This window comes from Loxodonta africana, chromosome 3 (assembly GCF_030014295.1).
Source record: "Loxodonta africana isolate mLoxAfr1 chromosome 3, mLoxAfr1.hap2, whole genome shotgun sequence".
NCBI lineage: Eukaryota > Metazoa > Chordata > Mammalia > Proboscidea > Elephantidae > Loxodonta > Loxodonta africana.
This window is the reverse complement of record NC_087344.1, coordinates 141214636-141286724: the sequence shown is the minus strand read 5'-3', so window position 1 is coordinate 141286724 and position 72089 is coordinate 141214636. Positions and strand designations below refer to the sequence as shown.

Below are 72089 nucleotides of genomic sequence, written 5' to 3'. Positions count from 1 at the left end.
GAGATGGAGGGCTGTGGGGGCCACAGGATTGACTGGGACCTGGACCCCCGTTGGTGGGGACAGAAGGGAGTGTGGGCACTCATCTGATGTCTGATGGGTGCAGGACCCACATTGATGAAAGGCAGCTGATAGGACAACTGTAAAAAGGAGGGTTTCCCACCAGTTCTGTCCACTCCAAACCAAAACGAAGGATTAAGTATGGAAGGAGAAACCTTGGATTTGAAAGCAGGTGTCTTTAGCACAGTGGATTTCTCTCTGCAGGCTAAATGAGAAGACAAATGGATCTGGAACAAATTAGCTGATGGATTTAGGACACGTCCACTTTCATCAGGCTGCGGGGCGAGTAGGTGGGACGCTCACACATGCCCTTCCAGCTCTGAGAAGTTCTTGCCGACAGAGGCAAATGGAATGTGTTCTTTCTAAACCCCTTTTGCTGATCAAACTCATTTGAAAGTTGGCTGCTTGCCTCACGGAGAATTGGAAAAGTATCCTTATTGCATTTTGTAAAAGGGTTGGATTCTCCAGTCTTCTTTAGAAGTCAGTTTCAAGATCTACAATCAAACTCGGGTCATCATTCGTGGTTTTTGGGGCAACCTAAAAAGCTTCCTTGAGAAATAGGTGAAAGCCATTGCCAACATCTGTGAGCTAATTCCACTGTGTATATCCTTGAGTTAATCAAGGTCAAAGTCTGTCTGCTGGCATTTGATTTCCTTTTCATGACAATTGACATCTGACTCTAGCACCTAACACTCCCACCAGTGGGCAAGTAAAAGGATGCCTGGAGAAAAAGTGCACAGGTATCCAAGTTCAGCTGTGTGTTGGTTAGATACTGTGTGCTTTAATCATGGACCGCCTGACCTAGTTGGATCCTCTCTTTGACCCATCCCTGCCCTGTCTGTTTTCTTATCTTAGCTGATATTTTTACAGTATTTGACTTCACCTCTCCACCTTCTGGTAACTCTCTGCCTTCCACCCCGGTTTCTCTAATGTTATCTCTGATCCCCCTGACTTACAGTGTTTATCCAGCTACTCCTGTGGGCCCAAATTTGCATGCTGGCCTATGCTGTGTTAAAACCAAAACCAAACCCACTGCTGTCAAGTTGATTCCAACTCAGCGACTGTCTAGGGTAGACTAGAACTGCCCCATAGGGTTTCCGAGGCTGTAGTCTTTACAGAAGCAGACCGCCACTTCTTCCCCACAAGGAATGGCTGGTGGGTTTGAACCACCAAACTCGTGGTTAACAGCCGAATGTGTAACCACCACGCCACCAGAGCACCTTGTGGGTAACATCAAAATTTACATACCCTGCCATTTAATTCACCAAATATTCATTCAGCATGTCTACTTTGTGAAAGCATACATTTAGACACTGTGGAGATTTTTTCAAAGTAGGGCAATACGCAGCCCTTGTTTACAAGAGCTCTCTGCCTAGTAGGGAGATCAGGTATACACATTGACCATAAGATCTTTAGTTTTATTTATATCCTATCTTATTCCAAAAAGGATTTGCGATGGCCTTCAAAAATGCATATAATATGGCAAGATAAAGTAAATTTAGGGAAAGAAAGAAAAATAAGTCAAAGGAAAATAACATGGAGCTAAGAATGTACTTTAAGATCCTATTCTCTTCTTGCTAGATTTCTGGCTATAAGCTTTCCAGCAGCCAGAAAGAAGGCAAAAACCATCCATAATAAGGTTCAGGGCATCCAGAAGATAAACCATATCTGAGAAGCCCACCTATTTCTGATTCTGGGAGGAGAGAGAAATTTCTCCTGTGGGTTTTCATCAAGAAAACACTGCATTTGCAATGGCCAGAATTCTCAATAACGTTCCCAGTATGATACAGTAAACCTAGTGACCTAGCTTTATGATGCCATTTCAGATCCTGTTCCTCCGTGCTAGCCAGGGATGTCATGCCTCGGCACTCCTCAGTGAAAGGTCAGTAGGGTAGAGTGTAGGATTGTAGGTTTCATCCAGAAATAGCTTTAAGAGTATCTAAAGGAATACATGGCCAATGAAAACAGCAATCTGATATTGTTCCTGGACAATGTTTTCACAAGGTAGTATAGAATATATACTTTTAATGGAATTTTTGTGAGTAGCTTGTTTGCCTGAGGAATACCAGGCTTGCATTATCAAGCAGGAAACTCAGATGTGTTAAAAAAAAAAAAAAAAAAAAAGATGGCATTAATTTGTTAGGTTTATAACTGGCCGAGCAAAATATTTTTCTTAAAGAAAAAAAATGATGCACTGAGTCCATCCAGAAAGGATGGTGCTTATTCACAGTGATCAACTTCACAAGTTAGAAAGAACTAGAGCCACCGTTTCAAGTGGTCTTGAGAGCATCTCGAAGCTTAAAATTGTTAATGGGATTTGGTGAGAGGTTTATAAGTTGGGTCTGCTTGACTCTATTTTGTAGTTGTTGGGAGCCTCTCATGGATCACCTGAATCTGAGCTTCTATAATCACATTCAACAAAGTCTTGCCTCCAGAGCACTGCCTTAGGACAATTCATTTCCAAGTCTGTTGGTGAAGCCTGGGCCCTCTACATGACTTACTTTACTTGAATTTAAGCAGGAGGATTATAATAAGTGTTAAATTTGAAGTCACCTGAAGTCACATCTGGTTCATTTTGCATATCCCCTTGTTAGCCTGTGAATTGGTTCAAGGCAGCATGCCACTGTATTTATATGTTCTGGCTACCTGACAGTATCAAACCACACACTAAATCAGGTAGACAAGTACAATGTTTATTGGGAAACAGTACAGTTGGAACCAGTTTTAGGCAATGGCAATCTTATGAGAAGAGATGAGAAACCACTGAGGTAGAGTTTTAAGTGGTCCTTAACAGGATAAAAGGCCACCTAGATACAGAAACTCTTAGCTGTCTTACCTTTTTCAGTCCCTGAATTTGCCTTGTCATACCATAGGTGTAGACGTACCGCAGGGACCCTAATATAAGGGTTTAAAGGAGTGGGGAAATGATCACTTTGCTTCAACATCAGAATATCATAGCCCTCTATGATTTGGTCCCAGTGGAAAAATAGGTGTTAGTTTTTTTAAAAAAAATTTTATTGTGCTTTAAGTGAAAGTTTACAAATCAAGTCAGTCTCTCACACAAAAACTTATATACACCTTGCTTCATACTCCCAATTGCTCTCCCCATAATGAGACAGCCCGCTCCCTCCCTCCACTCTCTCTTTTCGTGTGCATTTTGCCAGCTTCTAACCCTCCCTACCCTCTCATCTCCCCTTCAGGGAGGAGATGCCAACATAATCTCAAGTGCCTACCTGATCCAAGAAGCTCACTCATCACCAGCATCCTTCTCCAACCCATTGTCCAGTCCAATCCATGTCTAAAGAGTTGGCTTTGGGAATGGTTCCTGTCCTAGGCCAATAGAGGGTCTGGGGGCCATAACCACCGGGGTCCTTCTAGTCTCAGTCAGATCATTAAGTCCCGTCTTTTTACGAGAATTTGGGGTCTGCATCCCACTGCTCTCCTGCTCCCTCAGGGGTTCTTTGTTGTGTTCCCTGTCAGGGCAGTCATTGGTTGTAGCTGGGCACCATCTAGCTCTTCTAGTCTCAGGCTGATGTAGTCTCTGGTTTATGTGGCCCTTTCTGTCTCTTGGGCTCATAATCACCTTGTGTCCTTGGTGTTCTTCATTCTCTTTTGATCCAGGTGGGTTGAGACCAATTGATGCACCTTAGATGGCCACTTGCTAGCGTTTAAGACCCCAGACGCCACTCTCCAAAGTGGGATGCAGAATGTTTCCTTAATAGATTTTATTATGCCAGTTGACTTAGATGTCCCCTGAAACCATGGTCCCCAAACCCTGGCCCCTACTATGCTGGCCTTCGAAGCATTCAGTTCATTCAGGAAACTTCTTTGCTTTTGGTTTAGGCCGGTTGCGCTGACCTCGCCTGTATTGTATGTTGTCTTTCCCTTCACCTAAAATAGTTCTTATCTACTATCTAATTAGTGGATACCCCTCTCCCACCCTCCCTCCCTCCCTCCCCCCTCTCATAACCATCAAACACTATTTTTTTCGCTGTTTCAACTATTTCTCAAGTTCTTATAATATTGGTCTTATACAGTGTTTGTCCTTTTGCAACTGACTAACTTCACTCAGCATAATGCCTTCCAGATTCCTCCATGTTAAGAAATGTTTCATGGGTTCATCACTGTTTTTGTCGATGCATAGTATTCCATTGTGTGAATATACCATAATTTATTTATCCATTCATCCATTAATGGGCACCTTGGTTGCTTCCATCTTTTTCCTATTGTAAACAGTGGTGCAGTGAACATGGGTGTGCATATATCTGTTCGTGTAAAGGCTCTTATTTCTCTAGGATATGTTCCAAGGAATGGGATTGCTGGATTGTATGGTAGTTCCATTTCTAGCTTTTTCAGAAAGTGCCAAATCGATTTCCAAAGTGGTTGTACCATTTGACATTCCCACCAGCAGTGTATAAGTGTTCCAATCTCTCCACAGCCTCTCCAACATTTATTGTTTTGTGTTTTTTGGATTAATGCCAGACTTGTTGGAGTGAAATGAAATCTCACTGTAGTTTTGATTTGCATTTCTCTACTGGCTAATGATCATGAGCATTTCCTCACGTACCTGCTACCTGAATGTCTTCTTTAGTGAAGTGTCTGTTCATGTCCTTGCCCATTTTTAATTGGGTTATTTGTCTTTTTGTAGTTGAGTTCTTGCCGTATCATGTAGATTTTAGAGATCAGGCACTGATCGGAAATGTCATAGCTAAAAATTTTTTCCCAGTCTGTAGGTAATCTTTTTAGTCTTTTGGTGAAGTCTTTGGAAGAGCATAGGTGTTTGATTTTTAGGAGCTCCCAGTTATCTAGTTTTTCTTCTGCATTGTTGGTAATGTTTTGTATACTGTTTATGCCATGTATTAGGGCTCCTAACGTTGTCCCTATTTTTCTTTCCATGACCTTTATTGTTTTAGGTTTTATATTTAGGTCTTTGATCCATTTTGAGCTTGTTTTTGTACATGAAGTGAGATATGGGTCTTGTTTTATTTTTTTGCTGATGGATATCCAGTTATGCCAGCACCATTTGTTAAAAAGACTGTCTTTTCCCCCATTTAACTGTTTTGGGGTCTTTGTCAAATATCAACTGCTCATATATGGATGGATTTATGTCTGGACTCTCAATTCTGTTCCATTGGTCTATGTATAGGTTGTTGTACCAGTACTAGGCTGTTTTGACTACTGTGGCAGTATAATAGGTTCTAAAATCAGGTAGAGTAAGGCCTCCCACTATGTTCTTCTTTTTCAGGCTCCGCTTTTCCTTCTGTATGAAGTTGGTGATTTGTTTCTCCGTCTCATGAAAAAATGTCGTTGGAATTTGGATCGGAATTGCATTGTATCTATAGATTGCTTTTGGTAGAACAGACATTTTTACAATGTTCAGTCTTCCTACCCATGAGCAAGGTATGTTTTTCCACTTATGTAGCTCTCTTTTGCTTTCTTGCAGGAGTGTTTTGTAGTTTTCTTTGTGTAAGTCTTTTACATCTCTGGTAAGATTTATTCCTAAGTATTTTATCTTCTTGGGGGCTACTGTAAATGGTATTGATTTGGTGATTTCCTCTTCTGTGTTCTTTTTGTTGGTATAGAGGAATCCCAACTGATTTTTCTATGTTTGTCTTGTATCCCGATACTCTACTGAACTATTAGTTTCAGTAGTTTTCTTGAGGATTCCTTAGGGTTTTTTGTGTATAAGATCATGTCATCTGCAAGTAGAGGTAATTTTACTTCTTTCTTGCCGATATGGATGCCCTTTATTTCTTTATCTAGCCTAATTGCCCTGGCTAGGACCTCCAGCACAATGTTGAATACGAGCGGTGATAAAGGGCATTCTTGTCTGGTTCCCGATCTCAACGGGAATGCTTTCAGGCTCTCTCCATTTAGGATGATGTTGTCTATTGGCTTTGTATAAATACCCTTTCGTACGCTGAGGAATTTTCCTTCTATTCCTATTTTGCTGAGAGTTTTTATCATGAAAGGTCAAATGCCTTTTCTGCATCAATTGATAAAATCATGTGATTCTTATCTTTTATTTATGTGATGGATTACAGTGTTGAACCATCCCTGCATACCTGGTATGAATCCTACTTGGTCATGGTGAATTATTTTTTTGATATGTTGTTTTGTATTCTCTTGGCTAGAATTCTGTTGAGGATTTTTGCATCTAAGTTCATGAGGGATATATATTTGTAATTTTCTTTTTTTGTGGTGTCTTTACTTGATTTTGGTATCAGGGATATGGTGGCTTCATAGAATGAGTTCGTGAGTCTTCTGCCCTTTTCTATGCTCTGAAATACCTTTAGTAGTAGTGGTGTTAACTCTTTTCTGAAAGTTTGGTAAAACTCTGCAGGGAAGCCGTCCGGGCCAGGGATTTTTTTGTTGGGAGTTTTTTGATTACCTTTTCAATCTTTTCTTTTGTTATGGGTCTATTTAGTTGTTCTACCTCTGTTTGTGTTAGTTTAGGTAGGTAGTGTTTTTCTAGGATTTCATCCATTTTTTCTAGGTTTTCAAATGGTGTTACTTTCTTGTTCGGGAAACGGCTAGTAATAACAATGTCGTTAGCTGCCATTGAGTTGGCCCCAACTCATGGCGATCCCGTGCACAATGGAATGAAATGGTGCCCCATCCTGAGCCATCCCTATTATTGGTTACAGATTGGAACGTTATGATCCGTGTGGTTTTCATTGGCTGTTTTTCAGAAGTAGATAGCCAGGCCTTTCTTTCTAGTACATCTTGGTCTTGAAGCTCTGCTGAAGCCTGTTCAGCATCATAGCAATAGGCAAGCCTCCACTGACATGCATTGACTGGTCATTGAACGCAGGTCTGCCCCATGGAAGGTGAGAATTTTACCCCTTAACTACCAATGCACATCCACCAATAAAATTATTGAGTGGCGTTTTGATTATCTATTGCTGGATAACAAATTTCCTCAAAAACCTCGTCGTTTAAAACAATGACTTATTATTTCTTATGATCCTGTGGGTTGACTGGGCAATTACTCCACTGATGACTCCTGGGCTCACTCGTAACTCATGTGGCTGTCTTCAGCTAGAGGGTCATTTAAGTTGGAAGATCTAAGAGGGCTTCCCAGCATAACTGGCAGTTGGTGTTGGATATTATCTGGGGAGCCTCAGTTCCACTCTGCATGGCCTTTCATCCTCAAATAGGTTAGACAGGCTTCCTTACGTGTTAGTCTCCGGGCAGCATTCCAAGAGAGCAAAAGATGGACACTGCAAGGTTTTTGAGATTTCTTGTTTTCGTTGTTAGGTGCCATTGAGTCGTTTCCGACTCATAGGAACCCTATGCACAACAGAACGAAACACTGCTTGGTCCTGCCCCATCCTCACAATTGTTGCTATGCTTGAGTCCATAGTTGCAGCCACTGTGTCAGTCCATCTCATTGAGGGTTTTCCTCTTTTTCATTGACCCTCTACTTTACCAAGGACGATGTCTTTATCCAGGGACTGATCCCTCCTGATAACATGTCCAAAATATGTGAGACATAGTCTCACCATCCTTGCTTCTAAGGGGCATTATGGTTGTACTTCTTACAAGACAGATTTGTTCATTCTTTCGGCAGTCCATGGTATATTCGGTATTCTTCGCCAACACCACAATTCAAAGGCGTCAGTTCTTTTTTAGTCTTCCTTATTCATTGTCCAGCTTTCACATACATACAAGGCGATTGAAAACACCATGGGTTAGGTCAGGCGCATCCTAGTCCTCAAGGTGACATCTTCACTTCTAACACCTTGAAGAGGTCTTTTGCAGCAGATTTGCCCAGTGCAACGCATCCTTTGACTTCTTGACTGCTGCTTCCATGGCTGTTGATTGTGGAACCAAGTAAAATGAAATCCTTGACAACCTCAATCTTTTTTGTTTTTTTTGAGACTTAGATTCCAGAATTCTCAGTGTCACTTCCATTGCATTCTGTTGGTCAGCAGGTGGCAAGACAGGCCCAGAGTTACAGGGTGGAGTCATAGACTCTCCTCTGCATGACAGCAATGGCTGTGGTTCATTGCAAAGGAATTTATGGCCATTAAAGAAATTTATGTACTGCAAGTGGCTACATTGCCACGCACTGTGCTAGGTGCATTTGACTCATCTATTTAGGCCATATAACAATGATCTTACAGTGTAGTCATCCTTGTTTTCATCTTATAGAACTTGCAGATCAGAGAGGTCATATTCTTGCCTAAGACTACTTGGTAAATACTGGAACTAGGATTTAACTCCAGGTCTCTCTCTAGCTGGATGGGATTCTTCTTAAGAACCCAGTAGGTAGAAGAAATTTGCTAAATTGCTCTTTCGTGCTTGTCCAAAACAATGGGTTTTGGCAGGTTTGAATCTACTTAGTACTGTCTCCTGTTCCCTATTGGAAGCTGGCAAAGGAAAAAAAGAAGGTAGTAAGGCAAAGCCCTACCTCAGCCGCTTCCCTGTAGCCTGAGGACTTTCTCTTTCTCAGGTGCAATCCCATGATCAGTTGTGAGATGAGAAAAACCTACTTGTCTCCTTAGGTTCTGACTTCCTAGGTAGCTTGGCTGGGTCTCCAGTGATCACTTTAAAAAAAAAGAAAAAAAAAATATTTGGGGTACATTTTGCTCAGTCCAGCTTTTCCTTGCTTTCACAGTGTTGGCAGAAAGCCAGGAAAAGTCCCAAGCCAAGAAGTTCCTTCCGCGATCCCTTCAGGAAGAGAAGAGCACTGATATGGCAATAAGTATGTTAGAAGCTGGATAGAGAGGTTGGCTACGGAGTCTCACTCTTCTTCTCAAGAGTGTCCACCAGTGATACGGGTGATACAGCACCGCCTGGTCCCTTCTCCAACTTCAGGATCCCTGACTTGCAGAGGCCCCTTCTAAGGGTTGGGTCCAACACTGTGTTTGAAATGGTTATTTACTTAAATGGGGTCCCTCAAATTGTATAAGCTTCAAAACCTTGGAAACCCTGGTGGTGTAGTGGTTAAGAGCTACGGCTGCTAACCAAAATGTTGGCAGTTCTGATCCACTAGGTGCTCCTTGGAAACCCTGTGCGGCAGTTGTACGCTGTCCTAGAGGGTCACTATGAGTTGGAATCGACTCGATGGCAACGGGTTTGGTTTTTTTTGGTCTCAAAACCTTTACTTTTTGTTTGTGCCACGTCCTGTATTAGTGTGACGTTCCAATTACCACTCTTGCCTGGCTTAAAGCATCCTGCTTTCTCCAAAATCCAGTGTCTGTAAATGGAACTTTTTTTAAAAGACTTCTTTTTAAAAGTTTTAAATGAGATGTTAGAAAGCAGCATTTATCAAGTAAATCAAATGTGCCGCCTGTACTCTGAGCCTTAAGGCCCTAGAAAACAAATTTGTGGGACTCCTGAATTTCCTAAGGGGAGAGTTCATAAATGAATTGGGGATCTGGAACCAGAACTGCAGTAGGGAGCTGGGGGAAGGAGGCCTTTGTCCACTGTGCTCCTTTGAAGCCACACTTTTTGTTAACCCATTGCCATCTAGTCTACTTTAACTCATAGCGACCCTACAGGACAGAATAGAACTGCCCCATAGGACTTACAAGGCTGTAATCTTTACAGAAACAGACTGCTATATCTTTGTCCTGAGGAGTGGCTGGTAGGTTCAAACTGCCGACCTTTTGGTTGGCAGCTGAGTGCTTAACCACTGTGCCGCCAGGTCTCCTGGACTTCTTTTTAGGCATTATAAAAAGAAATCCCAAGCAAAGAAATAAAGGTAAACATTTTTAAATAAGAGAAGTGGGCCTGAAATATAATAATTATATTAAATTTCATTTCATTTCATTTTTTGAGTTAAAAGCTAGAACATGAAAAAGTTCCAGTAAACTTAAACTAGGAAAATAAGAATAAAAGTTTATTAAAATCCCAATCGAAAAATAATATCTATGGTGGGAGGGAGAACAGATCAAGTGTTGTGGGGAGCCCTGAGGAGAAACTGTGTTTTAAAAGAGCAGAAATTCTCAGGGAGGAGTGAAGGAGATTAGGTAACCCCACCCTTGCTGTGTCAGAATCACTTGGTAGAGACTTTGTGCTGTTTAAAAAATACATATACCAAGAAACCTACTTTTCTTCACCAACTATAGAAAGGGAAACTCTATAAAACCTTTTTGACTGGTAGGAATAAGCAGAGTATATACTGAAGAAGCATGCTGTGTGTATGTGTGTGTGTGTGTGTTGAGATATGAAAATTTGAGAAACAGAGAAGGATTCTTAGAAAGCATTTAACATAGGGTGTAAGAAGACAGGATTATGATAGATAAGGGAAACTTGAATTAAAGAAATTTGTAGCAGTATGAATTAACTGTCAAAACAATTATCTGGGTTGTGGTAGCAGTTGAGGCTATGGGGCCACCCTACAGCCCTTGAGTGTTGATACTTTTTCACAGGGAGTGGCTGGCCTTTATCGTCTAGTTTGGAGAACAAAGTTTAAGCTCAGCGGTTAAACACTTGGCTGCTAATCAAAATGTTGGTGGTTTGAACCCACCCATTATCTTTGCAGGAGAAAGACCTGGTGATCTGCTCCCCTAAAGATTGTTGTTGTTGTAGTTAGGTGCCGTCGAGTCGGTTCTGACTCATAGCGACCCTATGCGCAACAGAACGAAACACTGCCCGGTCCTGTGCCATCCTTACAATCATTGTTATGCTTGAGCTCATTTTTGCAGCCACTGTGTCAGTCCACCTCGTTGAGGGTCTTCCTCTTTTCCTCTGACCCTGTACTCTGCCAAGCATAATGTCCTTCTCCAGGGACTGATCCCTTCTGACAACATGTCCAAAGTATGTAAGACGCAGTATTGCCGTCCTTGCTTCTAAGGAGCATTCTGGTTGTGTGTTGCTGTGATGCTGGAAGCTATGCCACCGGTATTCAGATACCAGCAGGGTCACCCATGGAGGACAGGTTTCAGCTGAGTTTCCAGACTAAAACAGACTAGGAAGAAGGACCCGGCAGTCTACTTCTGAAAAGCATTAAGCAGTGAAAACGTTATGAATAGCAGTGGAACATTGTCTAATATAGTGCTGGAAGATGAGTCCCCCAGGTTGGAAGGTACCCCTAAAGATTACAGTCTATAAAATCCTCTGGGGAAGTATTGCACTGTCACATGGGGTCACTATGAGTTGAAATTGCCTTGATGGCACCTAAAAACAATAACAATCTCCTGTGAGTCTAATTACTATATTGCATAGCATAGTATTTTGGGGAAAATGAAGGCCAATTAGAAATGTATGAATATTTAACCTTAAATATTTTATTTAAAATATTAAACATGTTGAAATGTTAAATATTCTGCATTTTGCTTGATCTCCTTCCTGATCTCTTGAAGAGTTCCATATAGTAATCTTTTGTATTCAAACTCCAGTAATTCCAGGAAGTTATCATCCTTTGGAAGATTTCTTGATTCTTTGTTTTGGGAGCTTGAAGCCATCATGGTCTGCTTCTTTATGTGATTTGATATTGAATGTTGTCTCCAAGGCATCAATAAGTTATTATATTTAATTATTTTATGTTTGCTTACTGTGTCCTAGCTTCTTGTTTTGTTTTGATATACCCAAATAGGCAACTCATGTGAGCTAGTTTGATTATTTGCTCCTTTGAAGCTCTAATTTTCTGTCACTAGGTGGTTAGATTTGTTATTAGGTATGTGAGCCCAGGAGTCTGTTAACTTTTCTTGTGTGGATTCAGCTCAGGTGTCCACATAGTTGGTTACCAAGTGTGTGGTGCAGGCTCTTATCTATAATCCTAGACAGGCAGGGGTGATTGGAGTAAGCACAGGTATCTGTCTGTAGTAGAGGGTCACGTGCTGAGCAAGTAAGGGGGCTGACAGCTGCTCCTGAGTGTCTGAGAGGAAAATGTGTCCCTGTTCCCTAGAGTGTGTAGGTGCGTGGGTTTTGAAACCAGACTATGGGCACCCAGTGCTGCTGGCTGTAAGGACTGGAGGCACTACTTATTCTTGGACCCCTGTTGCAAGTGGCTAGGTGGCTTAGATGGAGCCACCAGTCCTCAGACCCCTGATACGGGCAGGCGAGGACCCTGCTTAATGGGCACAGCAGTGTCAAATGTCACAAACCTGCCATTCCACCATATAGCTGATACAGTGAAGTTAGGCTCTAGGTATATACCCTGATGTACTGTGCTAATGAGGGCCTACGCTGTTAAAATGGGCCCACACAGGTCTATGCAGGGGTAAAAGGCATTCAAAGTCCTTGGACCCCTTATGCCTGTGCCTAGTCTAAGGAGCTGTACCTGCCCTGAGTGCCCAGTTTAGGAGAACTGGCAGATTATTTCTTCCTGTTTGTTAATTTGTTCCCTCTCCCAGGCTGAGAGAATGGCTCAGGGTGAGTGATGGGCCCTGCTTCCGGCCCAGGGGAAGCTGCAGTTGGCAACTGCTGAAGCTGACCTGGGACCTGGTACAGAGTGGGGAGGGAGCAGGGAGAGGTATTCTTCCCAAACGGGGTGTTTTTTGAACCATGTGGTAGGTTAGATGCATGTACTTACATTTTTTGCCGATTGAGTGCTGCTTCTTGCAGATTCAAGAGGGCTGAGCAGACTCTCTGTGGTTTGTCTCTCCTGATGTTGAAGACGAGTCCTGAATGCCACTGCTCGCCTTGCTGTGCTTGTCATCTGATCCGGCCTGCAAGGTGCCTGTTCCAGCCGGGTCAGGTCTGGTGACTCCTTGCTGCTTCTGAACCGTCTTTCTGTCCCCCTGCCACTCAGTCTGATTCCTCAACTTTGCCTTTGATTTTCAGGGCTCCTAGACTGTCATATATAATCGAATCACTTGTTTTTTTTGGGTCTTTGTTGTAAGAGGCACTACCAGAACTGTCTGACTACTCCACCATCTTGGCTCTGCCAAAAATATTAGATATTTTATTGAAAACTAAGTAATAATAAATAAAAAAAATGTTTCGGGACTGGGAGGACTGTCAAACCCAGGGTCTATAGCAGGCAGAACTGAATAGTTTCTCTTTAACTTGAATTCTATTATCTGGTCTTGGAGGAGAAAGGAATGGGAAGTAGAGAATCAAAATATGGAGAAAGGACACCTTTATTCAGAGTTTAGTATTTTAACTGATAGGGAAGAACCATAGAGAAATCTTTTCTATAAAAACAAACGAAACTCATTGCTGTTGAGTCAATTCTGACTCATAGCGATCCCATAGAACAGAGTAGACCTGCCCCATAGGGTTTCCAGGGAGTGCCTGGTGGATTCAAACTGCCAGCCTTTTGGTTAGCAGCCATAGCTCTTAGCTACTAAACCACCAGCCATGGGCAATTCCTTGTTCAATCTTAAGTGGCATCATAGAAAAGGAGTAAAATGTAATCATATTGAAGCAGGGTTCCCTAGCCTTTCCCTCGTTTGGTTTCATTTTGCTTCCATTTGCATCAGTTTAAAAAGCAGTACAGTGAATACTAGAGGATTTATAGAGGTTGGAGTTGACTGTTTTAAGCAGCTGGCTTCATACAGACTTTCACACTAATGCTAATGATTGTTAAACTTCGTGCTCCAAAAAGAAAAAGAAATGGAATATTTTTGTGCGTGATTCCAACTTTTTTTTTTGTAACGCTTTCAATGCAGAATTTCAAAAAACAAAACCTGCCAGCAGTTAGCCAAATGCTTTGCATGTATTAGATGCTTAACAGTTTTTACAGGAATGAAGTCAAAAGTGGGTAGTGTAATTGTTATTTTTCACTAAGAGATTTTAACATTTCCAGGTCAGTTATCTGTATTTTATGAGCATTTAGACAGGTAACTGAAATATGCCACCCGTATGAAAATGCAAACAAAAAACAGAACGTGTGTGGGGCAGGTGTGTCTGTTTTTGATTGGGCCCTTTTTGTTTGTTTGGCCAGTTGGTTTAGTAAATAACTCATTTCTAACAATGATGTGTTCATTTACAAATGACTTAACTCGCAGGTAGAAACTTTTAAATCCTAGGATGTTAGGGCCCCTGTGATGGAAGATAAGTCAGTAATTATGTACGTCTGGATTTGAAAAGAGTATGAAAATACAGTACAGGTTATAATTATATGTACTTACGAAACCTTTAACACACTGTATATTGTAAGGAATTTGGAATAGAGAGATCCAATATCATCATCCCAATATTGTTGTTGTTGTTAGTTGCCGTCGAGTTGATTTCGACTCATGGCAACCCATGTGTTACAGAGTAGAACTGCTCTGTCGGGTTTTCTTGGCTGTAATCTTAATGGAAACAGATCGCTAGGGCTTTACTTGCATGGTACCACTGGGTAGGCCTGAACCACCAACCTTTAGGTTAGCAGTGGAGCACTGACTGTTTGCACCACCCAGGGACCTCTACCCAATAGTAGTTCATTTATAATATTGGTACTTCCTGGACGTATTTGGAGGGGAGAGTCCTCCTGAAGTTGTTATATTTACATGCTGTAATACTGAGATTATTGATCTGGAAAATTTTTTTCCACTATTCAGATTACACTGGTAAGATGAGGAACCTGTACTGGATGAGCTGTTAGCAGAATAGAAAGCTAGTATGTGTTCATTTGTTATGATTGTTATTTTGTTTAACAGCCATTTATTCAGCACCTACTGTATTGTAGGAAGTGTTTAGGTACCGGGGTCAGTGGTGAGGGGAAAGAAGGCAATGGTTCCCTCCCTTATGGGGCTCCCATTCCACTGGGAGAAGGGATTCTTTTCAAAAAAAAAATATATATATATATCACAAATGATGTTAAATTGCAGTTATAAAGGAGAGCCACTAGGTACCTTGAAGGCATCTAATGGGGAAAAAGGATTGACCTGTTGAAGGAGCTCAGAGAAGGCTTCCCTGAGGAAGTGAAGATTGAGCTGAAGGAAGCATGGGAGTTAACACAGGAATGGAGGGGCAGAGTGAGCGTGGGATTGACATATCTATATATTTGCAGAGGCCATGTAGAGAGGGAACGTGGCATAGCTAAGAAACAGAAAAGAAGGTCACGTTAGCTGGAGTGTAGCAAGCGAAGGCAAGTACCAGTTAAGGCTGGAAAAGGTGTGGTTCTCTTGTAAGAACACTGGGAAACGAGTCAAAGGTTTTAAGTTGGGGTCAGGTGAAGAGATGACATGACTAGAGACAGCTTTCAGAAAAGATTCCCTTTGGAGCCCTCGAGTCTGATTTTACATTGAAAAGTCCAGTTTGGAGGCTATTACAGCAATCCAGAAAAGTGATGGTAACAGCTTGAGAAAAGGGAATCTTTTTATAAGCTATTTAGGAGGTGTTAGGGATTGAATGGAAACCCTGGTGGCGTAGTGGTTAAGTGCTACAGCTGCTAACCAAAGGGTCGGCAGCTCAAATCCACCAGGTGCTCCTTGGAAACTCTATGGGGCAGTTCTACTCTGTCCTATAGGGTTGCTATGAGTCGGAATCGACTCGACGGCACTGGGTAGGGGTTGAATTGTGTTCTCCAAAAATAAGTGTTGGAATCTTAACTCCTATACTTTTTTTTTATACCTGTAGGTGTAATCCCATTTGGGAATAGGGTTTTCTTTGTTATGTTAATAAGGTCATATCAGTATAGGGTGTATATTAAGCCAATCACTTTTGAGATATAAAAAAGCTGATTATGCCACACTACATGAAGATCACCAAGGGACTTAGGAACAGAAGCCAAAAGAGACGAGGTCCTTCTCCTATTGTCTTCCCCCAGACTGTACACACACACACAGAGAGAGAGAGAGAGAGAGAGAGAGAGAGAGAGCCTTCCCCTGTAGCTGGTGCCATGAATTTGGATTTCTAGCCTCCTAAACAATGAGAAAATGAAATTCCCATTCTTTAAAGCCACCTGCTTGTGGTTTTTTTGTTACAGCAGCAGTAGGAAACTAAGGAAGTAGAATCTGTAGAACTTGGTGGTGGACTGAATATGGCATCCCAGTAGGAAGCTGGAGAAAGTAAGTTATCGAGGGTGACCCCCTAGGGTTCTGGCTGTCCGATTTGGATGCACAGTCACCATTCGCTGAAATGTAGAACCTAGAAGAGGACCAAGTCACAAGCTTTGTTTGGGTTTGTTGAGTTTGAGATGTCTTTGGATGTCCTGCAGTAATGACAACTAGGCAGAAGCTCAGAGGAGAGGTCTGGGATGGATATTTAAACTGGAGATTCTCCTGCATGTAAGTGGTAATTGAAGCTGCAAGTGGAGATGGAATCACATAAGAAATGAGTAGAGAGGAGAAGGTTTAGGATTGAACCTTAAGGAATTGTGTTATTTAATGGCGGGTAGATGAAGAAGAGCCTGCAGAGGTGTCAAAGGAGTGGCCAGGGAGGTAGGAGGGAAATAGAAGTGTGGTGTTACAGGAGCACAGGGAAGAACGTGTTTCAAGGAGAAAATGATCGGTAGTGTCTGCTGTTGCTGAGAGGTCAGATAACATGAAGGCTGCACATAGAAGTCACTGGTGTTGACCTTAGCATTGGCAATGGCTATTTCAGGAGTGTGATAAGGGTGGGAACAAGAATGGAGTGAGCTGAAGAGTGAAAGAGGTAAGAAATGGTAAGGACAAACCTTTTTAGAATTTTGGTTTGCAAAGAGGTAGAGGGAGTGGGGGAAAATATGTATGTATTATATATATAAATATATGTGAAAAGAGAAATAGGATTCGAGAAGAGGTTGTAGATCTGTTGAGTTTTGTTTTGGGCAGAAACTTGAGAATGTTTAAAACCCAATAGAAGGATCCAATTGAAGAGGAGAGAGTAAGGGGTAATGAGGGGTAAAACTTTCCTTAAGAAGGCTGGAAAGGATGGCTCTAAAGTGCACAGGTGGAGAGGTTGGCCTTGGATGGCAGGATAATACCTCCATTGTATAGGTGGGAAGGAGGGCAGATGGGTATAGATGTAGGTGGTTTCCATGGTTGGTAGCAGGATATTGAGAGTTTTCATATGTTGGCTTCTATTTTTGTGTGTATATGTGTGTGTGTGTGTGTGTGTGAAGTAGGACAAGGATTATCTGCTGAGTATGAGGATAGAGAGTTGGAGATTGGTGGCAGGGCTTGAGGATATCAGTGAACCAGCGTCTTTAAGTCTTTAGATGGGAGGAAGTGATTGGAAGGTTGGAATATGATACCACTGAGGATGAGGAAGAAACCCAGGTGGCGTAGTGGTTAAGAGCTATGACTGCTAACCAAAAGATTGGCAGTTCGAATCTACCAGGTGTTCTTTGGAAACTCTATGGGGCAGTTCTGCTCTGTCATATAGCATTACTCTGAGTCAGAATTGATTCAGTGGCAACAGGTTTGGTTTGATTTTTTTAGAGGATGGGGAGAGGGTGGTATAACTGAATGGCGGGACCAAAAAGAATATGGGTGTTCACAAGGGGTGGGGGGAGAAAGGCTTGAAGGGGGCCATGAGGAGCAAAGATGCTAGGACTGCTTCCTGACTCCAGAGTGAGAGTCCAGACAGCCACTACCTGAAAGGGAGAATCTTCAGAGCACTGAGAGGAGAGGCCCGGGATGTAGCTGTTTTCTAGGTGTGGAGCAGCAGTTCCAACGGGCCTAGTGGAGGCACTTGGGAGGTGATGGGCTGGGTCAGGTGGTTGGGAAGGAACTTTGGAGCATTATAGAGATAGTCATGTGGTAGAGGATAAATTTCTGCAGTGGTGGTGGGGACTACCTACATTTTGAGTGTTGAGTGATGGAAACTGGGATGAGTTAGGGGCAGAGGGCCTAGTGATCAGAGAATGGTCTTATTTCCCTTGCCTGGAGTGACAACAGATCCCTAATTTAAATGTCCTACATGCTGCTTGAAATGGATGATAGTGGAAGCAGAGGCTTACCAAGTGCAAAAACACCGTAAGTGTTCTAGGTACTCGATGAACATAATATCGGCTATTCCCCATGACTGCTGTGTGAAGATAGTACTATTGTTCCCCACTTTACTGAAGAGGAGGCGGAGGGTCAGTTAAATCAAATTAAGTAGCTTATGTGGGGTCACACAGCTAGTAAGTGGTGGAGCTGGGATTCAAACTGAAGACTACCAGGCTGAGCCCAAGCACTTACCACTATGTCATGTATCTTTAATATTTTCTTACATGTGAAATTTTGCTTTTTTTAAAGTGATAGAATGTTAAGAAGTTATTGTGTCATTTAATACAAAACTATCTTTTTAGAAACTGAAATTAAGTTCAATGCTGGAACCCCAGAATCTTACTTTGAGGGTGCTCTGAAGGTCAGACCAGCGCCCCTACTCCCTCTGCAGACCAGTCTTCCTAGTGATCCTTTTGCCACTTCCATCATGGATGTTGGCCGCTTTTAAATTGTTAGACAGCTGTTCCTTAGATTAAGCTGAATTCTTCCCTCGTAATTTTTGCCTATTTGTGCCATTTGGAGTAATGCAGAGTAAGTTCCCACTTTCATTTTTTACATGGCGGTTCTTTATATGGTTGAAGAATTCTCTTAAGTGTTCCCTGAGTAATCTTGTTCCCAAGCTGACATTACGGAGCCCTTTAACTCTTCATGATATGATACGGTTTCTAAAATCACCTTCGTAGTTACACTACCCTAAAAGTACTTTGGTATGTGATTAATCCTGAGTAAAGTGGGACGGATAACTTATCTTGATAAAAAGCTATACTTGCACATTATCCAACTATAAATGAGCATGAAGTTTGATTTTCATTTTTAGGATCTTCGTTACACTCTTCTCTGTTGCTGACTTGTGTCATTTTGTGTGTGTCTGTATCCACATGCGACTAGTATATCAAGATCTGTATTTGGGTGTTGCCTTTAAAAAATTTATTCCTATTATATTTCATCTTTCTGATTGGGATTCCTTACTTCAGCTTATGCAGATAGTTTTGAAACCTGATTCTGTTACCCATGATATTAGCTATCTTTCCCAGCTCTGTGTTATATGCAGATTAAGTAAACATGTCTTTGTAAAAATATTTACTGAAATGACACCTGGAGTAGAAAACCTGATAGAATAGCAGGAGATATTTCTTCAGACCATTGATCTACACTCTGCTTCTAGTTATTCAACTGGCTCTGGATTTACCTAATTTTGTTATCCAGCCCATACTTCTTTGTATTATTCACAGGGCTATCATGAGAAACTCAGAACTTCTCTGGAATCAAGTTATGCTTCACTGGGCATTCTTCCATCTACCAGAATGTAGCAGCCAGTTAATTGTGGCAGTGAGGAATAAGAAGGAGTCAGGTCTGACTGGCTGTTTTAGATTGGAAGATAGGGAAGTGTTTGGATCAGAGTGTCTTTCACTAATATAAGGAATGGGAGGAAGGGCTGGTTTGGGGTGAAGCTCAGTTTGGGCTATGTACACCTGACTCAAGCCATGGTTTTTCTGATCTCCTCATATGCATGTAAAAGCTGAACAATGAAAAAAGAAGACAGAAGAATTGATGCATTCAAATTGTGGTGTTAGTGTAGAATATTGGATGTACTGTGGGCTGCCAGAAGAATGAACAAATCAGTCTCAGAAGAAATAAAACCAGAATGTTCCTTAAAAATGAGGATGGCAAGACTTCAGCTTGCTTACTTTGGACACGTCGTGTCAGGAAAGACTAATATCTAGAAAAAGACATTATGTTTGGTAAAGGGTCAGCGAAAATGAAGGAAACCCTTAAGAGTAGGATTGACACAATATCCACAACAATGAACTCAGACATACCAAAGATCAAGACGATGGCACAGGACCAGGCAACATCTTGTTCTATTATACATAAGGTGGCCATGAGTCCGAGCTGACTCAACAACAGCAGAAGCCTGCAGGGCCTCCAGGACGCCCAGATGGAGTCATCTAGTGGGCAGTTGACCATGCAAGGCTGGTGCACTGGGGGATGGCAGAGGCTGGGAGCACACAGTAAGCAGTGTTGAAGTTGTGCTGAGAAGAGGGCCTGGGGGGGAAGGAAGTAAGCATTGCCAGTTGAGGGAGTTCATGCCAGATAGCCTCTATTTTCTTGGTGAAATGGGGAGAAACCTCATCAAGGAGAACTGGAGATATGAGAGCAGTGAACGTTTGGAATCAGTGTAGAAATAGGAAAGGGAAGTTACTGGGGATGGGAATAAGAATGCTAAGCATGAGTGGGGCATTCTTCCCAGCTTTGCCTTACTTGCTCCCCCTAAAGACTAACATGCAAGACCTTTCTCCCTCTTTTTAAGAGTATTTATTGCTAAACCCCACAGCAGTGGTTCTCTCCTGGAAGTAGCATCACACAGTGAAGGAGTGTGGTTGTTTACATTATGGTAGTTGCACCAGTGATTCTGACCTTCTCCGTAAGGAACGCCTATACTATTAGGGAACAAGAAACATGGGGAAATGCAAGTAATTGTTACTGTGTTCCCAGGTTGGTGGTTCTGGACTTACCTGGTGGTCATCTCTGCTGGGTATTTATCCAGTGGAAAGCAGGGCATGCTCCCTCAGTATCCTGAACTACAGCTTTCTGTGGTGATGATCGGTGTGCCTGCTTCCTTGTTGGGCGGTTAGCAGGTTCCTGGTCTGTGTTGGGCACCAGCACAGTGTCTGGCACATGGTAGACACATGACAAGTGTTGGATGAACTGAAGCCAAAGTGAAGACTGAGTCAGCCCTGTCCCTGGCAGTCCTCCTGCCAGGAAGAGACTGGCTTTCAAAAGCTCATGGCTGAGAGGTGTACAGCCAGCCTTTTCATGTTCTTCCCTACTGAGAAACCAGCTCACATTAAAGTTTATATAAATTGGATGGAGGGTTGGGGACCGGGTGGTAAAAGCACAAACATCATGGCTTTCAGCAGGTCCCTAGAAGAATTTCTTTGGTGTTCATGATTCCTGTGACTCAGGATGGGCTAATTATATTGTGAAGTTTCTGTTTAGAAACTCCCCTTGTAAAAGTGCCACAGAAATATTTCCCATATCTGTTTCAGCTGTCCTTTCTATGGCACCTCGTATCCCAGCCTTCTCCCAGCTACTAGCCACGTGTAGAGGTGTGTGAACTAGGTCCCGTGCTCTTTCACTTGTACTGGATATTCCTGTGTTCAGCAATCACCGAGCTCTCAAAGGCCCTTCATCTACTTTAGTAGTGAGCATCTTTTTTTTTCTTTCTTTCTATTTTTGCCATTTTCCTTGCCTGACTCAGTGTCCTAAAGTCAATGAACAGGGGCAATTTCTTTGTGCCAGAAGCACTGGTTTTCTGGGGAAATGTGTTAAAAAATCCCCAGATTAGTCTCAGATTTGGCATGACTGATTAAGCAAGCAGCTGTTTAATAAGAAGGAAAGCTGGGTGTAAAACAATTTAATTAGCTTCTGTCTGTGTCAAGCCTTTTATGGAAACCACATTTTGAATATATGGAGCCCTTTATGTAGTTTTCAATGAAACATGTTTGCAAAGGGAGTCGCTCAACATATAACCCCAAAGACTTAACTGAAAGTAAGTCTGTTGAAAACATAAAATCTTCATCAGTATAACGAAGACTGGTTTTTTGCAGTATGATGAATATCTTAATGGTGAATTGTTTGAGTGCCTTTTACTGGATTAGTTAAATTAATGGTCCTTAAAATGGACGTTACGTAACTATTTATAAATATGTTTTATAGTGTAACTTTTAACAAACATTTATGAAATAAATACTCATGTTATATATTGGATTTTAAAGAAAATAAATGAGCAGCCTGTGCCCAGCCCCCATCTAGCATCAGCAGGGAGCAGACAAAACCCCTTAGAGCAAACCATCCCTCCAGTTAGGAACAGACTCTCCACTCTGCTGTGAGGACTGGCTTCATTTTCTTCATTTATCTGCCCTCCCCGCCCCCGCCGCCCCAGCCTCCAAACCCCTATTTGCTTTAGTCTTAGAAGAACATTTCCCTTTTACACCTCACTTAGTAGGTTTTAATGATACTTAATTTATGTACAAAACTTTTACGTATTATTTGGTTAATATTAAACTTAGGCTAAAAGACTGCAAATAAAATATTTTATTACTCAATCCACATGTGTTGAATTTTTTTAAAAAGTAGATGACCAATATAGTCAATGGACTCCCAATGAGAAGAACTGTAATATCTATATTTTTACTGAGCACAAAAAACAATGAGGAAAGAATTTGTCATAGACACACGAGCTCTGTTGGAAGGGGCCTGTGGGAGACTGAATATTATTATGACATCCTGGTTGGGAGGCAATGAAGTGGGGTTATTGCTGGTGCAGTCAATGACTTGGGTTTTCTCTTGTGAATCGGCTTCAGTAGGTGACATTTCTTCACATTAGACACCTGGAAGTGTGTATTGATTCATATCCTTTTCATGTGAAGGTCAGCTCCAAGAGCCACAGAAATGCTGTGTTTGATGGATATGAACAAATGCATTAGTGTCTTTTTTTGGTCTGAATGTTACTAAGTTTTTTTAGGAACCACATAAAAACCATGGAGGATTTTTGGTCCAAGGATATGTGTGACTACAGAATGTTTTTAAAAAATTAAATACAAATTTAAGTAGTGATAGTGGTATGGTTCTTTTCTAAGACTGCGTAATTCTTATGATTTTAATTTTATTCTAAATATTGTTTGTCCTACTGTAGAATTAGTTTGCATTTGGTAATTGTTTGTTTTGATTTTACAGGTAATGTTATTTCTCATATGACTTTTAGTTTAATTGTACCTTAGAGATTATCTAATCAGCTCTGTCATTTAATGTATGAGGAAATTGAGGGATAGAGAAATCAGTTGATTTTTCCTAAGTTTAATAAAAAATAACATTACTAAAAGGATATCTTCAGTTATAGTACCCAGATTTCCTCTTAATGTTAAACTTTAAGACTTGGATAATTTTCAATCTTATGTTGTTAAAGTTGTCTTCTAAAATTTATAACATTGAGATCTTTGAGATAATAGATTATTTTCCCCTCTTTTGTTTTAAATACAAATGTAAGGTACATGGTAAAGGCAAAAAAAAAAAAAGCTTAAAATTCTTTGAATTTTTACATTTGTGCTAAATTTTAAAAAATTACTAAAAAAACTGCATACTCTTTAAAATGTAAGCAATTTTTAATGTAGCTTTATCATGAGATACTAATTTATAGCCATCATTTCTTTTAACAGGTTGAAGAAATATGGATACCATCACTAAACTAGGCACTATTTTTGCCAGCTTTGTCGTCTTTCAGCTTCTTTTCCATTTTGTAAGCTCTTGGTTTTCAGCAAAAATTTCTCCAGGTTTTAATAGTCTCAGCTGCGAAAAGAAGATTGAATGGAACTCAAGGTAAAGCATATAAAAATGTAACTGATTAAATAAAAGAAAAACTAGTTTTGTGACAAAGTAGCTATCTCAGATGTCTCAAAAGAGTATTTTACATTGACGATGTAACAAAATTCAAGGTCACATGTTATTATTTGACCTTAGGAGTAAAAGGAAAGAAGTAGATAGATGTCATATAAGACATTTAAAAAATTCTTAAATTGAAAGGTGTTAAGATGAAATTATTTAACTTTCTTGGGGAAGCATGGGAATGTTAGACACCAGCTGTCTGTTTAAAATTACTGTTTTGTCTTCTTTTCTGAAATATTTAAGATAACAAACACGTGTTCTTTGGAAGTGATAACAGAAGAAAACATTCCTTGGTGTTGTGAGTAGCCTGTACGTAGTACTGACTGGCTTAGGGCGGTTGAACTCTACACACCAGAGGACACAGGGCATGATCAGTGCATCGGTAGCTCTCTTTTAATATACTTTTCATTACAATTCAGAGCCCTCCAGAATGTATTCTTTCGTTATGTGATTCTAAAATAAACGTTGCTTTTTAGAATTTTTTAAATGAAAAAAAAAAAAGAAAAAAGAACAAGATATCTAAGGATGTAGAAATCTGCTGGAGTTTTTTGATAAATTGGTTATGCTTTTTTTTTTTCTTCTGCAACTCATTAATCTCTCACAAGTTTTTGAACACCAAATGACTCTGATGACTGCTTGACCACCTTCAAAGCATTTCATGTGCTCAGACATGGCTGCGCATTTGCAAACCTCAGTGCGTGGCAGCAGCTATGGGAATATTTTTTGTTGTTATTTAGTTGAAGTTAATGCAAACTGTAAAATGAATTCAGCAAGTCTTCAAAATTGCTGTAATTGTTTTTCCTTGGCTTTTCCTTTTAGAATTAAAGAACTTCTACCAAATGTCTAAGTATTTGAGAAGGATCATATTTGACCTGAAATCCCCTTTGTTTGATTCAAATTGTTTTGTAGGCATCCACTTCGTGTGTGTGTGTGTGTGTGTGTGTGTGTGTGTGGTAAAAGTATAGGTGAGGAAACATGGGCCTTTTCATCAGTCTTCACATGTACAGTTCAGTGACATTAAATATGTTCATCACGTTGTTCAAGCATCACGTCGTCATTCACCATTCCTGAATTTTTCATCACCCTTAAAAGACCCTCAGTGTCCCCTACGCATCATGTCTTCCTTTGCTGCACCATCCTACCTGCCTATGGTAACCACTAGGAAACTGTGATCTCTATATACTTGCTTGTTCTAGATATTTCATATAAGTGAGATCGTATAGTATTTCTCTCTTCTGTTACTGACTTGATCCACTCAGCATAATGTTTTCAGGGCTTATCCATGTCATAATATCAGGACTTCTTTCTCTTTATGGCTGAGTGATACCCCATTTGTGTACGCACCACATTTTGTTGATACATCCATCTGTTGATGAGCATTTAGCCTGTTCCCACCTTTCAGGCATCCACTTTTGTAACTCATAATGGGAATAAGACCGTAGTTGTTTTCTCGTGCACATTATACTGATTAGTCTGGTTCATATATGCCGCAGTTCTTCTTGCCCAGAAAGCAAGAGTCATTTCTCCACATAAGTTTGAAAAATGAGAGGTATGTTTTTTTGTCATAAGAATAGCACACATTGTATTGTTGACATGTACTGCACTGAAGGTACTAACCATTATTTATTTTACACTCTGTTTGACGTACATAAATGGAATACTGGAAAATAGAAGGAAGAGTGGGAACGAGGGCATGCGGTTTCTGCTACTAATTTAAGCCCTCCATTTCTTTTTCACTGTGGTTAAGCATAGGCTAAAGGGTTTTCAATCTTGTTGTTAGGTGCCGTTAAGTCAGTTCTGACTCATAGCGAGCCTATATACAACAGAAGGAGACACTGCCTGGTTCTTTGCCATCCTCATAATCATTGTTATGCTTGAGCCCGTTGTTGCAAGTACTGTGTCAATCCATCTCATTGAGGGTCTTCCTCTTTTTTGCTGACCTTCTAATTTATTAAGCATCATATCCTTCTCCAAGGACTTATCCCTCCTGACAACATGTCCAAAGTATGTGAGACCAAGTCTCGCCACCCTCGCTTCTAAGGAGCATTCTTGCAAGACAGATTTATTCATTCTTTTGGCAGTTCATGGTATATTCAGTATTCTTCGCCAACACGGTAATTCAAAGGTGTCAACTCTTTTTCAGTCCTTTTTACTTGTTGTCCAGCATTCCCATGGGTAAGTGCAGGTCGAAGAAATAGGAAGGGTGTAGAGAGATAGATGCAAATATGAAAATGAAACAAAACAGTGAAATTGAAAAATGCTTTTATCATTTATTCTCATCACTGCCATTCTATGCTGCAGGGAATTACCATTTGGGAAAGTGAGTTGCCATTTGAAAAAGGAGCCCCGGATTATGTGAAATTCATTTAGCTATTCAAATGGTGTGTTCTGTCTGTCTCTGCCTTTCTCATAGTTTAGAGTTACTCCTGGCTTCCTACTCCAACTGTGAGGTGGAGAATGCAAAAAGGGGAAAAAAAATGGCATTTGTGTGTTGAAACTCAGCCTCCAGTCTTGAAACAGATGCATCAGTACAACACATATAGTTCTTCCCAGTAATCAGGAAAAAGTCTCTGACCAAGGGGTGGTCTAAGCCATCTAACAGAAAAAAGATAGGAGGAAAAACCTCACCAGAAACTGTACGCTTGAGGGCTAACACTTTAATTATAAATGAGAAGTTGTTGTGTTTAGCTGTTGCTTTTTTGAAACCTTAGATTCATGTAGATTATATATAAAAATGTAGTCTTAAATTTTCTTAGTTATTTTTATCCAGTTGCTGTCACATAGCTTAGAAAGTTCCATTGTGTTGAAATGCTCCTAATTTTAAATCTCCCGCTCCAAAATTTAAGTCTTCTGTTTATTTGAGCTATATCATTTCTGTTGGTAATGCTCAGACTATTTGTGCATGATTGAATGAGTAACTTTACATACTTGTTCTAAAAATGGTCACAAATTATTTCCTAGAAAACCAGTGTCTTTTTGTAAGCACAAACATTTCTTTTTAATCTTCTTTGAAAAAAATTGAAATAATTTATCTTGGGCAGCGTTTTGCTATTTCTTTTGTAGACACTAATGAATTTATATTTTACTTTGTCAGGAATCTAATCCTAAAGAATAAGATAGGAAATTTTTACTAAAAGAGAAATGTTAAAGTATAGACTTTTAATACAGAATAGTATGTAAGCACAGGGTATCTGCTTCTCCTATTATAATGGGAGCTGTATGGTCCATGTTACATTCAACTGTCCCCTAATGAGTTATAGGAGCCGCAGTGGTGCAATGGTTAAGAGCTTGGCTGCTAACCACAAGGTCAGCAGTTTGAATCTACCAGCCGTTCCTCGGAAACCCTGCAGGGCAGTACTACTCTGTCCTATAGGACCACTATGACTTGGACAACAGGTTTTTGGTTTTAATGAATCATATGCTGTTTCCATCACCTGAGGGCTTGTAATCCGTCCCATTTACCATATAACATCTCAACAGGAAAGAGCATTTGAGGCCTGAATATCAGGAACAAAGAGATTTCTTCTGAAAGGAAACTTTTGGACTTAAGGTTATTGAACACTAAAACTGGTTAGTAAAAGAAGCTATACTTTTGTTTACATCTTATACAATTTTTGAAAAGCAACAGAAAGCTGGCTATAGGATCACTTAGATGGAGTGTTTCATTTAATCATCAAGGAGTTTACATTTTTTTCTTGCTGTACCAAATGTAACATAGGTGTGCTTGGCATGAAAATTCCAGACCTGCAGGTCAGATAAATTGGCCTAATTATTCACACTTCAGAATGATCCTTTGGTATTGCATAGAATCAGTGCCTTTAAATTAGTGAGATTTTTTTGAGACTTTAAAATAACATTTGATTTAGTATGATTACACTCATCTATTTAAGAACATATCATCCAGTAGATCAAGTATTATTGGTTTTTCATGTTACAGTGAGATTTTCTAATATCAAGCTTTATTTTTGGTTGATACATTTCACTTATTTTGAAATATTTGGGGTCATACTGTAGAGAGATATTTATTACGAACCCGTAATTTCTGGAGATAAAGCTTTGGTATTCATTTCATCTTTTATTCTAACAAAGAGAAAAGAAACTTCATTACTTGTAAATCAAGATATGAGAAATCCTAAATTGTTGGATAAAAAACTTCCCTGTGTGGATAGCTACACAGCAACCTACATGTATGTCTTGAAGTGGCACATCGTAGAGTTTGGATATCATTTGAGTCGTTAAGTTAATAATTAGCAGGATATGTTCATAGAAACTGGTGTTTTTATTTAAACCTTATTCCTTCTATAAGAGAGAACTGGACCTGGATCTTGTGAACATTTTGCTTTCACTTGAGTGTTTCTTTTAAAAACGGATTCTCTGTACGTGGGCCTCAATTTCTCTATTTATATGTGCTCTTATAATACTTTTAAAGAAGGACTAATAATAGCTGCCCTAGCTTTCTCAGGCTTTGTTACAAAAATCAAGTGAGATAATGCATGTGGACGTACCTTTAAAACAGAAATCTCCCAGGTAATACATCTTCATTTCATGATCCATCTGAATTGTTTTAACTATACAAAAAAAAAAAAAAAAAAAAGAAAACACCAAACCATTTGCTGTCAAGTAGATTCCGACTTACAGCGACCCTACAGGACATGGTAGAACTGTCCCATAGGGTTTCCAGGAGCAGCTGGTGGATTTCCACTTCTGAACTGCTGACGTTTTGGTTAGCAGTTGATCTCTTAACCACTGTGCCACCCAGACTCTGCTTTAAGGATAAGGAAATGGTTAAGGCCAGTACATTTGGAAGCATTCCCAACTGATTGCCTAAACAGCAGGCAACTCAGCCTGCAGTGATGCTGTTGGAGATGGAGCTGGGAGCAGGGTGCTGGGTAGTGGGCTTACCAGTTGTCGTCTCTCTGCACAAAACTCCATCAACCGCTTTATCACATATGCTTCTGCTTTAGAGCTCCTCACCAAGAAGTGATTCCTCAGTTTTCTAGCAGGGACTGCAGTTACAGGCATTCTTTTTGTCGTTAATTCCAAAGTAAAGTGTGGCCCTTGGATTTCTAAATGGCAATTTTATATTATACTCTCAGATGTATTCCACTACGATATTTAAATACTTCTAGATACAGCTTCTTAAGAATGCAAAATGTCTTGCCAGAATGGGTTGAAGTTTAGTCCAAAGAATCTAAAATCTTTATGTATTTGTTTCATTTCAGGGTGGTATCGACATGCCATTCTTTAGTGGTTGGAATTTTTAGCCTGTATAATTGCTTTTTTGATGAGGCAGCTATAGCTGATCCGCTTTGGTAAGCTGTTTATTTCTAAGATAGTCGATTTGATTTCTGTTTTTATATTTATTATTATTTATGTTTTTATTGTGCTTTAAGTGAAATATATTTATTATTAATAAGAACATTTCTTACTTTAAAACATAAAGCATAGAGATGGTGTATGTTTTATGAAAGCGCGTGTGTTCAAGATGTATTTCAGCAAAGTGCCTTAAAATGGTTTATTTTAGATTTGAGTACATACAGTGAGGGCCATTTTGACTTAGTATGGCAATTGGTGTAAAAAATAGGGAGCATATGGTGATAATATAAACATTTTTACTGTTAGTGAATAAAACCAAGTTATTTTAAATACTGTTTTGAGTAAAAATGAGTTATTACTGAGATAAGTTAGTCAGCTTGGTAACAGCTATTTAAGACTTAGTCTTCAAATTTGTAATTTTTAGCCATCAAATTGATATCAAAGAGATGAAAAATGAGACTTATTGATGACTAAGTGAGAAGAATTTAGTACCACATAAGAAGATTTGAGGCACTAATATAACTGTTCAAAAATAATAGAATGATCTGTAAGATGGTTCCTTTTGAAAAGTTTAAACTCATTTCAGTGGCAGCAGTTTTACAAAATGTACTTCCTAGTGCTAAATGAAAGTTTTATTTCAGCTTAGTTTGAGAGATGAGCTGTGTTTTTAGGAAGCGCTGCATTGGTACATGGTAGATACGGGCTCTCGGGCATTTTGACCAGGCATTTTGACCACTGCTGTTTGCAAGGATGTTGTGTTTTATTCATCAGTATGGAATTATTTCCATCAGTATTATAGCAATATTGATGAATTTTCACTGGGAAATTATTTTTCAGAGTGAATCAATTTAGTGAATTTAATTCCTTGACCAGGTTTCTATACAGTCTTCCTCAACGATTTCTAGCTTTTTTTTTTTTTTTCAGTTTTATTTTACTTAGATAATTTTCAGGAAAACTAATTCCTTTGGAAAGTAAATTTTACAGCAAAGACTTGACTCATTGATTGGTTTTTTTCTTAACAAACTTCTAATTTTTTTTTATATTTTTGCATTTTTATGCTGTAATGTATTCCAGTTCAATTTTCATTTGCTGTATTTTTCAGATCCACATTTGTAAAAAAGACATAATTTGGGCTTTATCTTTCCATTTGTAGTTCCAGCTATTGACAGTTTTATTTTGTCATTAACGATACCTACTGTCTCAGTCATCTAGTCCTGCCATAACAGTAATACCACAAGTGGATGGTTTTAACAAAGAGAAGTTTATTTTCTCACAGTCTAGTAGGCTAGAAGTCCAAATTCAGGGTATCAACTCCAGGGGAAGGCTTTCTCTCTCTGTGGTCCTTCTCATCAATCTTCCCCCAGACTAGGAGCTTCTTTGCGCAGGGACCCTGGGTCCAAAGGACACACTTTGCTTCTGGCACTGCTTTGTTGGTGGTATGAGGTTCCCAACTCTCTGCTTGCTTCCCTTTCCTTTTATCTCTTGTAAGATAAAAGGTGGTGCAGGCCACACCCCAGGGAAACTCCCTTTACATTGGATCAGGGAGGTGACCTGAGTAAGGATGTTATAACCCCACTCTAATCCTCTCTAATATAAAATCACAGTCACAAAATGGAGGACAACCATACAATACTGGGAATCATGGCCCAGCCAAATTGTTGCACACAGTTTTTGGGTGACATAATTCAATCCGTGACACCTACTTTTTTTTTCTATTGAGATTTAAATATTTCACCAGTAGTTCACATTATAAATCAGATAAAGGGCTGATAAAGAGCATTAGTAGAGCAAAAGTGTAGGATATTGATATGTGTAGGGGTTGAAACAACAGGGTTAAACTGTCCTACTCTGATCATTTCCTAATTGTATGAGAATAGGCAAATCCCTCTAGTCCTTGGTAAAATAATGATGATAATACCATATTGCTTCAAAATCAGAGGCTGGACCAGATGATTTCTCGAGGTATTTGTATCACTGATTCAGAATCCATCTGCATTGCCATTGAGTCGATTCTGACTCATAGTGACCCTATAGGGCAGAGTAGAACTGCCCTATAGGGTATCTAAGGAATGACTGGTAGATTCCAACTGCTGAGCTTTTGGTTAGCAGCCAAGTTCTGAACCAGTGTTTTACCAGGGCTCCCTGATTCAGACTAGAATCAAAAAAATCTACGTCTGCAATCCCATTTGAATTCTCTTGTAAAAAAAATCATTTGTGAACACATTTATAAAACGTTAACTTTTGGCTAAATTATATTAGTAAAACTTTTACCTAATAATGTGAGAATTATGGTTATGAAGTTAGAAGTATTATCATAGAACAGTATTATGTGTATTGTAAGGCTTAGAATGGGATCCAGAATTCCTATTGAGACGTTCCTTAGGTGACTTAATACACTGGAGTGTTAACTGTAGAGGGCACTTAGATATCCTCCAAAGCCCACCATAAATTCCACTGGGGGTATGGATGATGCCTTCCAAATTCTGGGGGAAAAAACCAAAAAAACAAAACCCTTACTTTACCCCCCTTACCTGGAGTTTCTGAGAATGGTTCTTAAAACTTGAGTTTAGTTTAAAATGCATTGGGGACTTTTACCTACCCTCAGGAGGTCTGTGGTCTTCTACTTCGGGGACCTCAGTATGGACCAGCTTAGGTACTTTAGAGGATTTGAGCCTAGTCTGAATTCCAAGAGTTGATGATTTATTCTCAAGCAAATTTTGGAGACTGGCTTGGGCCTAGAGTAAACTTCAGGGAAATTATGGACTACAGAAGATCTCTTGATTAAAAAGAGTCATCTTGGACAGGAAGGCTGCAAGATTTCTTCAGGGGCTGTGGGTTGACATTATCCTGGGAAAAGCATATGCCTGCTAGTCTAGTACTACAGGATCATTTCAGTTCTGCTAAATCTCATTGTGTGTTTTACAATTTATATTTGAAAATGGCCACTTAAGATTTCAGAAACTATAGTAAGTGTTTTTATTATATTTAAATCTCAATAGCAAAAAAAAGTTGGCATCATTTATAACCCATGTGCTAAAAAAAAGAAAAAAGAAATTTTTTTTTTTTTAATACTTATAGGGGTGATTCAGTGCTCGCGAATGTGAATATTGCTGTTACTTCAGGCTACCTCATTTCTGGTATGTGCTATGTGCTTTACTATCTACCTTTTTGTTTTAAATACATGTGGAATTGTGCAAAGAATACATAGTGTGCAACCAAACCAAACTGAACCCATTGCCATCAAGCTGATTCCAACTCGTAACGACCCTGTAGGGCAGCATAGAACTGCCCCATAAAGTTTCCAAGGAGCTGCTGGTGGTTTCAAACTGCTGACCTTTTGGTTAGCAGCTGAGCTCTTAAACACTGCACCATCAGGGCTCTGCATAATGTATGCTATTGGTTTATTTATTTAAGGAAGAAGCTTTGAGAATTCATACACACGCATGAAAAAAAGTTGGCTTTTTTAACTTCATCTGATCTCAGATGAAGATCACAGCTGCAGAGTGAAGCCCCAGACAAGAGAGGCCCAGACATTTTTTACTAGTGATGGGCTCTTTGTAGGTCGCTGGGTGGCGTAAACAGTTTGCTTTTGGCTGCTAACCAAAAGGTTGGCAGTTTGAGCCCACTCAGTGGCACCATGGAAGATAGACCTGGCAATCTGCCAAGAAACCCCTATGGAGCTCAGTTCTACTCTATAACACACGGGGTTGCCATGAGTGGGAATCAAAGAGTCTGGATTTTGTTTTGTTTTTTCTGTTTGTATCCTAAGGTGGAATTAACTGTGAAGCTAAAGATGTTTAAGCTTCAAGGTCCCTCACTTGCAAGGACCCTTGAATTGTGCTCCTATGCTCAATGTTTTGTTGTGTTGTGTTAAAATTTGCAAAAGTAAGCTGTTTTATCCACGATCAGTTAAAATCCAGACTTTTTCTACTCCACATTCACCTCTCGTATTTCCCCTCATGTCAGATGGAGCTGGAGTGACCACGGTCATTTGTATTGTTAGGTAAAGGGCAAGTTGGGAACATGTCATTTTAACTGCAGAAGACATTGGGACCATCTCTTAAAACAAGGGTGAGATAACAGATTCCTGATTTGGACATTTATATAGGAACTTTATTTTGTAATTTTCAAATTTATTAAGAAATTGAGAGAAAATCAAATAAAAATAATGGAATATGAAACAAAAATGATAAACAATAAAATCAATAAACATTTTTCTGAAACTGAGAAGTGAATTGTAACCAAAAGAATTACATCATACCAAAATGCAGTAATTCATTAAGAGTAGAAATAATTAGTAGGTTAAAAGAAGAGTGAATCACATGAGTACATTAGAAAAAGATTTTCTGGTTTGACACAAAATGCTGTCTTTGTCCAGGATAACAGAAAATTCGTGATACGCCACACACACAGGTTAATGAATGGTGTCAATTCCAAAAGGAGTTACTACCCAGGAAATTTTGTATGAAAGAAACTTGATAAAGGTTTTCTCAAATAAGATAACCCAAAAAATTTATAAACAGGAGCAATGAAGCTGAACGAAACTTACCTAAACTATCAGAAAATTTTAAAACCTGAATGAAAAGTGAATTATTTTTATTCTCTCTACAGAAAATGTTATAAAATCATTGTTATATAAATTGATGACCAAAGAGTATGCAGCCAAAATACGTAGCCGGGGTGGAGGGGTGGGGGGAACCCAGTGCCGTTGAGTTGATTCTGACTCATAGTGACCCTATAGGACAAAGTAGAACTGTCCCATAGGGCTTCCAAAGAGTATCTGGTGGATTTGACCTGACAGCCTTTTGGGTGTTTCGTTAAAGGAAATTATTTCCTAAGTCGTGATAATTCGATTCAGGACTTTTTAAAGAAAAATTGATGTCATGACCTCGTGGTGGTCTTGCCATTTTAAATTAATATTTAATTTGTTCTCTGTTCATTTTCTGTATTTTTCGTTGAATTTGTGTTATAAATCAGTTGGTCATTTTCTACCACCATCTATTCTCTGTCTGAATTAATGTAATGATGAAAATCAGTAATTTAAGCTTTTTTAAAAAAAATTATTTGATGACATTTTCATTTTATTTAACACTGGAGTCAAGTTATCCATTTATTCATTCAACAATTATGTTGTGTGCCTATACACCAGACGCGGTAGGTCCCTAGGAATCACAAGTGATTTGTGCTTGGCTACGAACTGAAAGGTTGACGGTTCGAACCCACCCAGCAGTGCTGTAGAAGAAAGGTCAGCTTATCTGCTTCTTCAGAGATTTCAGTCAAGAAAACCCTTGGAGCTTGGTTCTACTATGTAACACACTGGGTCACCATGAGTCGGAATTGACTCAATGGCAACAGGCTTTTGGTTTGGTGCTAGATTCCACGAGCATAAAGATGCCTACAGCTTGGCTCTTATCCTGAAGGAACCACAGGATAATGGGTGTTACTTTTGTTGTTAGATATGTACTGTCAATTCCATGCACAATGGGATGGGATCATTGTGATCCATAGAGTTTTCATTGGCTGCTTTTTTGGAATTAAGTCATCAGGCCTTTCTTCCTAGTCTTTCTAAGTCTGGAAGCTCTGCTGAAATCTGTTCACCATCATAGCAACACTCAAGCCTCCACTGACAGGTGGTAGCTGAGATGAGGTGCACTGGCTGGTCATTGAACATGGGTCACCTGAATGGAAGGCAAGAATTCCACCACTGAACCACCAACGCCCTCCACCCCATAGTGGGTGAGACAGTTCTATCAAAGCAGAGACTTTACAAAAAAATGGGTTGTTGGACTAGGTGAGGTATGAACAAACTGCTGTGGGCTCAGAGTAGACAGTGATGAGGTGCCAGAGGGAAGAGGTAAATATATTTGCGTAACAATGCAGCTTTCTTCCTATGTAATATCTTACTAATTTTTCCTTCTTACAGATTTGTGGCTTCTCATTTTCTACTGGAGAGCGATTGGTGACAAACTTTTTGTAATTCACCATTTTACAGTGCTGTATGCATACCAATTTGTACTGGTGAGTGCCGTTTTGCAATAGCCTAACAAGCAGACAAGATGGGGTAGAGTGACTGCAGGGGGATCTTAAGTCTAAACATACATTTCTTAATTTATAAAGACCAACTCCAAACGCATTCAGGGATCACCATCTTGTTTATTAAACAAAATAGTATATTTATTTGTATTGCTGTGACTGTTTGGATTTATGAATTTTGAGGGAGACAAATGACCTCAATATTTTGAATTTTTACCTAAAACTTGCAGGATTATGTAGATCTAGACATTTGTCTTTCTAGATGCATTCATGATTTAGCACCCTGGGGAAGGTATAGATTCCTGTATAACCATCTAAGTTATTTATTTTCTGCTTAATGACATGTTTATTAGTTAAGTAGGCTGGAACAATGGGGTGTCTTGCTCAGAGACTTCATCAGAATTCCAGAACTGAGCTTAAAGAGGATTCTCGCAGTAAATCTCAGGCAGTGAAGCATATTAAATTCTGTACCTAAAATTATTTTTCTACGTATACATTTTTAAATTAGCAATTTTATGTCCCTCGCATGTTTGTTTGGTGTCCTGATAATCAATTATTTTTCAACCCAGATAGACCACCAAGCTGAAATTACATACTTGGAAGTAATACATATATGTAAACTAGAATTTTATGTAATAGATATAGCATAAAAGTCCATGTTTTAATACTTAAATGTAATTTCGAGACTTGTTTTTTCTTCGTTTAGTATTACCAAGATCCTTTATATTAGTGGATATTTGTGACTGAGGATTTTAAAAAAAATTCATACAAATGTGTATTAGTATTTTTCTATTTTTCTTTACGTTCACGCCCACAATGATAGTGACTAAGAAACCACCTTGGCATGATTTCTGCCAGAATCAGCTGTATCAAAGCATCTCTCCATATCACCCATTGGAAGTCACAAATTTAAATAATGCAAATGTTTTAAATAGTGTATAGGTTTTAATGTATAAAATAAGTACTTCTTTACCCCAAAAGGTATCTGTAATCACTTTATTTTTCTGAAGAAATAGGCCGTTTGTACTAGCATTTCCTACTGTTTATTCCTTCATCTTTTTTTTATAAGTCATAATAGGTAATAGATAATTAAAGATACAACTTCTTTGTTTGAAATTCTAATGATGATAATAAAATAAAAACCATTCTTTCAGGAATCGTAATAAAATGTTTTCTGATCCCATGGCAAGTTTAAGATTTTTACTACTTTCCTAAATGTTATAACCATTAATATATTACCATTTTAAGATGCATCAAAAGACTTCTTCCTTTTACAGGTCTTAGGTATTTGGTATGTAGGCACTTTGTTTCTTAGGTACTTTTTCTAAAAAAGGATGCAAACTGATTAACAAAATACAGATTCACTGTGGAAGGAATGTTTATGAGTACAACGGTGAGTTCAGTATTAGGCTGTAATTTAGAAATATGTTCTCTGAACGTGAGCCACACATAATCAACATGTTATGAAAAGAGTATAAGCTGGTGAAAGGTAACAGATTACTTACACACATTTTTAAATGTGAAAATTATGAATTGCTGTTCTCTTCTGGCCACTGAAACCACAGGCTTAGTAAATGTCTGGCTATGCATGGACAGGCAAGTTGAATGTTTAATTATGTGGGATAAAAACTTTTTTTCTCTTTGGACTTTTATACTTTTTTTTAAAACCAATAAAATACATACTGGATTTTTAAAAAAAGAAATTAACTGTTGCCTTAGCTAATGAAATTGATAAGTAAAGGAAATCAACTGCAATTTTTTGTTTTTAAAGATGGTTGTTGGTTCTTTGATGCCTTCCTGGGTTTTATTGTTTTAGTATGAAATAAATTTATCTAAAGCAAATCTATTCGCAGAGAACCAAAATAGAAAAAAAATTAATGAAATGATGAATGTTTCCATGCAAAGAAATTCTGTTATATCTATTTTCAGACCCTACGTTTACTGGATTTTTCATGCACTGAATCCCTGGGTCACTGTGTGCATTTTGTTGTTCTAAGTAAGCTAAGAAAATAACTGTGCAAAGCATGATGAAATCCTTGTCACGTATATAATGAGAACTTGGAAAGGACTTTGACTTGATACTTATTCAAATTATTGTTTAGGCTATTTGTGATAAGCTTTTTTCATAAATAGCACTGGGTTTTTCATAAAAGAAGATTTTGTAATTGGTATTCAATAAAATTTCAAGTGAAGAGTAGAAGCAAATTACCTATAGCTTTTAAAGGTATGCCCTGTTAAAGAACTAGTGGAAAGTAAGATGCTTTGATTTAGAGTATTACAGGTTATAGACAGGTCATGTAATGTTTTGGTCACTGTTTTGGTATTGATCACCGTTTCGGTACCTCTCTCTACTGGAGTTTTAAAATTCTCTGGTGGAGTAATTTAAAGCTTAAGGAATCATCTTCTTTCTGTATAAAGCAAACCAAACCTGTTGCTATCAAGTCGGTTCTGACTCATGGCAACCCCATGTGTTATATACAGAATAGGCTGCTCACCAAAAGGTCGGCAGTTTAAATCCACTAGGTGCTCTTGGAAACCCTATGGGGCAGTTCTACTCTGTCCTATAGGGTCGCTGTGAGTCAGAATCTACTCCATGGCAATGGGTTTTGGTTTTAATCTTTACAGAAACAGATCACCAGGCCTTTCTTCCATGGCACCTCTGAGTGGGTTTGAACTGGCAACCTTCAGGTTAGTAGTCAAGTGCAAACCGCTTGCACTACCCAGAGACCTTCTGTCTGTATTGTTATTGTTGTTAGGTGCTATTAAGTTGGTTCCAACTCATAGTGACCCTATGTACAACAGAAAAAACAATGCTTCTATGGAGCATTCTGGCTGTACTTCTTCCAAGACAGATTTGTTTGTTCTTCTGGCAGTCCAGGGTCTATTCAGTATTCTTCATCATAATTCAAATGCATCAATTCTTCTTTGATCTTCCGTATTCATTGTCCAGCTTTCGCATGCCTATGAAACGATTGAAAATACAATGGCTTGGGTCAGGTGTACTTCAGTCCTTAAGGTGCCTTTTCACACTTTAAAGAGGTCTTTTGCAGCAGATATGCCCAATGTAATATGACGTTTGATTTCTTGACTGCTATGTGTATAAACCAAAAAAACAAAACAAACCATGGAGTCAATTCTGACTCATAGCGACCTTATATGACAGAGTAGAACTGCTGTATAGGGCCTCCAAGTAGTGCCTGGTGAATTCAGACTGCTGACGTTTTGGTTAGCAGCCAAGCTCTTAACCACTGTGTCACCAGAACTCTGCAATCTGTATAAAAAAATAGACAGGTTAAAATCCTGCAGCTTTTTTCTGATGTTCAGCTTTCACCCCTTTTTGGGCAGGATACTAATTATCAAGAAAACCAAACAGGCTAATCTCTTATTATCCTGAAAATAAATACATTTATGCTTTAATGTCCTATTTTTAAGGATAAGCCACCATCCTTTGTATTGTCGTAGGGGAAAAAACATCACAAAGTTTAGTACAGCAAAAAGAAAGTTTGTTCAGCATATATTCAAAAAGACAAAAGTGGGAAGCGGACAAGAATCCTGCCACAGCCAGGTCTGCCTGAGTCCAAGGAAATTACAGAATAAGCAAGAGTGGGAAAACGGACAAGCATGCTGCCACAGCCACGTCTGCCTGAGTCTGAGGAACATTACAGAGCCTTCAGTATATATTAACATTACAGGATGGGTTAAAACCATTGAAAGCTTCACCTTTTCACGGATTGACTAGAAACTGTAATCCTACATTTCGAATTGTCTTTTTTTAACGATCATTGGTACAGGTTTCAGTAATGACAGTCAAGAGGGTCTTCATTGGTCCAACAAATTGCTATTCTCTGAATGTTAATGGAAAAGGGTAAGAGTGGAAAGTCTTTTGTGTTCTGGCTTATGCGAAAGGTTCCCTAGAAGATATTTTCCAAGATTATTCTATCTGTTGTTTTTATCTCAGGACCCAGTTTATGTGTCCTTGTGAGTCTTTGTGAGCCCTTGTGAGCCCAGCTCCAGCGGGGTCACATCCTCTGTGCTAAAGGACAGGGAATAATGACTCCAATATTATTTCCTAAATCAGTATACATTTGATGATTCTCTGGTAGGCTTACTTTTTGTGTTTATTCTGAATCACCTCCTCTCCCCAAGCAAACCATGGCTTGAGAAAAGTAACAATAAATTTCAAAAGCTATTATGAGTCGGAATCGACTTGATGGCACTGGGTTTTGGGATTAGGGTAAACGTGAAAAAATCAGCAAGTATGCATATGCTCACAGCACTTCTGTATTATTACACTACCCTGGGATCTAATCATTAAATGATTTCAATACGAATAAAATTTGGCTTCAGGCAGCTCTTGGTGCATTTATTTAAGAGTTCTTGGTTGGGTGTAATGCCTTGAAGGTGAGAATTTCTGCCTCTTGTTTAGAGCTTTATCTCAGTAAAATACGTGTTAAATGGTGTTGAACAATGAAGGATTTGTTATATCAGATACAATAAATTTGTAATTTACATCAGGAGACAAGAATTATAAAAATATCGGTCTTATGTCTAGTCTGAAGAAAAATTTCCCCAACATTGCCGTGGAATAAATGCTATGACTCACTAACATTTTGCCATTAATAGTGTTAAAAAAGAAAAACTTGTTTTCAAAGGATTTTAGTAGTATTGACTATTTTTAATTACACCTAAATACTGCATTTCCTCCTTTCCTCCAATTAGGGTAGCCTGAAAGGAAAATTTTAGGCGACTATAGTAACCGTGATAACAGCATTTCAAAAGATAATAAAATTTCAAAAATTAATATTTTCTTGACTAGGTAAGTGCTAAAAGTAGCAACCTAATACAGTTTACTAAAGCAAGATTCAGTATTAAGGCCTGGGTGATTTATATTTCCCACTAAATTTACGTACAATAAAAGACGTTTAATATTGAAAGTAAAATATTTTTAAAACTTGAATAATCTATTAGTCTTTTTCCTACTAAAATAAAAAGATTTTCAGCTTTTTTCACACAATGAGCAATAGACTGGCAGAAGTAAGTCTTAGGAATTGCTTTATTAGTATTTCTGTAACATACAAATCTTAATGAAAGCAAAATTATACAGTTAGCTAATAACTCTTGCTACTAATTGAGAGACTAGCCATGGTAAAAATGTTAAGTAGTCACGTTTCAAAATATATATATGTGCATACAGATATATGTGTAAATCATATATGTAAAATACACATAGACATGTAGTTTTTTGTTTTTTCTGTTTGTTTTGGAATGTGTTTTAATATTAACTTCTTAATATTGCACATCTGATGTCACCGTTCCCCATATTTCATGAAGATAACACAGCTCCTGTAAGGCCTTCCTCATTTTTAGTTTAGGAGGAGCTGAAGTCTAGCTCTGCCTTCCTTGTTCTGTGGTGCCCCCTTCATCCTCTTCTGTGTGCACAGAGCACCCTCTCAGGTTTGTATGCGGGAATTACCTTAGCAGAGCTGTCCCCCTCTCTTTCTCTAAGCTTGCTGGCTTTCTTAATTCATTTTTTTTCTTTCAATACCAGGAAGGAAAACAAGCGGATAGGTTGGACTTGGTGTGTGATGATTAAAATAGACGTCAGCTGAGAGAATTGTTATGGCCACCCTAGTTAATATTTTTATTCTCAGTGTAGATTTTTTAAGAAGCAAGCTTATTAAATGATGGAAGCCCTGGTGGCATAGTGGTTAAGTGCTATGGCTGCTAACCAAAAGGTCAGCAGTTCGAATCTACCGGGCAGTCCCTGGAAACTCTACGGGGCAGTTCTGCTCTGTCCTATGGGGTTGCTGTCAGTTGGAGTCGACTCGATGGCAGTGGGTTTGGTTTGGGGTTTATCAAATGACTGAAACAAAGTCGAGAAAAGGAACTAATAATCCATATGCTGTATGATGTATTACATTTTTACCAAAGCTTCAGACTGAAATAATAAGCTGAAACAAATAAATAGAACTTGCTAGTGATAAATGTTAAGTTTTGCATTTAGGTTTAACAGTAGTGTGAGAAGGGGAAAATGACCTGGAGGTGGTACATGACCACAACTTCAGTTGTCGACCTTGTGTTTGGCAGCCGACCTCTTAACTACTGTGCCATCAGGGCTCCAATAGCATGTCACATCTGCTAAACAAAGAAAGCTATTACAAATTTAGACTGTACAGGGGAAGCACAAAATGCAATTAAAACAAAGTTATAGTTCGCCTGGAGCCCTGGTTAAGAGCTCTGCTGCTAACCAAAATGTTGGCAGTTTGAATCCAGCGGTCGCTCCCTGGAAACCCTATGAGGCAGTTCTACTCTGTTCTGTAGGGTCACCATGAGTCAGAATTGACTCGGTGGCAACAGGATAGTTTGCCTGGTCAGACCACGCTCAAGATCATCATCATCTGAGATTCTTAAACCGGTGTGTGTTTAGGGGAGAGCTTCCAGATAACTGCAGAGGGGAGATTAGGTTAGCTAGCTATTGTTCTATGACGGGTAATAGAAAGACCCAGAAATGCCATCCTAGAAAGGACAAGAAGCTAGGGACATGATGACTTTGAACTGTGCTTGGAAATGTGAAAGCCCTAGTAAGGAAAAGAGGGAGTAGCTTTATTCTGGATTATTTCAGGCCTAGTTGAGGATGGTGAAGAGAGGTAGAGGGACTTCTGTTTCACACAAGAAAGACATCCCCAATGATTAAAGGATTATAATGAGGTTAATGGCCTGTCTTTTAAATGTACTGTTCTACCAGAACATATTTTCAATCAAATAGATGTAATAGGGTAGAAACTTTGGGTGGAGCTTGCACTAAAAAATATTTATTTTTTATTTACTTTAGGTGAAGGTTTATAGAGCAAACTAAGTTTCCCATTAAACAGTTAATACACATGTTGTTTTTTGTTACACTGGTTGCCAACCCTACAACATGTTAACATTGTCCCCTTCTCGACCTTGGGTTCCCCATTCCTTGCCCCTGGGCTGGTGTGCCCATTTACTCTTGTTTTGTTTTATGGGCCTGTCCAGTCTTTGGCTGAAGGATGAACCTCAGGAGTGACTTCATTACTGAGCTATAAGGGTGTCCGGGGGCCAGTACGAAATAATCTTTAAAGTTCCATTCTTCTTCTGTGATTCAACAATTTTGTTGAAATTTTTTGATTTAGGTCTAATACTGAAGGACTAGACAATGTGCAAGTAAGAGTAAGCTATGTCATCAGGTTTTTAAGTAACCCTGGGAGGAATGCATGCAAGCAGCTGACTGCCAATCCATTCACTGCCTTGGGGGAAGGGGAGAAGAAAAGGTGGCTAGTGACCCAGTTTAATCTACTTGTCAACAAGACATTTAGGTAAGTGTTGTTAGCTGCTGTTCAGTCGGCCTGCCACTCATGGCAACCTCATACACAGCAGGATGAAACAGTTCTGTGCCATCCCCATAATCTGTTGCAGATTAGACCATTGTGACCCATAGGGTGTTCACTGGCTGATTTTCAAAGATAGATCTCCACACCTCTCTTCCTAGTATATCATAGTCTGAAAGCGTCATTGAAACATATCCAGAATTACAGCAACTTGCAAGCCTCCACTGACAGATGATTGGTGGCTACTCGTGACGTACATTGGCAGAAAATTGAACCTGATCTTCCACATAAACCAACCTGTTGCCATAAAGTCGATTCTGACTCATAGCGACTCTGTAAGATAGAGAACTGCCCCACTGGATTTCCAAGGCTGTAAATCTTTACGAAAGCAGACTGCTACATTTTTCTCTTGCAAGGTGGCTGTTGGGTTTGAACTGCGGGCCTTCTGATGAGCAGCCAAGTGCTTAACTGTGATGCCAGCTCAACTACCACTGAACCACCAATGCCTCCTGGGTAAATACTGATAGTTGTTAAGAGGAAGATACCTCAACTCTGAAATGCTCTTAGCAGGATGACCCTGGCCAAGGATTACTTATGATGAAGAAGACTCAGGTTCTATGAAGCGTGGCTCCTTGGAGAATGTCATGTAGGCTGTACCACTTTCTGCGGGTGTAAAATGGAGATGTTTTATCATTTAAAGTCTCCTTACTGTATGAGGAACTTTATGACCCTCACATAGTTGAGCATGATCTATTTTGGGCCAGAGCTGCCTCCTCAATGCAGGAAGGGACCTGGGTTGCTGACTGCCAGTGATGTCCCAGACCTCCTTCTGCTTTACCTGCATTTTTTGAAGGGTGTATGTTTGTAACATTTAGTAAAGCTTGATTCTAGATAAGTTCACTGTTTCAGATGAGTGTGATTTGACAACCCCATCCTGTGTGTTAGCTCAAACCTTGTCTTGTAATTTAATATCCAAAAACTTTGAATGGTTTAAGTTAAGCAAACAGTTATGGATTTTGTTACCCAAACTCATTTTTAGTTTGATGGGTACTTTGAAAGCCTTTCCCATAGTAATGTGCTAAGGCTCTGAATCAGTCTACAGAAGCCCAAATAACCTATAAAAAGGACCTCATTATTGCTACTGTAGAACACAGTCATATTTTTATACAAGGTTCCAATTTGGGATGCCCAGAGTTTATCTTCTAATATGCCCTGGGGCACAGAGGTTAAATGCTTGGCTCCTAACCCAAAGATTAGTGGTTTGAACTCACCCAGTGGCTATGTGGGCAAAAAACCTGACAATCTGCTTTCATAAAATTACAACCTAGAAAACCCTATGGGACAATTCTGCTCTGTCACATGGGGTTGCTGTGAATGGAAATTGACTTGATGGCACCCAACAACAACAGTGGTGGAAAGGGTGCCATCCCACTCCAAGGCATTGGTGGTAGCACAGTATTTAGTACAGTACTAGCAATAGTAGGTACATAATAATTTTACTTGTCTTTGCTCCTACTTCCCAAACCTCTGGTCCTAGCCCCTGTCAGCAGTTAGAAACTTATCTTTCCCATGGTAAGAAAATCCAGATTTTCGTAATCACTGGATAAAAGAATTTTCTGGATAAAAGAATTTTCTTATAAGCTCTGGAAGGGATCAGACAAATGCTGTTTTGTTTGCCCTCACAGAGTCATGCAGAGACCATGGCAAGTGTGAATTTTACTAGAGGCAAACAGAGCTCCTTAAAGGTAGATGATAAAAGTGGAAACACCATATTGATGAGAAGTCAGTTGTGAGGTTTGTCATAATTTACTAACAGTAAAGTATCAAAGCTTGAAATCTATTTAAAGATATTAGAAGAAATTTAATCCTATCCTTTTCATAGTATATATCTTACTTGTATTCCAGTAGGTATACTTGAGTAGAATGGAAGGGGAAACGGTAACAAGAAGGAGTTATACATAACCTGAAGCTAATCTAATGGCTACTCACGCCTCTAGAAATATGCCCCACAAGTGAGTGCTAGCTGTTATGGGTGTGGGATTAAGAAGGTTGAGAGTCATTGGAGCACAAGACCAGAAAATATAGAAGTAAGACTAACCGGTTTCCATCGAGTTGGTTCCATCTCATGGCCACCCCATGGGCTCCGTAAAGTTTACAATCGTTGGCTTTTTTGAAGTAGATCACAAGTACTTTCTTCTGAGGTACCCCTGGGTAGAGATGAACCTCCAGCCTTTCACTTAGCAGCAGAGTATGTTACCATTTCACCCCTCAGGGACTCCAGAAGCAATTCTGCACCGCAGTGTGGCTTACAGTAGTTTTCAACTAAAAGTGTGGGGAGCAGGGGATAAAGATATAATAAACTGATGTTTTCAGTTAGTGAGCTAAGATTTAAATATAGGAAAATATTAAAAAATGCAAACAATGTATACCAAATGATGAATCAGTAATGTTATAGTAATTTAGGGAATGGAAAGATCACTGTGTTAATTTCTATTAATCTTTTATTTTTTTTTTCTGAATATAGGTATTTTTAAAAAATTGAGTTTGTCGAGATAGTACAAAATATAAAGTTCTCTGTACAGATTTTCCAGAAATAACTACCAATAATACTTGACGTGTATTTTTACAGTTTATATAAAAATATAAAATTTTTTAAAATATTTTTATATAGTGATTATATTTTCCTATGTCTATTTATGCCTTTTTGTATTATCTAAAAGAGCTTTTTTGGGAGCCCTGGTAGTGCAGTGGTTAAGAGATTGGCTGCTAACCAAAAGGTCAGCAGTTCGAACCCACCAGCCACTCCTTGGTTACCTACGGGGCTGTTCTACTCTGACCTGTTGGGTTGCTATGAGTCAGAATCAACTTGATGACAATGGGTTTTTTTTTTTTTTTGCCTAAGAGAACTTTTGTGATAGATGAGACTTAAACTCTGCCTCATCTTCCTCCCACCCGCCCCCCTAAAAAAAAAATACATGCTTAGAATGGCAGAAAAAAGTAGAAAAGGGTTCCTAGGTCAGAAAACTCTATGAGGAAAGGCACTGAGGAGACTATGTCAGGTCTTCATGGGTGAGATTAAGGACAAAGTTTCATCAGGGCATGGAATTTGCGTAGGGGCTGTTGCTGTAAATTTGGATGAGTAAGATCGAATCACCTGTCTTGGTCATCTAGGGCCGCTGTAACAGAAATACCACACATGGCTGGCTTAAACAAAGAGAAGTTTATTCTCTCATAGCCTAGTAGACTACAGGCCCAAATTCAGGATATCAGCTCCAGGGGAAGGCTTTCTCTGTCAGCTTTGGAGGAAGGTCCTTGTCATCAATCTTCCCCTGATCGAGGAGCTTCTCAGTGCTTGGACTCTGGGTCTAAAGGACATACTATTCTCCTGGCTCTTGTTTCTTGGTAGTATGAGGTCCCCATGTCTCTCTGCTCACTTCTCTCTTTTATGTCTGAGAAGAGATTGGCTCAAGACACAATCCAATTTTGTAGATTGACTTCTGCCTCATTAACATAACTGTTGCTAATCCCATCTCATCCACATCACAGAGATAGGATTTACAACACGTAGGAAAATCACATCAGATGACAAAATGGTGGACAATCACACAATACTGGGAATCATGGCCCAGCCAGGTCGACAGATAATCTGGGGGGACACAATTCAATCCATGATACTGCCTTATGGAATAAAAGCTCTGACTCATCAGCCTTGGATTTTTTGTTTTACTGAGTAGTTGTAGGACCTTTAGCCAGAAAACAACCTGATACAATTGGCATTTTAGAAAGGTAAATCTGATGATGTTATGCAGGTGAGAGATGATGAAGAATTCAATTTTGGTGGTGATGGTAGTGATTATATTAATGAGGAAGAAAGAAATCTAAAAGCCATTTTGCAGTCAGTGGAGCATGGTAGTTAATTGGACTTCAGGGAACAAAGAGAAAGAAGAAGCCAGAATGACCCAGAGCACTAGAGGAATGTGATACTATGGAAGGAAATGGGAGAACCAGTTTGAGATGAAGAAAACTTTTAGATGTGATGAGGTCTGTGGTGATACATGAGTACACCAAGGCAAAGTGACCCACATGCCATCGGAAATAAAGGTTTGTCTAGAGGAGGGGTGGTATAGCCAGGGTCAAAGACCAGAAGAAGGATGATCTGAAAGAGGCAAAGGAGAACTCCAGAAAGGTAGAGAACCACAAAAGTATATATTTGGACAACAGTGATTGTTTATTAAAATGGAAGATTACGACCCTTTACAACAATATTGTAAATTAAAACGCTATGGAAATAAGAAATAGAGGATATTTTTAAAATTAATTAGATAATCCATTTTCATTTGAGAATTAGAAAATATTGACAAACAAAAAGAAAATATAACCAACCCAGAGGTGTTTTTTTTGTATTCTTTACTTAGTTACCATTTACATTTAAGTGTATATCTTGTTTCCTTTTTTTTCTATATATGTTTGTGTGTGTGAGTCAAATAATATTCTGCATGTGAGTGTATAATATGTATTACAAAAACAGGATAAAGATAAATGTTAAGTTTCACATATTAAAGTATTGCATACAACAAAACCCTCACATGTCTGTCAGTTTGTCATACTGTGGGGGTTTGTGTGTTGCTGTGAAGCTGGAAGCTATGCCACCAGTCTTCACATACTAGCAGGGTCACCCATGGAGGACAGGTTTCAGCTGAGCTTCCAGACTAAGACAGACTAGGAAGAAGGATCTGGCAGTCTACTTCTGAAAAGCATTAGCCAGTGAAAACCTTATGAATAGCAGCAGAACATTGTCTGATATAGTCCTGGAAGATGAGCCCCCCAGGTTGGAAGGCACTCAAAAGATGACTGGGGAAGAGCTGCCTCCTCAAAGTAGAGTCGACCTGAATGACGTGGTTGGAGTAAAACCTTTGGGACCTTCATTTGCTGATGTGGCATGACTCAAAATTAGAAGGAGCAGCTACAAACATCCATAGATAATCGGAACCTGGAATGTACGAAGTATGAATCTAGGAAAATTGGAAATCATCAAAAATAAAATGGAACCCATAAACATCGATATCCTAGGTATTAGTGAGCTGAAATGGACTGGTATTGACCATTTTGAATAGGACAATCATATAGTCTACTATGCTGGGAATGACAACTTGAAGAGGAATTGTGTCGCATTCATCTTCAAAAAGAACATTTCAAGATCTATCCTGAAGTACAATGCTGTAAGTGGTAGGATAATATCCATACACCTACAAGGAAGACTAGTTAATACGACTATTATTCAAATATACGCACCAACCAGTAGGGCCAAAGATGAAGAAATAGAAGATTTTTATCAGCTGCTGCAGTCTAAAATTGATCGAACATGCAATCAAGATGCATTGATAATTACTGGCGATTGGAATGTGAAAGTTGGGAACAAAGAAGAAGGATCAGTAGTTGGAAAATATAAAAACAATGCTGGAAATTGAATGATAGAAGTTTGCAAGACCAACAATTTCTTCATTGCAAATATCTTCTTTCATCGACATAAAGGGCGACTATACACATGGACCTGGCCAGATGGAACACACAGAAATCAAATTGACTATATCTGTGGAAAGAGATGATGGAAAAGCTCAATATCATCAGTCAGAAGAAGGCCAGGGGCTGACTGTGGAACAGACCATCAATTGCTCCTATGCAAGTTCAAGGTGAAACTGAAGAAAATCAGAGCAAGTCCACGAGAGCCAAAATATGACCTTGAGTATATCCCACCTGAATTTAGAGACCATCTGAAGAATAGATTTGTTGCATTGACACTACTGACCGAACATCAGACAAGTAGTGGAATGACATCAAGGACATCATCCATGAAGAAAGCAAGAGGTCATTGAAAAGACAGGAAAGAAAGAAAAGATCAAGATGGATGTCAGAGGAGACTCTGAAATTTGCTCTCGAGTGTTGAGCAGCTAAAGCAAAAGGAAGAATTGATGAAGTAAAAGAACTGAACAGAAGATTTCAAAGGGCAGCTCGAGAAGACAGCATATTATAATGACATGTGCAAAGGCTGGAGATGAAAAACCAAAAGGGAGGAACGCACTCAGCGTTTCTCAAGTTGAAAGAACTGAAGAAAAATTCAAGCCTCGAGTTGCAATAGTGAAGGATTCTATGGGGAAAATATTAAACAATGCAGGAAGCATAAGGAATACACAGAGTCATTACACCAAAAAGAATTAGTTGATGTTCAACCATTTCAAGAGGTGGCATGTGATCAGGAACCGATGGTACTGAAGGAAGAAGTCCAAGCTGCTCTGAAGGCTCCAGGAATTGATGGAATATCAATATAGATGTTTCAACAAACAGATGCAGCGCTGGAAGTGCTCACTTGTCTATACCAAGAAATATGGAAGACAGTTTCCTGGCCAACTGCCTGGAAGAGATCCATATTTATGCCTATTCCAAGAAAGGTGATCCAACCGACTGTGGAAATTATAGAACAATATCATTAATATCACACGCAAGCAAAATTTTGCTGAAGGTCATTCAAAAATGGCTGCAGCAGTGTATCGACAGGGAACTGCCAGAAATTCAGGCAGGTTTCAGAAGAGGACATGGAACCAGGGGTATCATTGCTGATGTGAGATAGATCCTGGCTGAAAGCAGAGAATACCAGAAGGATGTTTACCTGTGTTTTATTGACTACGCAAAGGCATTCAACTGTGCGGATCAATTTGGAGCCTTGTTTTTCACCAGTGCTTTCAGAGCAGCTTGGACTTCTTCCTTCATTACCATTGGTTCCTGATCACATGCCACCTCTTGAAATGGTTGAACGTCAACTAATTCTTTTTGGTATAATGACTCTACATATTCCTTCCATCTTCTTTTGATGCTTCCTGCATCGTTTAATATTTTCCCAATAGAATGGGAATTCCAGAATACTTAATTGTGCTCATGAGGAACCTTTACATAGATCAAGAGGCAGTTGTTTGGACAGAACAAGGGGATACTGATTGGTTTAAAGTCAGGAAAGGTGTGATCAGTGTTGTATTCTTTCACCATACCTATTCAATCTGTATGCTGAGCAAATAATACGAGCAGCTGGACTGTATGAAGGAGAATGGGGCATCAGGATTGGAGGAAGGCTCATTAACAACCTGCATTATGTAGATGACACAGCCTTGCTTGCTGAAAGTGAAGAGGACTTGAAGCACTTACTAATGAAGATCAAAGACCACAGCCTTCAGTATGGATTGCACCTCAACATAAAACAAAAATACAACTGGACCAGTGAGCAACATCATGATAAGCAGAGAAAAGATTGAAGTTGTCAAGGATTTCATTTTACTTGGATCCACAATCAATAGCCATGGAAGCAGCAGTCAAGAAATCAAAAAATGCATTGCATTGTGTAAATCTGCTGCAAAGGACCTCTTTAAAGTGTTGAAGAGCAAAGACATCACCTTGAAGACTAAGGTGTGCCTGACCCAAGCCATGGTATTTGCAATCACATCATATGCATGTGACAGCTGGACAGTGAATAAGGAAGACCGAAGAATTGACACCTTTGAATTGTGGTGTTGGAGAAGAATATTGAGTATACCATGGACTGCCAAAAGAATGAACAAATTTGTCTTAGAGGAAGTACAGCCAGAATGCTCATTTGAAGCAAGGATGGCAAGACTGTGTCTTACATAGTTTGGACATGTTATCAGGCGGGATCAGTCCCTGGAGAAGGACATCATGCTTGGTAGACTACAGGGTCAGAGGAAAAGAGGAAGACCCTCAACAAGGTGGATTGACACAGTGGCTGCAACAATGAGCTCAAGCATAACAACGATTGTAAGGATGGCTCAGGACGGGACAGTGTTTCGTTCTGTTGTGCATAGGGTCGCTATGAGTGAGAACCAACTCGTTAGCACCTAACAACAACAACAACGTACAACAGAATGACCCTGCTAACCTTGTGTTAGAAAGCAACCTATCAAAGACTAATGGGTTTGTCAAAAGGACAGGGACCAACATAATGGTTCTCCCATTGGATAAAGATGTGACATTTTGATTGCCAATAAGAATAATGACTGCACTTGATTGAAACCCATTGATTCATGAGTTCTTAATGATAGGAATGAAAGAAAGAAGAAAGAAAGGAAAGAAGGAGGGAGGGAGGGAAAGAAGGAGGGAGAGAGGGAAGGTAAGAAGGAGGAAGGGAAGAAAGGAGGGAGGGAAGGAGTAAGGTAAGAAAGGAAGGGAAGGAAGGAAGGTGGCAGGGAGAAAGAAGAGAGGGAGGGAGGAGAGGGAAGAAGGGAGTGAGGGAAGGAAGAAGGAACTGAAGGAAGGAAGGAGAGAGGGACAGAGGGAAGGAAGGAGGAAGGGAAGGAAGGGAAGGAAGGAAAGACAAGCTGAGTGGTTGAGGTCTCTCATGTGGGTGCTGTTAAATGGCAGCTGAGGCTGAAGTCATCTGAATGCTCAGTTGGGGTGGACCTCCAAGAGGGGCTCATGCACATGGCTGGCAGCTGATGCTGACTCTTTTCTGGGAGCTCAGTTGGTGTCTATAGAGTGCTTTTGTTGTTAGCTGTCCCCCGAAGTTGGCCTCTGACTCATGATGACCGCATGCACAACGGAATGCAAAGCTGCCCGGTCCTTCACCATCCCCATAATTGGTTATGGGTTGAACTGTTGAAATCCGTAGAGTTTTCATTGGCTGGTTTCAGAAGTAGATCACTAGGCCTTCTTAGTCTAGAATGTTCACCAAAACCTATTCAACAACATACCAAAAACCAAATCCACTGCCATCAAGTCGATTCTGACTCATAGTGGCCCTATATAAGCGTCATCTAAAAACCCATGGCCATGGAGTCGATTCCACCTCATAGCTGTAAATCTTTGCAGAAGGAAACTGCCACATCTTTCTCCCCCAGAGTGGCTAGTGGGTTTGAACTGCCTGATTTTTGGTTAAAGGCCAAGGGCTTAGCCACGGCACCACCAGGGCTCCTTATAAGCATCATAGCAACGTGCAAACCACCACTGACATATGGGTGGTCGCTGTGCATGAGGTGCATTGCTGGCCATCGAAATGGGGTTTCTTTGCATGGGAGGTGAGAATTCTACTACTGAGCCACCCATGCCTATATGTGACCCTGTATGTAGCTTGGGCTTCTCATAGCCTGACAACTTTGTTCTGAGGAGGAGTATCCCAAGAGTGAGTATTCCAAAAGACCATTCCTTAAGAAGCTTCAAAGCTTCTTATGACCTAGGCTTAGAAGACCCAGAACGTCATTTCCACTGCCGTCTATTGGTCAAGGGAGCCACTTAGATCAGCCAGGATTTATGGGGAGGGGAATAAGACTCCAGCTTTTGATAAGAGGACCTTTACGTACATGCAGGAAGGGAAGGAATTAATGTTGCCCATCTTTCCAATCTACCACATTTTGAATTGTCAGTTTTAGATAGCATCTATTATCTTCTTGGAATGATGAATAAAGATTTAACTCTCACAGCTCTATTTCTCTTCCCTTCTTCCTCCCAGTGTAGTTATAGTGTTTTTAGTTCTTCTTTGCTACTTTTTTTTTTTTTTTTTGCTACTTTTTAAACTTTAAATACCTTTATTTCTGGTTCTCTAGGACTTCTTGCAGCTTTTTGAGGTAGAGATATTAGTGCTTCTACCTCCCTTTTACCACTTTCCCACTTTGCTTCTCAGTTTCTGTCATTTATACTTGTATTTTTATGTTGCCCGTATTTTTAAATATTTACATTTTATTCAATAATCATATTGTTTCCCTTTATTCCCAGTTGATCCTAAATACAGAAAGTCAATAAAGTGTTTATTATGATTACATTAAAATAGTTTGTTTCACAACCAAGATTGTATTTCCTATTTAATTCCTATAGTTTCTAATTGCCTTCTTTCCTTTTTCCTGCATTATCTGTCTTTATCACCTATTTGAGTTGCTCTGTTTCTCAAGGATAGTATCAAAGCTCTGAAATACCTTTTCTAAGATGCCTGCTGCCTGAGCTTTCCATCCTCTTATTCCAGTCTAAACAGGCTGCTCTGTAGGCCTGCCGCCCAACGGCCTGGGGCTTCCTTTCAGTGCTTCTCCTGGGTTGGAGTCTTTGTTTCCTTGATCCTGTGTCTTTAACTTCCTTGGCTTGTTCACTCGTTTTTCTGAAGCCTATCCTGAAATAATTTCATAAGAAAGGGTGTGAAGGCTGTAAACTCTGAGTCATTTTTGCAAGCTCTCCAATTGTTTTTATTCTCACACTATCTGGTTCCATCATTATACCTCTTGGTGGCATAAAAAACCCACTGCCGTCTAGTCAGTTCCGACTCATAATGACCCTATAGGACAGAGAACTCCCTGTAGAGTGTCCAAGGAGCGCCTGGCGAATTTGAACTGCCAACCTTTTGATTAGCAGCCCATAGCACTTAACCACTACACCACCAGGGTTTTCCTGGTGGCATAAGGATATGTAATATATTTAGTCAATTCTCTGTTGTTATGTGTTTGTTCTAAGTTTCATTGTTATGTATAACTCTGAGTGAACATCCTTAGATCTTCATATTTGTGTACATGAATAATTATTACTAATATTACCAATGGAGCCCTGGTGGTGCAGTGGCTAAGGGCTTGGCTGCTAACCAGAAGGTCAGTAGTTCAATCTGCCAGGCACTCCCTAGAAACCCAAAGGGGCAGTTCTACTCTGTGTTATAGGGTTGCTATGAGTTGGAATCAATTCCACGGCATTGGGTTTGGTTTGGGGTGTTTTTTTGTTTTTCTTTTTTAATACTACTAATGGTTATTTGCAGCATTCATTATTTGAACTTGAGACAGCTGTTTCAACCTGTTTGTTTAAGTGAATATTGTGTACAGTATGCCATCTTTTAAAAATGCTGTAGAATACCAAGTATATTTCTAAATTCTTGAAAAGAATATGTAAACTCTGGCTATAGAAGGTAGAAAACTCCTCAGTTTGTTTTGATAATAAGAGTGTTATTTTATGCTGAGAAGCTATCAGGTGTTTCTTCAATATTTGGAGTTTTGGATAAGAATGTTATCACTGATTTGTGTTCTATGTTTATTTTCCAGAAAGAAGGAGTACTGGCATACATTGCAAGTTTTCGCCTGGTGGCAGAGCTTTCCAGCCCATTTGTGAATCAGCGGTAGGTTACTGATATCAATAATTATTTTAAAGTTGTGTTGTTTATTTTTAGTTTGGGGAAAGATTTTTCCATGATCCTAAAGCTACTGTATTAAAAATGAACATATATGATGTGAATTATTACCACCATTGTACAAATGAGGAAGTTGAGACTTGGAAAAGCTAATTTTTCAGACTCCCTAGCTAGTAAATGGTGGTGTTAGACTTTTAACCAGCTGTCTTTGCAGCATGACAATGCTTTATTATACCCTCATCCAGGATATTTGTTAGGGATTGAATCATGTCCCCCCAAAATGTGTACCAGCTTGGCTAAGCCATAATTCCCAGTATTGTGTGGTTGTCTTCTGTTTTGTGATCTGATATAATTGTCCTATGTGTTGTACATCTTAACCTCCGTAATGGTAATGAGACAGAATTAGAGGTAGTTATGCTAATCAGGCAGGACACACTCTACAGGATTAGATTGTATCTTGAGTCATCTCTTTGCAATACAAAAGAGATAAGCAAGCAGAGAGGAAAGGGACCTCATTACCACCAAACAAGAAGTGCAGGAGTGGAGAGTGTCCTTTGGACCTGGGGTCCCTGTGCTGAAAAACTCCTAGACCAGGGGAAGATTGATGACAAGGACCTTCCTCCAGAGCTGACAGAAAGACTTTCCCTGGAGCTGGTGCCCTGAATTTGGACTCTAGCTTCCTAAACCGTGAGAGAATAAATTTCTGTTTGTTAAAGCCATCCACGTGTGGTATTTCTGTTATAGCAGCAGTAGATAACTAAGACAGCATTCTTATACCCCTGTGATGCATGCTGCAGGATGAACTGTGCTCCCTGAATCTTAGGATTCAGTGGGGTTCTTCATGGAAAAGAATATAATCTACTCCCGTTTATCTTGGGGTCATTCATATTCCTGAATTCAACTTCTTCCTTTCCTAAATTTCTGATGAAAATTCTCTTAGTCCCTCACTTTTTAAAAATAAACTTTTTGTTTTAGATACACAGAAAAGTTGTGAAGTTAGCACAGGGAGTTCCCATACACCCCTCAGCTAGTTTCCCCTATTTCTATGTATCTTTTTTTTAAAAATTGTGCTTTAGATGAAGGTTTACAGAACAAACTAAAAAATTTACAGAATAAACTAGCTTCTCGTTAAACAGTTAATCCACATATTGTTTTATGACATTGGTTAAGCCCATGACATGTCATCACTCTCACTTCTCAACCTTGGGTTCCCTGTTACCAGCTTTCCTGTCCCCTCCTGCCTTCTAGTCTTTTCCCTGAGTTTCTCCTATTTTTAACATCTTACACTGCCATGGTATGGTTGTCAGTACTAAGAAACTAGCATTGATCAGTTACTGTTAACAAAACTCCAGACTTTACTGGATTGCATCAGTTTTTCCACTAGTGTCCTCTTTCTTTTTCAGGATCTGATCCAGGGTGTCATATTACATTTAGTTGTGCCATCTGCCCAGTCTCCTCTGGGCTGTGACAGTTTCTTACTCTTTCTTTGGCCTCGTCAATACTGGCTAGGTGCCCTGTAGAATGTCCCCTAATCTAGATTTGTTGATGTTTTTTTCATGATTAGATGGAGGTCATAGGTTTTTTAGAAACAATGCCAGAGAGGTGAATTAGTGTTCTTGTCATATCCTATCAGGGATAACACGAATATCCACGTGACATCACTGGTGATGTTAAACTTTATCACTTGGTTATGGTAATGTTTGCCAGTTTCTCCACTGCAAACCTTCCCCCTTTCCATACTCTATTTGAAAGGAATTTATGAAGTCTAGCGTGCTTTCATGGGAGGAAATCAAGCTGTGCCTCCTAGAGAAGAGGTGTTCACTTTTGACGATGGATTTATTGTTAACTTTTATTGCTCTTTTATTGCCCTGCTCTGGTCAGGTCTGCTGATTTTTTTTTTTTTTTCCCCCTGTGAGATGTTTAAATTTTCCTTTCCTTATCTGTTGACAGGGCCCTAGTTTAGGGCCTTCAGAGTCTCCATGGTGTGATTACTGCAATCCCTTAACTAACATCCCTAATTCCAGACTAACCTTATCCGGAATGCTTTCCTCACAGTGCAGTCAGAGTAGTATTTCTCATCTTCCACTGTCAGGACCTTAGTTTTTTTAAAAAAAAAAAAAAAAATCCTACATTCAGCCTAGACTCTTTTCTCTGACTTTCGCAGTTCCCTGTGATGTGGTCCCACCCTGTGTCTGCAGCTTTATTTACTGCTTGTTACAATTAGGTTTGTACTCTCACTGTCCCATGCACCTGTGGGTTGTTCTGGCCTTTCTTCCTTTTATTCATGGCCTCCATTTTCCCTCTATCTTTGAAAAGTTTACTCGTTCTTCAATATTAGTTCAAAATCCAAAACCAAGGTGTGTTAGCTCGAGCTGCTATAACAGAAATACCATATTTAAAGTGGATGGCTTTAAACAACAGAAATCTATTTTCTCACAGTTCTGGAGGCTGAAAGTCCAAACCAGGGTCTTGACTGTGTCAATTCCTTCCTTCTTGGTAGCCCTGGGTGTTCTGTGGTTCTTGGCGGTCCTTGCATGGCATCTGTCTTCTGTGTCTGATCTGCTCTTCTTATAACTCAGAGGTGATTAGGTTTAGGGCACACCCTATACTGGTATGACCCTATTAACATAACAAAAAACTTTATTCCTAGATGGGATTACAACCACAGGTACGGGGGTTAGGATTCCAACACGTATGTAGGGGGACTAACTTCAGTTCATAACAGTGGGGAGGGTTGACATATGAAGCCTTTCATGATTTAGTACAGGGATGACAGCGGATTGGGAATGTCGTTAGACTCAGGTGAGTTAAGACAGCCTACCTTGTATCAAGCTTTACAAATGATTTAAAGGACCCAGGTAACCATGAGGCAAAGGCAAAGCAGAGAGAGGCTCAGGACCTTCAGTATGGCTCCCTAGGTCCTTTTTGCACTGGGCACATCCTGGAGCACGATTACCTATGTGGTGTCTAAGCGATGTGTGCAGTTCGCATCTCTGACAAAGAAGGAGTGCTCTTAGTTATAGAGCATCTCTATTTCATGCTCAGATAGTTACATAGCTTAAATCCATATGTTCCAGGTTTGTTTAACATAAGCAGTCCTAGGCTAGGTATATTCTGGTAGAAGCATTCCATGGATGAAGACTCTCCTGCTACAAATACTGTTAGTCTGTCAAGAGGTCTGTTATTAGTATGCTTACCAGGAGATTAGCCTGAATCACCCATCTTTTTTCTTGCTTAGGGTCATCCTTCCACCCCACACAGGAGAGAATGGATTGCAGACCTTTCCCAAGTACTTATATACTGTCTTATTTTATTTGCTGTTGTTTCGTATGTTGTAATCTTATTTCTTCAAGAAAAAAAAATAATAATAAAATCAGTTCCTAGGGCTTCAGCCCAGTTTAAAAAAACATTTTTAAATAACTCTTATGCAATCCTCAAAAACTCTGATAACGTGAAATTGTAAGCATATAAGAGGAAAGAGCATCTTCTTTGAAGTCAAAAGACTTGGATTCAAATCCAGACTCTCCCACTTAACCATTGTGTGTGATGGAAGATTGTCTGAGTCTCAGTTTTCATATCTATAAAATGGAGAAGATGATACCTACAGGCCTCACAGGTTGTTGTGAAGATAAAATGAGATTATATATGTAAAGCACCTAGCAAAGTGTCATTAAGTATATATTAAATAAGTGCTAAACCTAACATAATATTTAGTATGCTAAAACCTAGTAAACACTGAAAGTGCACAGTTTATATTTGCTCTCTACTTTATCCTACCCTCTTTGCTTGTCAACCCACTATAATTAGGCTTCTGCCTCTGCCATTTTGTTGAAACTGTTCACCAAAGGCACCAGCGACTTCCAGTGGCAAAATCCAGTGAGCTCTTATTGGTGCCTGTCTTAGGACTTGCTGTTGGTCACACCCTTGTTCTAATGCTGCCCTTCCCTTGCTTTCATGGCATTGCCCTAGCCTCCTTCTTCCATTTCCCTGACCGCCCCTCTCAGGAGGCAGTTTGTTAAATGATTGTACTCCCCAGGCTCTCTTCTGGGCCGCTGACTTTCTCCTGGGGTGAGCTCTTCCGCTTCCAAGGTTTCAAGCTATTACCTTTTTGCTGTTGGTGGTGGAATGGACTTGAGTTTTGGAATCAAATAAACTGCATGAGTTTTGGAATCAGATAAACTCGAGTTGGAATTTAACTGCCATTTCCAACGGCCTTGGGCGTGTTACTTAACATTTCTGTACCACAGTTGCTTTCTCTCTTTAAAAAAAAAAAAGCGTAATAATGTTGTTGTTTGCTGTGGAGTCGATTCTGACTCATAGCGACCCTGTAGGACAGAGTAGAACTGCCCCAAAGTTTCCAAGGCTGTAATCTTTATGGAAGCAGACTGCTACATCATTTTTCTGCAGAGCTGCTGGTAGGTTTGAGCCACCTACCTTTTGGTTAGCCAAGGGCATAATTTACTGTACTACCAGGGCTTCTATATTAATATTACTTACCTTTTAGTATTATAGGAAACCCTGCTGGCATAGCAGTTGAGTACTATGGCTGCTAACCAAAGGGTCGGCAGTTGAAATCCACTAGGCGCTCCTTGGAAACTCTATGGGGCAGTTCTATTCTGTCCTGTAGGGTCACTATGAGTCAGAATCGACTCGATGGCAACGGGTTTGGTTTTTTTTTTTTTTTGGTAGTATTGTAGTTGTGTTTTCTCCTCCCAGGTGGCACATCAAATTCAACATGTCTAAAATAGAATGTGAAGCACACTGGTTGCCCAGTGGTTAAGTGCTTGGCTGTTAATGGAGAAGTTGGCTGTTGGAATGCACCACCGCTCTGTGGGAAAAAGATGTGGCAGTGTGCTCCCTTTGAAAACCCAATGGTGATGTTCTACTCTGTCCTATAGGGTCTCTGTGACTTGGAATTGACTTGATGGCAATGGGTTTGGGTTTTGGGTTTCCAAAACAGAATGCAGCATGCTTCCCTCTGAATCCTCTCCTTGTTCTCTCTGTCTGTATGTGGCCCAGCTGTCCACTTGGTTCCCCTCAGGACACCTGGGAATCATCTTTGACTGTTTCTGCCTCCCCTGCATTTGGCCCATCACCAGGCCTTACCGTATCACCTCCTAAATGTTTCTTGCCTTTGCCACCTCTCCTCCATCTCTGTCAGTGCCTAGTTCATCATCTCTTGCCTGGTCTACAGCACCAGCCTCTAATCCTGCACGGTCCAACAGAGTAGCTGCAAGCCACATGTGGCTATTTATATTGAAATGAAGTAAAATTAAAAATTCAGTTCCTCAGTCTCACGTAACATTTCAGGTGCCCCACAGGCCCATGTGGCACAGAATTGGACACCATGTATATAGAACATTTTCATTATAGCAGAAAGTTCTATTGGGCAGTGTTGCTGTAGACCAGGGCTTGGCACACCCTATTCCACAGTGATCTACTAAAGTACAAAAGTGAACATGCAGCTCCCCTGAGTAAAATATCTCTCAGTGGCTGCTACTGCTTACAGGATGAAAAACAAACAAACAAAAACACAACAACCAAACCTGTTGCCGTCGAGTTAATTCCAACTCATAGCAACCCTACAGGACAGAGTAAAACCGTCCCATATGGTTTCCAAGGAGTACCTGGTGGATTTGAACTGCTGACCTTTTAGTTAACAGCTGAGATCTTAACTACCAGGGTTTCCTGTAGGATGAAAGCTGATCTCTTTAATGTGACCCAGAAAGATCGCCAAGTAAAGCTGTCCTATCTCTGCCAGTTTCTTCCTCAAAATCTTCTCTGGCACCAACTTGCCCTTCTTCCGCCACAGCCTCCTGCCTCATTACTCATCCTTCAGGGCTCAGCCCAGGGATCGTTCCCATACTAAACCCCATCACTTTCCAGGCTAGGTTCGGTATCCCTCACTTGTGCTTCCAAGATAGTGTATATTTATAACGTTGTGCTCAGTATATTTTATTGTAACATTCTGTGTTTTTTCCCTCTTTCCTGTTTATCTCTACATTATGTCAGGGGACATATCTTGTTAAACTTTTCATAGTCTAGGGTCTACACGGTGTCTGGCGCATACCTAGTGCCATTACAAATCTTTCTCCCATGTAGCTGCTGGGTGGGTTCAAACCATTGATCTTTTTTTGGTTAGTAGCACTGAGCTGCAAGGGCTCCTGTCTGGCACAAAGTAGCCATTTAATTGCATTTAATTTGTGTACAGTTTAGTTTAATTGGTGGTCAGTTAAACTTTTTCAAAGTCAATTTCTTGAGTATGACTCTGATTATGAGATTTTGAAGCAGGAGAAAGGTAACTGACGCAGGAACCTCAAGTTATTTTTGTTTGAAAGTCTTCTTAAAAAATTGTAAAATTAGAGATAGATTCATTTCTTCTTTAATTTTATAGTAAAAAGGTATACTGTGCTTTTATCTAAAAGCTCTGGGTCTTTGTAAAGTAAGAAAATGAGAAGCAAGTGGGGTTGGAATGTGAGTAGGAGAAATGGCATAGTGTGAGCAGCAGACAGTATAACAAAATTGAGCACAGCTGCTCAAGTCCTGTTAAAGTTTCCCGTAGTTTAATTGTGGTATTTTCATATTCTCTTCATTTTAGAGCTTTGAATAATTTAGGAAGGCACAGGGATGCATGGGGAGGATATAAATTAAAAAGACTGGAATAAAGTTAGATACCTGGGCTTTAGTTAAATTTCTGCTAATGATTTTTACCTTTACATCAAGTTTCTTTTGTAAAATATAATTTAATGGTGATAATCTCTTTCTAAACCAGGTGCCCCAAACTTGTGAGGGCATATTTTTGAATTGCTATTAAAATTGATTACCTTATACAGACATGGCACCTATGTTTCTTAATATGTTTATTCAGTTCTTATTATTATCCTCAGTGCTTACAGGTCCCAGTCCCTGCCTTCAGGGACCTTCAGGCATACTGTCACACATATTTAAAAGTCTATATAAAACAATGATCTAATAAAACAAGACGTGAAAAAGGGCAAAAAAAGATGTTATTAATAGTATGTAACAGTGGTTCTTGACTTTTTGGTTTCAGATTATTGCGGATACCAATGAACTCTTTGTTTCTGTGGATTCTATTTATATTTATAATACTGGAAATGAAAACTAAGACATTTGAAAATGTTTGCTTATTAATTAATCTAATAGTAACAGTATTGTATCTAACATTTTCTGTGTGTGAAAAATAGCTACATTACAAAAAAAAATTTTAGTAGGAATAGCATCATTTATATTTTTTGAAATCTCTTTAATATCTGGCTTAATAGAATTTAGCTAATTCTCAAGTTGGCTTTTTTTTTTTAAGTTTGCTTCCGTTTTCAATCTGTGGTGATAATGTAGGAGTATTTTAGCAGCCTTTCCAAATAAATATGAATTTTCTTTTTTGATACCATGCCAAAACTTACCAAGAGATTATTTCTTCTAAGTTGGTTACAACATAGGCACCCCTGAGTGGCACAAACAGTTGAGCATTTGGCTACTAACAGAAAGGTTGGCAATTTGAACCCACAGAGAAGTGCTGTGGAAGAAAGGCTTCGCAATCTACCTCTGAAAGGCCACAGCCATGAAAACCCTATGGAGTGTAGTCTCCTCTGCAACACATGGGGTGACCATGAATTGGAATCAACTCCATGGCAACTGTCTAGTTATAACATAGAATCTGAAACCATTTTGTACTTTGCTATATTAAAATCCCTTACACTTGGAATGGATATTATAATCATGCATGATTTTTGTATCATCATGTTTTGGTCATTTGGAAAATACTGGTTCACTGAGTAGATCTTCTAAATGTTGATACATTTATTATATAATTAAAAAAACACATTAGTTTGTATCGTCGCTGATCTCAATTGAAATGTAAGTATTGGCAAGTTGTGAAGTCCACAATGGCTTTCCAAAGCCAGATTTTCCAAAATGCTAGTTTTCACATGAAAGTTCAAATTTTCTTATTGGCAACAAGTACTGTCAGGTGTTTTCCTTGCAGTGACAAGCCCCACTCTCTTTCTGAAAAAATGTCTGTTACATACCCAAGTCTAAGTATCCAAAGTTTGTCTGTCAGATGTTCTTTCAAGTAAAGATGGTATTCCATGGAAAATCGGACAGTTTAGCTCACAACTCAAACAGTTGTACAAGGGTTTGTCCTCAGCGTAGCCACTGTACTCTGCAGCATAATCTCTTTGTGTAATTCCCATTTCATCAGGTAGCATATTAAAAAGATGTGTACTAAAGGTCATGGGTTAGTAAAATTAATTCTTACTGCTTCATCAAGAACATTCTTTTTTCTTCCTTTTTGTTATTTTTAACTGCAAGTGTGGGGAAGTAAAAGAGTCCAATGACTGGGTGCTGTTGGTGCCATTGCCTTGCTTTGCGTAAGACACCAGCAGTTTTACCCACCGTTGCTTTCACACCATCAGCGCAAATGTCAGCACACTGACAAAGGCAAATAACATATTTGTATTATTATGAAAATTGTTTTGACCTTGTGGACCCCCTGGAAAGATCTCATGGGACTATGGATCACAGTTTGAAACCTGCTGGCGTAAACTAATTGCTGTGAGCTCTTGGGAAGAGGAGAGATTATTATTGATTGGTATTTCTCATGTAAGGCTTCACAGAGGAGGCAGGACATATTCTTAAAATCTTTAAGGGTTTTCAAAGAAGTGGATGGGGAGGGGGACCTTACATATAAGGAGAAAAGAATGAACACAGGTTTTTGAAAAGTGGAATAATATGCTGTCAGTAGGAAAAAGTGAGTAGCCTTGCAGTATCGAAGAGTATGTCTTAGGGAGAGGGTGGGTAAATGTAGAGAATGTTCAGTGCCAGGGAGAACTGTTTGAACTTGACCCAATAAATTGTGTATATTATAGTGGGAAAGATTCTGCAAATAGCATTGAGTAATTCCAATTTCTGGTATGTGTAGGATAGATTGTAGTGGGGTGAGACTGGAAGCAAAAGGTTGGATTAGCCAGTTAGCAACCAGCATGAATAAATGAGAACAAGTAAGAATCTAGATTAGGCTTTGAAAATTGAGAGAAGATGACAAAATAGAGACTTTGAAGGAAGAAAAAACTAAGTTGGCAATGGATAAGAAATCAGAGATAGAGAAAAAGGAAAGGTTTAAGATACTGTCTACATTGAATCCATAAGGATGAGCCCATTAAAAGACATGGGGCTGTGGAGAGATTGGAACACTTCTACACTGCTGGTGGGAATGTCAAATAGTACAACCACTTTGGAAATCCATTTGGCACTTCCTTAAAAAGTTAGAAAGAGAACTACCATATGATCCAGCAATCCCACTCCTTGGAATATATCCTAGAGAAATAAGAGCCTTTACACGAATAGATATATGCACACCCGTGTTTATTGCAGCACTGTTTACAATAGCAAAAACATGGAAGCAACCAAGGCGCCCATCAACAGATGAATGGATAAATAAATTATGGTATATTCACACAATGGAATACTACACATCGATAAAGAACAATGAGGAATCTGTGAAATATTTCAGAAGAATCTGGAAGGCATCATGCTGAGTGAAATTACTCAGTTGCAAAAGGATAAATATTGTATAAGACCACTATTATAAGAACTTGAGAAATAGTTTAAACTGAGAAGAAAACATTCTTTTGTGGTTATGAGTGGGGGAGGGAGGGAGGGTGGAAGAGGGGTATTCACTAATTAGATAGTAGGTAAGAACTACTTTAGGCGAAGGGAAAGACAGCACACAGTACAGGGGATTTCAGCACAATTGGACTAAACCAAAAGCAAAGAAGTTTCCTGAATAAACTGAATGCTTCGAAGGCCAGCGTAGCAGGGGCCGGGGTCTGGGGACCATAGTTTCAGGGGACATCTAAGTCAATTGGCATAATAAAATCCATTAAGGAAACATTCTGCATCCCACTTTGAAGAGTGGCATCTGGGGTCTTAAACGCTAGCAAGCAGCCATCTAAGGTGCATCAATTGGTCTCAACCTACCTGGATCAAAGGAGAATGAAGAACACCAAGGACACAATGTAATTACGAACCCAAGAGACAGAAAGGGCCACATGAACCAGCTACTACATCATCCTGAGACCAGAAGAACTAGATGGTGCCCAGCTACAACCGATGACTGCCCTGACAGGGGACACAACAGAGAGCCTCCAAGGGAGCGGGAGAGCAGTGAGATGCAGACCCCAAATTCTCATAAGACCAGACTTAATAGTCTGACTGAGACTGGAAGGACCCCGGTGATCATGGCCCCCAGACCTTCTGTTGCCCCAGGACAGGAACCATTCCCGAAGCCAACTCTTCAGACATGGATTGGACTGGACAATGGGTTGGAGAGGGATACTGGTGAGGAGTGAGCTTCTTGGATCAGGTGGACAATTGAGACTATGTTGGCATCTCCTCCCTGGATGGGAGATGAGAGTGTGGAGGGGTTAGAATCTGGCAAAAAGGACACTAAAAGAGTGGAGGGAGAGAGCGGGCTGTCTCATTAGGGGGAGAGTAATTGGGAGTATGTAGCAAGGTGTACATGGGTTTTTGTGTGAGAGACTGACTTGATTTGTAAACTTTCACTTAAAGTACAATAAAAATTATTAAAGAAAAAAAAGACATGGGGACAGGTCTGCTTCAAGAGATAGTGATTTCACTCACTGAAGACATTTGAAGAGAAGCTACAGGAACAAATAATGGGGTGTTGAAAGAGGGATTTGAGCATTAGAGTATTAGGTGGAAGAGGTGCTGGTTCACAAACCTAACTGCTTATCAGAATCATCTGGGAAGGCTTTATAAACATGTAAATGTGAGTTTGATTCTTTGTTTTTGTTGTTTTAGGTGCTGTCTTAGTCATCTAGTATTGCTATAACAGAAATATCTCAAGTGGATGGCTTTAACAAAGAGAGGTTTATTCTCTCACAGTCTAGTAGGCTAGAAATCTGAATTCAGGGCACTAGCTCCAGGGGAAGGCTTTCTCTCTCTGTCGGCTCTGGAGGAAGATTTCCTCGTCATTGATCTTCCCTGGTGGAGGAGCTTCTCAGGTGCAGGGACCCCAGGTCTAAAGGACACACTCTGCTCCTGGTGCTGCTTTCTTGGTGGTATGAGGTCCCCAACTCTCTGCTTGCTTTCTTTTCCTTTTATCTCTTGTAAGATAAAAGGTGGTGCAGACCACATCCCAGGGAAACTCCCTTTACATTGGATCAGGAGTAAGTAACCTGAACAAGAGTGTTAAAACCCACCCTAATCCTTTTTAATGACAGGCAGAGATTATGATTTATAACACATTGGAAAATCACAAAATGAAAAACAACCACACATGGACTAACCAAGTTGACACATATTTTGGGGGGACATAATTCAATCCATTACAGGTGCCTTCAAGTCAGTTCTGACTCATAGTGACCCTGCGTACCACAGAACGAAACACTGGCTATTCCTGCGCCATGCTCACAATCGTTGCTATGCTTGAGCCCAGTGTTGCTGCTGCATCGATCCATTTCGTTAAGGATCTTCCTCTTTTTCTGCTGACCCTGTACTTTACCAAGCATGATGTCCTTCTCCAGGGACTGATCCCTCCTGACAACATGTCCAAAGTATGTGAGATGCAGTCTCGCCATCCTTGCCTCTAAGGAGCATTCTGGTTGTACTTCTTCCAGGACAGATTTGTTTGTTCTTTTGGTAGACCATGGTATATTCAGTATTTTTCACCAACACCTCAATTCAAAGGCATCAATTCTTCTTCTGTCTTCCTTATTCATTGTCCAGCTTTCACATACATGTGATGTGATTGAAAATACCAGGGCTTGGGTCAGGTGCACCTTAGTCTTAAAGGTGACATCTTTGCTTTGCAACAGTTTAAAGAACCAGATGACTAAGTTCTCCTAAAGGCCTCTTTGAGCTTTAGAACTTTCTAAAATAACTAACTAAACCAATACATACATACATACCTTGTATTGAGCACACACATGCACACAGACATACACAAAGACGTGGAGAATTAGAAAGACAAGAAGAGAAATTCTTGAGTTTGGTTTGGAGAAGTTGGGTAAAATGACAGAGCATCTGAGTAGAAATAGTACTAAGAGCTGGAGAGAGGAATTTTGGAATGATCAGAATAGAGGTGATATTTGAAACCATGAGTAAAGATGGTATTTAAAAGATAAAATTCAATGTCTAGAATTGGGGACTAGGAGAAGGAAGAATAGATACAATGATGGAGTAGTTTAGAAGTAGGAGCGGAACCAAGATAATGTTGGGGTTGAGGGACACTTTCCTAAAACTAAGGTCCTGAACTTTCCAAGGTTAACAATTATTAAACACAAATATTTAGATGGCTGAAAGAATTACATGCCCAGCCAAGATATAACTAGGCTCAGCTCAGGACCCAGTCCCTGGGTAGAGCTGGAGAAGAAGTCTAGCATCAAAATCCTCACTGAAGTTACTCCAAGGGTGTCAGCAAAGATCCAGTTTGTTATGGACAACAATACTTCTTAAAACTCCTTCATTCCTCTTACTCATAATATCTCCTGGACCCCACAGCTTCCCCAGATCTCTCAAACTTCTGGCTTTCAACTCCAAACTCCTGAAACTCACCAAACCAGCACCAGGCAGGGATTGATTCTTTGCCTGTCATCCCCTTTTCTCAACTTTTCTTTCTCTACCAACAAGAAGCCTCCCCTCCTCCTTTTTCCAAATGTGAATCAGACCAAATGGTTCTCTGTAGTTTTTGCACTATTTTTAGTGGGTACCACACTTCTGCAAAATTAACTCCCAGAAACTTAACTGAAAAGTTCAATTTCCTTAGAAGGCCAGGGAGAGGAAGGATGTTAAATAAGCAAGACAGAATTTTCTCAGCAGCCTGGGGAGAGGCTCACAAAAACATATAATTTGCAATCTTTTCTACCTGTCTTAATAATAACTGTGTTGTCAATTTTTTGGATTTTAGCCATTGAAATAGGTGTGTAGTGCTATCTTGTTTTCACTTGCATTTCCTTATAATGATAAATGATATTAAGCATCTTTTTTTTTTTAAATATTATGTTTTCAGTGAAAGTTTATGTAGCAAATTAGGTTCCCATCTGACAATTTCTACACAAGCTTCTCAGTGACATTAGTTACACTTTTCACGTGTCAACATTCTCATTACTTGCGTTCTGGTTATTCTGTTTCCAGTACTCTAGCTTCCCTGTCCCCCTTGTCTTCTCATTTTTGCTTTAGAGTAATTGTTGACCTTTTAGTCTCATATATTAGTTGTTTTTTTTAATAGAGCCCTATAAAAAAAAAAAAAAAACTCAAGGATAATATCCTTTATTTTGTGTGCTAGTGTGTTATTTTGCTAAAAGGTGACCGTGGGATAGTTTTGGTTCAGGGTTTAAACAGTACTTCAGGGCAATAGTCTCGAAGAGTCATGAGTGTCTTTTCATGTTCTTGTTTTCCACCTATATATCATCACTGATGAGGTGTTTGTTCAGATCTTTTGCCCATGTTTTAATTGGATTATTTGTGTTCTTATTTTGAGTTTTGCGAGTTCTTTATATATTTTGAATACAAGCACTTTATTGGGTGTGTGTTTTGTAAACATTTTATCCCAGTCTATGTTTTTTTTTTTTATCGTTGTCTTTCATTCTCTTAACAGTGTCTTTCATAGAACAAATTTTAATTTATCAAATTTTTCTTCCATGGATGTTGGTTTTGTGTTGATTCTAAAGTATCATCCCAAACCCAAGATCATGCATGTTTTCTCCTACAGATTTTATAGTTTTTCATTTTACATTTAGGTCTATGATCTATTTTGAGTTAATTTTTTGCATAAGGTGTGAGGTCACTGCATTAGTTAATTTTTATTTTTGTTCTTTTTTATTTTGCATATGGGCATCCAATTTCTTCAGCACCGTTTATTTAAAGACTATTAGGTTGGTCTTTTTCCATTGAATTGCCTTCGCACTTTGTCAAAAACCAGTTTAGTATATTTCTATGGGTATATTTCTAGACTTTCTGTTCAGTTCCACTGATCTATTTGTCTGTTCTTTCTCTAATACCACGCTGGCTTGATTAAAATAGCTTTATCGTAGGCCTTATAAGTGAGTAGAGCTTTGTTCTTTTACAGTATTGTTTTGGCTCTTCTGGGTCCTTTGCCTTTCCATATAAATTTTAGAATCATTTTTTTTTTAATACGTTAAATATTTCTGGGATTTTGTTTGGGATTGCAATCTACAGATCTACTTGAGGAGAATTGATTGACATTTTAGCAATATGGACATTTCCGATCCATGAACACAAGTATCTGTCCATATATTTAGACTTTGATTTTTCATCAGTATTTAGTTTTCTGCATTGTAAATCCTGTACATAATTTGTTAAATTTATACCTGAGTATATTGTTTTAAATTTCAACTTCTAATTGCTCACTGCTTGTATATAAGAAAGCAATCGACTTTTCTATATTGACCTTGTATCTTGCGACCTTGCTGTACTTGCCCTTAGTTCCAGGATATTTTTATTATTGTTTTGTAGATTCCTTCCAGTTTTCTACATAGACAATTATGTCATCTGAAAATGTAGATTGTTTTATTTCTTTCTTCTCAATCTATGTACCTTTTATTTCTTTTTTTTGCCTTATTGTACTAGCTACTACTTCAAGTACAATATTGAACAGAATTAGTGAAACAGGATATCCTTGCCATGTTTCTGATCATAGGGGGTGTTCACTGAATTTTAAAAAGCTAAAATTGAAATGATTAATCCTCAGAGATGCAGAATAAATATGATGTTTCCTTTACTTTTTTTCCAGATGGTTCTTTGAAGCTTTGAAGTATCCAAAGTTTTCCAAAGCTAACGTAATCAATGGAGTACTCATGACAGTGGTGTTTTTCATTGTGCGGATTGCTGTGATACCTCCTTTGTATTACTTCATATATTCTGTGTATGGATCAGAACCCTACATCAGGCTTGGATTGTTAATCCAGTGTTCCTGGGTCGGTAGTTGTGTTGTTTTAGATGTAATGAATATCATGTGGATGATCAAAATTACAAGGGGGTGCATCAAAGTCATCTCTCTCATCAGACAAGAGAAAGCCAAAAGTCGTCTTCAAAATGGAAAACTCAACTAAAAAGTGGGGTGTTGATAAGCAAACTTCGTTACAACCTGGCATTCATATGTGCTGATAGAATGAATTCTTGCCATGTTCTTGTGTTTATTAATTATAAGTGTTATTCAGGGTTTCAGTGTCATTTTTTTTTTTAACTTTAGAAAAGAAAAACTAAAATTTAGTTTTTATTCCAAGGTTTCTTTTCTGCTTTTATTCTGCATTTTAAGGCTTAAATTAAAATTTATAAATATAGTGGTGAGTCTTTTCAGAAACCTGTTAACCTGCATTGGTATTTTTCTCTGTGAAAAGATGACTATGATTATCCAATGCACTTGGTTTTATGTCATTAATTCTGTTGAGAGAATGGGTACTGCTTTTAAATATAAAATAGCTCTCACATTTTGTTGTACTCACTTGTTTTCTTATCATGACTGTCAATACCAGTGTAGGGTTTGATTTCTAAACTGTTGAAATGTTATTTTTCTTAGTCTATTAGAACTGATGTGTGTTTCATTTCAGATGGGCGGTCACTCATCTATTAATGATTGACATATTTTACTCATTTTGGGAATATTTAATTTGCTTATTCATGGAAAACACTCCCTGCGTTTTAAGATTTTTTTCAGATGTCACTTTCTTGTTTCTATTTTTAACATTTTGTCAAATTACTGCCTTTTTATTTTGTAGTAAGGCTTAAGACAGAGCCTATAAATCTCCTTAAGAGGTGAATGACTTCTAAAAATGCATGCTGATATATTACTATTTAAGCCAATAGGAGGAATCATTAAGAAAAAAGCTTTAACACTGCTGTCCCTATCTACCTCCCTTGTATTTTTTCTATGAAAAATGTATTGCAGTCAATCCTCGTTTTTCACAGATTCTGTATTCTTGAATTCACTTACTTGTTAAAATGTATTTGTAATCCCAAAATCAGAGTCCCTGGGGAATGCAGGTAATGTATTTGGCTGCTAATCAAAAGGTTGGCGGTTCAGTTCCACCCAGAGATGCCTCAGAAAAAAGTCGTGGCTGGCTACTTCCAAAAAATCAGCCATTGCAAACCCTGTGGAGCACTACTGCACTCTGACACGTCTACAGTTGGTTGTTATCAGTTGGTGTGGACTCCACAACAGCTACTGTTTTTTTATTCCTTTTTTTTTTTTAACTTCAAAATAATTGCCACGCTTTCACAGTTATTCACAGACATGTGCAGAGTGGCAAAAAAACTGGGCTGCCTAACATGCATATTCCCAGCTGAGGGCTCTGCATTCTTGTTTCAGCTCTCATACAGTAAACAAGTGTCCTTTTTTACAGTCTTTTGCCATGTTCTTTTTTTTGCATTTTTGTGTTTCTCTCTTCTTGATTCTGCTATTTAAAATGGCCCCTAAGAATAGAACTGAAATGCTGTCTAGTGTTTCTAAGCTCAAGAAGGCCGTCATGTGCCTTAAGGAGAAAGGAATTGTGTTAGATAAGCTTTGTTTGGGCATGAGTTATAGTGCTATTGGCTGAGTTAAATGTTAATGAATCGACAATATGCATTTAAGTGTCTTTAAGCAGAAGCACACATAAAGCAAGGTTCTGCATTGATAAGTTGAGACACTGTTGTGACCAGAGGCTTCTGGGAAACTAACCCTGTATTCCTCTAGGAGCAGTGATTCAGTGTTTGCTAATTCACTGTTTGCAGTGACTTCACAGAATATAACTGTTGTGAATAATGAGAATTGACTGCATTTCTATTTGCAAAATCTCCCCCGATTTCAGAACCCAACATCATTAGTACGAAAGTCTCATGCAATAAGGATTTCTCATGCTCCTAAGGTAGGCCTCTTTTGAAGAGACCAAACCTACAAAACTATCATTATTTGTGTTTTACTCAGTTTATACTCGTGTTTGATTAATCAGCATTTTTAATGCTGTGAATTTCTGTCTTTCCTAGAGGACAGGAAAAAGAATTAAGGTAATTTAATCACAAGTATTCTGATCATCAATATTATTGTCTTATGTGCATATAAATGCCTAGTGACTCTTTTTTGCTTTCTTTTGTGTTTGTATGTATGTGTTTGTGCGCATTTGCTTTTGCTTTGGTTCTTGCAACCCAAATATAGAATCATATGTTTAGCTATTATTGCCTTTATTTATTTTTCTTAAGTACTTGGCTTTAATGATTATTTTTACCTAAGAAAGAAAGAAGTAATTCAACAGTAGTAAATAAACGAACAAACAAACAAAAAACCAAGCTCATTGGTGTCAGGTAGATTCCGACTCTCATCAGTCCTACAGCGCAGGGTAGAACTGCCCCATAGAGTTTCCATGAAGTACCTGGTGGATTCAAACCACCATCCTTTTGGTTAGCAGCCACAGCTGTTAACTACTATGCCACCAGGGTTTCCCAGTGGTGAATACTTGAACTTAATTGGGACCCACACTCAAAGATCTAATTCATTCAGTTTCTCAGTTTGAAGGAGAATGTTTAACTCACTTTCATGTTCGTGTTATGATGAGGAAGGGAGGCTGCCTGAATATGATCAAGACTTTTTATTTGATTTGATTTTCCAGTGCAGATAGAGCTTAGAACATTTAAAGAAAAGAACTGAAATCTCAGTCTAAGTAAATGATAAAATGTGACTGACTGGCTTATACAGGTACAGTTCTTTTTGAAAGACTTAAAGTACTGTGGAATATAGTCACTTGTTCTTTAAGTTACTAATATTACATCAATAATTTATTACTAAATTTAGTGCCTTCCACATCATAGGCACTTAAATATGTATTAGTTGCTTAGAGGGGGTAGGAAAGCAAGTGATTTTATCCTGTTCATGCACTTTTGCAAGCATAATGGCTTTTTAAAAGGAAACCATTTATATTATAAAACTATTTTGGAAATTCATTCCTTGAGAAAGAAAATCTTAGGATAAATATTTTTGACTGTATTTCTATAGTTCTGAAAACATTTTAAACTCATCACTAGAAGATAATATAAAACTATGTTATTGGATCTACATATGGCAATTTTAGTTTTTATAGTTGCTGTGTCACGTTTAAAGCTGCACTTTTACTTCATTGACATTACCTTTCCCTGGGATAGCTGCTCACTAAATAAGTGCATTTAGAGTATCAAAGTTTTGAGCTAGTATTTTTTATCCCCTTAGTCTACAAGCTGTATTTTATGCTGGCTGCATGACATCTAATTCAATATCCAGATTCAACACCCAAAAGTTGATTGTACATATTTCCTTATAACAACAGACATGAAATGGAAAAGATACTGCAAACTGCAGTGCTATTGGCAGTCAGATCTTTACAGGAGCTATGTATTTTGCTTTTCTCTGACTGTATCCACCTATTGAAGGTACAAATAGTGACAGAACATATGACTTATTAAATGATAAACTTTTTGTTTATTAAATGATGAAATTTTGCTAGACATTTTAGTATTTTGACTACATGAATTTAAATGATTCTATTCGGTGTTCTGATACTCAATGACTTAAAATATTTATAGAAACTAAAAGCAAATTAGTATAAAGTTTGAAGCAACTATTTTTGTAGAAGAAGATTACTGACAACCTTTCATTACACAGATGTTCTATGAATGTGTAGTATTCTAAAAAAAAAAACAGAAATTCTTAGGAAACTTTACAACTGTATGAAAATCAACTAAGTAGTATACAAGATCATAAATTCTGCATTAAATATTTTATTTGGGAGAATTGAAAAATTATGAACTTGAGTCTATAAACATTGCATTTTTGTATCTAAAATCTTTTTAATGAGGAATGGTTGAATTTATTTAAAACTAAAAGTGGAGTTACGTATGAATTAAAAAAAATTAATTCTTAAATTATGCTTCAAT

General features: G+C 39.1%; 1 protein-coding gene across 1 annotated transcript; it reads left to right on the top strand.

The window, feature by feature from the left end:
- Positions 1–23020: 23020 nt before the first annotated feature.
- On the top strand, positions 23021–68278 carry LOC100677389 (TLC domain-containing protein 4-like). The gene is made up of 6 exons (XM_003418445.3): positions 23021–23237; positions 28526–28615; positions 31698–31756; positions 34543–34637; positions 53065–53138; positions 67942–68278. Exons 1-6 carry the CDS (start codon positions 23089–23091, stop codon positions 68258–68260), a joined length of 786 nt encoding a protein of 261 aa, XP_003418493.1. The 5' UTR covers positions 23021–23088; the 3' UTR covers positions 68261–68278.
- Positions 68279–72089: the final 3811 nt, after the last annotated feature.

Excerpts from the sequence above, each read along its gene's own strand:
- LOC100677389 (XM_003418445.3), top strand. The coding sequence starts at position 23,089 with ATGGATACCATCACTAAACTAGGCACTATTTTTGCCAGCTTTGTCGTC. Across the intron at positions 28,616-31,697 it reads GCTATAGCTGATCCGCTTTG|GGGTGATTCAGTGCTCGCGA; the intron begins GTAAGCTGTTTA and ends TAATACTTATAG. Across the intron at positions 34,638-53,064 it reads ATGCATACCAATTTGTACTG|AAAGAAGGAGTACTGGCATA; the intron begins GTGAGTGCCGTT and ends TTTATTTTCCAG.